The 72,089-nt window shown below is 33.3% G+C and overlaps 4 protein-coding genes across 4 annotated transcripts; 1 reads left to right on the forward strand and 3 right to left on the reverse strand.

Annotated features, from left to right (window-relative positions):
- Positions 1–1,178: 1,178 nt before the first annotated feature.
- LOC134270873 (ubiquitin thioesterase OTU1-like) lies at positions 1,179–2,587 on the reverse strand. Its single transcript, XM_062753123.1, has one exon. It carries the CDS (start codon positions 2,560–2,562, stop codon positions 1,633–1,635), a length of 930 nt encoding a protein of 309 aa, XP_062609107.1. The 5' UTR covers positions 2,563–2,587; the 3' UTR covers positions 1,179–1,632.
- Positions 2,588–7,172: 4,585 nt separating this feature from the next.
- Positions 7,173–10,500, reverse strand: LOC134270885 (ubiquitin thioesterase OTU1-like). The gene is made up of 2 exons (XM_062753134.1): positions 10,322–10,500; positions 7,173–8,573 (listed from the first exon to the last, which is right to left on the reverse strand). The coding sequence occupies exon 2, from the start codon at positions 8,570–8,572 to the stop codon at positions 7,643–7,645; it is 930 nt and encodes a 309-aa protein (XP_062609118.1). The 5' UTR covers position 8,573; positions 10,322–10,500; the 3' UTR covers positions 7,173–7,642.
- A 9,114-nt stretch (positions 10,501–19,614) lies between these two features.
- LOC134270884 (uncharacterized) lies at positions 19,615–24,227 on the reverse strand. The gene is made up of 3 exons (XM_062753133.1): positions 23,967–24,227; positions 23,382–23,495; positions 19,615–23,035 (listed from the first exon to the last, which is right to left on the reverse strand). The coding sequence occupies exons 1-3, from the start codon at positions 24,019–24,021 to the stop codon at positions 20,352–20,354; spliced, it is 2,853 nt and encodes a 950-aa protein (XP_062609117.1). The 5' UTR covers positions 24,022–24,227; the 3' UTR covers positions 19,615–20,351.
- A 76-nt stretch (positions 24,228–24,303) lies between these two features.
- LOC134270872 (uncharacterized) lies at positions 24,304–57,969 on the forward strand. Its single transcript, XM_062753122.1, is given in 22 exon segments — positions 24,304–24,448; positions 26,081–26,257; positions 26,952–26,989; positions 26,991–27,046; positions 27,291–28,174; positions 28,341–28,441; positions 28,606–28,834; positions 29,503–29,618; positions 31,586–31,619; positions 32,526–32,651; positions 33,661–33,757; positions 35,906–35,969; positions 39,599–39,733; positions 44,677–44,860; positions 48,058–48,131; positions 48,633–48,704; positions 48,858–49,004; positions 49,181–49,285; positions 49,649–49,690; positions 50,084–50,171; positions 56,629–56,756; positions 57,756–57,969. Coding segments are annotated over 22 exon segments (3,012 nt in total). The 5' UTR covers positions 24,304–24,393; the 3' UTR covers positions 57,816–57,969.
- The last annotated feature ends 14,120 nt before the right edge of the window (positions 57,970–72,089 follow it).

Consider the following 72,089-nt stretch of genomic DNA (forward strand, 5'->3'; position numbering starts at 1 on the left):
CAGTACCTCTAGTTTGTGTTGGAGTGCTCAAGAATTAGTATAGGCGCAAATGTGCAGGGGACAAAAAAAAACCTGTTTGACCACTCACACACTCGTATACTCTCACTGACCACTCATCCGTATAAAATAGGCCTAATGAATGAATGAATAAGGCAGTGAATGAACATAGTAAATTCCATAGTGACAATGGAATTCACTAGTTACCTGGTACTATAATAATATGATGCCATATAATAATACATGAAAATGATATGAATGATAATTAGTAATATTAATCAATTTTAAATTATAATTCACCCTGTGACATAATACTAATCATGCCTTGCTGTTCCTAAAAGGAGGATTAGCTTTTCAAGTTTTTCTTCCTATATATTACTATGTGTAACCCCACCCTACCCCTGAGGGTCATTATTTGAACAACCTTGAATTTACACTACCTGAGGACACATCTGTAATTCTGTATCAATATGACCAATCATGGCTTTGCTGTTCTCAAGAAGATTTCAAAAGATTTTGCCTATATATTCCTCTGTAAAACTGTGATCATCCATTGTGGCCCTGCCCTATAACCCCCGAGGTCATGGTATGAACAATTTTGAATCTTAACCTACATGTACCTGAGGATGTTTCAACAAAAATTTCATCTTTCTTGGCCCAGTGGTTCTTAAGAAGAAGATTTTTAAAAGATGACATTAATTTTTCACTAAATAAAGTAAATTTTTAATTATCGCCCCCTTGGAATGGGGTGTGGCCCTTCATTCAAACAAACTTGAATCCCCTTAACTCAAGGATACTTTGTGGCAAGTTTGGTTGAAATTGGTCAAGTGGTTCTTGAGAAGACAGACAGACGGACTTAGCTACACAGACGGACGCCGCACAAAATGTAATCAGCAGAGCTCACTTGAGCCTTCGGCTCAGGTGAGCTAAGTAATAATCATTAGAATTGAAATCATTTTTGTGCTTGTTTTTATTCATTGTAAATTATGAGAAAATTAATATGAAAAACCTGAGGTAGACTAAAATAAAAACAAGCAGTGCTGTTAGTTACATACTGTATAAGGTAAACAAAATAGGCAGTCCTTCATCAGATAATATAAAACATGAAAGCAAATATCACACATGTATTTGACATAACATGTATATTAATTATCACACATGTATTTGACATAACATGTATATTAATTTTCAAACATGTCAGAATGCACAAATACATGTACACTAGTCAATTAAAGACAATTGCATTGATAGAATGTATGGAAATCCTTGGCACTGTGTGTTAAGCATTACTGAGTGGCTTAGACTTGGGATGCACCTGTAATTAAGCATGGTACATCAACAATTCACCATATTCACTGAAGTGGTTTAAACATTGTACAGATCGTAGGATGCCCTTAAGTAAATAAGTGGAGTAAATACTTCAAACTTGAAATGAAATCTGTAAAGCTGTAGTCCAAATATTTTAATGGTCAGTCATAGATCAGTCTACTCTCAGTCTCCAGATCCCAATGAAAAGTATCCAAGACAAGCAAGCCACAAATACCATAAGTAGCAATGTACATGTAAAATTGTGATGATTTAACACACAATTTAACATGCATGTTTTAGGAATTTTACTAAGTTACCATCACAACATCAAACCTCTCCAAAGTTGATATGTCCGGTGGCCTTGGCGTGGGCCTGGGCCTCCCCCTGACCGGTGAGAAGTTTCTGACACACCAGACACTTTATGGAGAAGTTACCTACGTCTGTAAATTGTCGAGAAGCTTTGGCTTCTGATGCTATCTCCATAGCCTGAGCAAGAACTGAGGCATCATTTGTAGGAAATATTGTCTGAACGGGAAGGCTGGGATCTAGTGGCTCCATAATTAAAGGGTCGTAGTGAATACCATCATAGATCACAAATATACGCTCCTTGTACATTTTGTCTTCTCCAAATCTGTCTATTCGACAACTCTGTGTGTCTACAACAGCAATCTCTACATTGAAATACTGTGAAAGGATAGAAATTTCTATGGCCCCACCCCAGGAACCAGGGTTCATGATCCAATGACAGTAAGCATTGTTGGTCTTTCCGAGGAAAGCCTCTGAGAAATTAACAGGGTCACTCATTACCACACCAGCAATGATCTCTCTCATGGCCTTCGAGCATGAAAGATCTACAACACCCTTGTTCATAAGAGCATTAATGCTTGTGAATAAACATGAATTATCTGCTGGCACAACATTTCTCATTAGAATTCCTTTAGAGTTCATTGACTGTTTCTGAATTACGTTATCTATTTCACGTGTTTGCTGCTGCTGGACTTCCTGTTGGTGTTTACGATTTTCCTCCACGATTAGGGTATCCCCTGACCTGAATGATAACGAGGACAGTAGACTAGTATCATCACTGATGTCTATGACTTTGGGAGGATACCCCTGCCGGATGGTGATGGCGGCCCTGGGGATTTTGGTGACCTCCACAATCTTGTCTTTCAGCTCACTGATCTGTGAGGTCGGGTTTAGCCCTGTAAGGATGTGTTGTCCTGTCTTGGTCTTACATCTCAGCTGTAGAGCTGCCATCCTATCAAAACAAAATAACTAGAATTAAACAATTAGAAATTGATATCGATGTTATTACAAACATAAAGGTAAAATTAACATTTTAACTATCGGTATATATTAAATTCTCCACCCCACAACCACTGAACCAGTAATTCATAATCATATATTTCAAAAAATTTCTATACAATATTTTAAAACCTATTTGTACATTGTTATAAGATTATAGCCCTCTATTTTGTCATGTCTACCTGGTACATGATATATTTTACAAACAATCCCTTTTGAATGCATTGTATACATTTTTTCTTCCCCAAAGAATTACATGTAAAGCTCGATCTGCAGCTGTGCCTCATGCCAGTTGATCCACAACAAGGGAAATAACTCTTGTAACTGTGAGTGTATACTATGGAATGAACTTGCACTGTGCAAAATGTAAGAATTTTTTTTTAAATCAAGTTTATAAACTTAAAAAATTCAAAACAAAAATTTGTCTTTATTAGAACCTATATGCACCTTGCAGATGGACTCTGTTGCTTTTTGGATCTCAACCTTTAAACTTTTAAAAACTACTATGCACTTTTGTAGGTTGTGTGGCCAAGTAATGGGTATATGAATATGACTGAATGCTATTTTAATCATGAAATGATTTGCTGAATTAACTACCACTAAGTGGTAGGCTTTCACCTATATGGACAGGTCCAGAACAATCTCTTGATTTAGCTATGTGACTATATAGCTTTTATTAAGCTATTCACTCAGAATTGCTTAATTTAGCTATTTTAACACACTTTTTTCTTATACATGTAATTTTCTCAGCAGGTACAAATATTCGCAATTTGGTGTGGTGATGATCGACATTCAACCTTGAACTCTTCTGAAAATAATGCAAAGCCTTGTAAAACTCACTCATCCAATTACGTCTCCTTCAGAGGCTTTGTACTCAAGTTCTACAAGTTTAGGGCTATATTAAGCAATTGATACAGTTAATTCTGTGATGAAATTGTAAACAGATAAAGGAGACCAATCATGGTCAACAAGATAATTAATTGGTTACAATAATTCAGGACAATGAGAAGCAATCATACTTATCCATGCCTTTACCCACACAGGGAAGTGGACAGTTATACTCTATAACAATAGAAATTCTGTTTTTGCATAAAAGTATTCATCAAAAGCTGCAACAATGTGCAATATGTTAGAAGAATTTTCATTGATTTTGGTTGGATTTTTTGATAGCCAATAGAACATATACATGTGACTTTTTGTTTATCATGTTTATTTCTAACAAAAAACATTTTCACGAAAAACTTACTTATAAATAGCTAAATAAAGCTATTTTGAATAGCTTAATAAAGCTATATAGCTATTTAGCTAAATCAAGAGATTGTACTGAACCTGATGGATGCAAGGACACTAGAAGTTAATGTACTGACCATGTTGAGACTCGGGATGTGCTTACACATGCACATACTCAATATTTACATTAATTGGCTTCCAGTGCCTGTGCATCCATGTAGGCGAAATCCTTAGACTCCCACACAGTCACTTGCTTGGTATACGGGGTATCCCCTACTTATATTTTAAGTAGGGGGTACCCTGTATACGAAACAAGTGTGGACTGCCCACTCAGTTCTCTGAACAGCTGAAGAGAATACCAAACTGCCCCAATTTGATCAATGGTATTCAGAGAATATTTCTGTAACAGGTATCTAATATTTCTCACCTCACTCACACTTTTACGCGCATCAGTTAAACTTATAGGAATTAAGATAATTTTTAAATCACTTCAGTTAAATAAAACTAGAGGTACTGTGAGCAATGAGCTCACTAAATGATACCCCCGCCTCCTATATGGTTATAACTGAAGACAAAGTCCATGTTTTGCTGTGTCCGGGGAACCCAAAATATCTGTCCGATCAAAACGTAAAATAGGAGGTGCACAATGGCAATATGTAATAAAGATTCTGTGAAAGTTTCACTAAATTTCACTCAGTGGTATAAGAGGAGTTGCGGATAAGAGATAAGTACCCTAAAGCGTAACAGACGGACGGACATACCGATTACTATATACCCTCCAACTTTTCAAGCGGGGGGTATAATGATCAAATAGATACTGATAAATAATTGACTACTAAGAAATAATTTAACAATTATTTCTTACTGTAAATCCTAGACCCAGTTTTGCCACAATAATCGTAAGATAATTATACCCCCCGCTTGAAAAGTGGGAGGGTATATAGTAATCGTTATTTCCGTCCGTCTGTACGTCCGTCCGTCCGTCTGTTACGCTTTATCTCTTATCCGCAACTCCTCTTATACTACTGAGTGAAATTTAATGAAACTTTCCGTCTGTTACGCTTTATCTCTTGTCCGCAACTCCTCTTATACTACTGAGTGAAATTTAATGAAACTTTCACAGAATCTTTATTACATATTGTCATTGTGCACCTCCTATTTTACTTTTTTATTCGACACGTATTATTATATTTCCCATAGCAAAAGATGGACATTGCCATTATATGTTTACCTATCATGTCACATAGAAGCTTCTGGATAACATTTGATAGGACGAGTTATTCCTCTTTACACATTACCTAAAACTAGAGGTACTGTGAGCAATGAGCTCACTAAATGATACCCCCCGCCTCCCATATGAAAATAATGGCAGTGTCCATGTTTTGCTCTGGAAAATCCAAAATACATGTCAGATCAAAAAGTAAAATAGGAGGTGCACAATGGCAATATGTAATGAAGATTCTGTGAAAGTTTCATTAAATTTCCTTCAGTAGTATGAGAGGAGTTGCGGATAAGAGATGGGTACCCCAAAGCGTAACAGACGGACGGACGGACGGAAATACCGATTACTACACACCCTCCCACTTTTCAAGCGGGGGGTATAACAATATATAGCAACACATGGATATTATGGGAGGCGGGGGTATCATTTAGTGAGCTCATTGCTCACAGTACCTCTAGTTTGTGTTGGAGTGCTCAAGAATTAGTATAGGCGCAAATGTGCAGGGGACAGAAAAAAACCTGTGAAAGTTTCATTAAATTTCCTTCAGTAGTATGAGAGGAGTTGCGGATAAGAGATGGGTACCCCAAAGCGTAACAGACGGACGGACGGACGGAAATACCGATTACTACACACCCTCCCACTTTTCAAGCGGGGGGTATAACAATATATAGCAACACATGGATATTATGGGAGGCGGGGGGTATCATTTAGTGAGCTCATTGCTCACAGTACCTCTAGTTTGTGTTGGAGTGCTCAAGAATTAGTATAGGCACAAATGTGCAGGGGACAGAAAAAAACCTGTGAAAGTTTCATTAAATTTCCTTCAGTAGTATGAGAGGAGTTGCGGATAAGAGATGGGTACCCCAAAGCATAACAGACGGACGGACGGACGGAAATACCGATTACTACACACCCTCCCACTTTTCAAGCGGGGGGTATAACAATATATAGCAACACATGGATATTATGGGAGGCGGGGGGTATCATTTAGTGAGCTCATTGCTCACAGTACCTCTAGTTTGTGTTGGAGTGCTCAAGAATTAGTATAGGCGCAAATGTGCAGGGGACAGAAAAAAACCTGTTTGACCACTCACACACTCGTATACTCTCACTGACCACTCATCCGTATAAAATAGGCCTAATGAATGAATGAATAAGGCAGTGAATGAACATAGTAAATTCCATAGTGACAATGGAATTCACTAGTTACCTGGTACTATAATAATATGATGCCATATAATAATACATGAAAATGATATGAATGATAATTAGTAATATTAATCAATTTTAAATTATAATTCACCCTGTGACATAATACTAATCATGCCTTGCTGTTCCTAAAAGGAGGATTAGCTTTTCAAGTTTTTCTTCCTATACATTACTATGTGTAACCCCACCCTACCCCTGAGGGTCATTATTTGAACAACCTTGAATTTACACTACCTGAGGACACATCTGTAATTCTGTATCAATATGACCAATCATGGCTTTGCTGTTCTCAAGAAGATTTCTAAAGATTTTGCCTATATATTCCTCTGTAAAACTGTGATCATCCATTGTGGCCCTGCCCTAACCCCCAAGGTCATGGTATGAACAATTTTGAATCTTAACCTACATGTACCTGAGGATGTTTCAACAAAAATTTCATCTTTCTTGGCCCAGTGGTTCTTAAGAAGAAGATTTTTAAAAGATGACATTAATTTTTCACTAAATAAAGTAAATTTTTAATTATCGCCCCCTTGGAATGGGGTGTGGCCCTTCATTTAAACAAACTTGAATCCCCTTAACTCAAGGATACTTTGTGGCAAGTTTGGTTGAAATTGGTCAAGTGGTTCTTGAGAAGACAGACAGACGGACTTAGCTACACAGACGGACGCCGCACAAAATGTAATCAGCAGAGCTCACTTGAGCCTTCGGCTCAGGTGAGCTAAGTAATAATCATTAGAATTGAAATCATTTTTGTGCTTGTTTTTATTCATTGTAAATTATGAGAAAATTAATATGAAAAACCTGAGGTAGACTAAAATAAAAACAAGCAGTGCTGTTAGTTACATACTGTATAAGGTAAACAAAATAGGCAGTAAATCATCAGATAATATAAAACATGAAAGCAAGTATCACACATGTATTTGACATAACATGTATATTAATTTTCAAACATGTCAGAATGCACAAATACATGTACACTAGTCAATTAAAGACAATTGCATTGATAGAATGTATGGAAATCCTTGGCACTGTGTGTTAAGCATTACTGAGTGACTTAGACTTGGTATGCACCTGTAATTAAGCATGGTACATCAACAATTCACCATATTCACTGAAGTGGTTTAAACATTGTACAGATCGTAGGATGCCCTTAAGTAAATAAGTGGAGTAAATACTTCAAACTTGAAATGAAATCTGTAAAGCTGTAGTCTAAATATTTTGATGGTCAGTCATAGATCAGTCTCCAGATCCCAATGAAAAGTATCCAAGACAAGCAAGCCACAAATACCATAGGTACCAATGTACATGTACAATTTTAAACACAATTTAACATGCATGTTTTGGCAGTTTACTGAGTAACCCTACATAACATCAAACCTCTCCAAAGTTGATATGTCCGGTGGCCTTGGCGTGGGCCTGGGCCTCCCCCTGACCGGTGAGAAGTTTCTGACACACCAGACACTTTATGGAGAAGTTACCTACATCTGTAAATTGTCGAGAAGCTTTGGCTTCTGATGCTATCTCCATAGCCTGAGCAAGAACTGAGGCATCATTTGTAGGAAATATTGTCTGAACGGGAAGGCTGGGATCTAGTGGCTCCATAATTAAAGGGTCGTAGTGAATACCATCATAGATCACAAATATACGCTCCTTGTACATTTTGTCTTCTCCAAATCTGTCTATTCGACAACTCTGTGTGTCTACAACAGCAATCTCTACATTGAAATACTGTGAAAGGATAGAAATTTCTATGGCCCCACCCCAGGAACCAGGGTTCATGATCCAATGACAGTAAGCATTGTTGGTCTTTCCGAGGAAAGCCTCTGAGAAATTAACAGGGTCACTCATTACCACACCAGCAATGATCTCTCTCATGGCCTTCGAGCATGAAAGATCTACAACACCCTTGTTCATAAGAGCATTAATGCTTGTGAATAAACATGAATTATCTGCTGGCACAACCTTTCTCATTAGAATTCCTTTAGAGTTCATTGACTGTTTCTGAATTACGTTATCTATTTCACGTGTTTGCTGCTGCTGGACTTCCTGTTGGTGTTTACGATTTTCCTCCACGATTAGGGTATCCCCTGACCTGAATGATAACGAGGACAGTAGACTAGTATCATCACTGATGTCTATGACTTTGGGAGGATACCCCTGCCGGATGGTGATGGCAGCCCTGGGGATTTTGGTGACCTCCACAATCTTGTCTTTCAGCTCACTGATCTGTGAGGTCGGGTTTAGCCCTGTAAGGATGTGTTGTCCTGTCTTGGTCTTACATCTCAGCTGTAGAGCTGCCATCCTATCAAAACAAAATAACTAGAATTAAACAATTAGAAATTGATGTTATTACAAACATAAAGGTAAAATTAACATTTTAACTATCGGTATATATTAAATTCTCCACCCCACAACCACTGAACCAGTAATTCATAATCATATATTTCAAAAAAATTCTATACAATATTTTAAAACCTATTTGTACATTGTTATAAGATTATAGCCCTCTATTTTGTCATGTCTACCTGGTACATGATATATTTTACAAACAATCCCTTTTGAATGCATTGTATACATTTTTTCTTCCCCAAAGAATTACATGTAAAGCTCGATCTGCAGCTGTGCCTCATGCCAGTTGATCCACAACAAGGGAAATAACTCTTGTAACTGTGAGTGTACACTATGAAATGAACTTGCACTGTGCAAAATGTAAGAATTTTTTTTTAAATCAAGTTTATAAACTTAAAAAATTCAAAACAAAAATTTGTCTTTATTAGAACCTATATGCACCTTGCAAATGGACTCTGTTGCTTTTTGGATCTCAACCTTTAAACTTTTAAAAACTACTATGCACTTTTGTAGGTTGTGTGGCCAAGTAATGGGTATATGAATATGATTGAATGCTATTTTAATCATGAAATGATTTGCTGAATTAACTACCACTAAGTGGTAGGCTTTCACCTAATATATGGACAGGTCCAGAACAATCTCTTGATTTAGCTATGTGACTATATAGCTTTTATTAAGCTATTCACTCAGAATTGCTTAATTTAGCTATTTTAACACACTTTTTTCTTATACATGTAATTTTCTCAGCAGGTACAAATATTCGCAATTTGGTGTGGTGATGATCGACATTCAACCTTGAACTCTTCTGAAAATAATGCAAAGCCTTGTAAAACTCACTCATCCAATTACGTCTCCTTCAGAGGCTTTGTTCTCAAGTTCTACAAGTTTAGGGCTATATTAAGCAACTGATACAGTTAATTCTGTGATGAAATTGTAAACAGATAAAGGAGACCAATCATGGTCAACAAGATAATTGATTGGTTACAATAATTCAGGACAATGAGAAGCAATCATACTTATCCATGCCTTTACCCACACAGGGAAGTGGACAGTTATACTCTATAACAATAGAAATTCTGTTTTTGCATAAAAGTATTCATCAAAAGCTGCAACAGTGTGCAATATGTTAGAAGAATTTTCATTGATTTTGGTTGGATTTTTTGATAGCCAATAGAACATATACATGTGACTTTTTGTTTATCATGTTTATTTCTAACAAAAAACATTTTCACGAAAAACTTACTTATAAATAGCTAAATAAAGCTATTTTGAATAGCTTAATAAAGCTATATAGCTATTTAGCTAAATCAAGAGATTGTACTGAACCTGATGGATGCAAGGACACTAGAAGTTAATGTACTGACCATGTTGAGACTCGGGATGTGCTTACACATGCACATACTCAATATTTACATTAATTGGCTTCCAGTGCCTGTGCATCCATGTAGGCGAAATCCTTAGACTCCCCCACAGTCACTTGCTTGGTATACGGGGTATCCCCTACTTATATTTTAAGTAGGGGGTACCCTGTATACGAAACAAGTGTGGCCTCCCCACTCAGTTCTCTGAACAGCTGAAGAGAATACCAAACTGCCCCAATTTGATCAATGGTATTCAGAGAATATTTCACACTCTTTTATACTCAAACTGGGGTCTGTTGGGGTTGGAACCAGGTGGCATTAAAACGTTAAATGCTCTCACCTTAAATATATCTATGTGTGTACGAAATACACAATATCTCAAGAACTTATTTCAAACTGATAGCCACAACTAGCGTTTTTGTTGAACCGGATCTGTGTACTACGTCATCAAGTCGCGTGTCCAAGTAAATGCACTGGCATGGCACTGAAAGAAAGTGTCCCGATGTTGAATAAAGGTAAGGATGTCTTTCCATATCTATAGAACATCAGTTAATTGTATGAGGGGACAAATAAAAGGATGTGAGTGTTAATGGTGTCAATAAGTCATGGCTGAAAATTACAGTTCGAATTTCCTCTGTTGCAAATAATCACGAGCACTTGCATCAGAGACACAGATAATAAGTTGATTGCCACAACTATTGTAGATATAATTTAAGTGTGATAATAATTTATTTACATAGTAAGTCATTATATTATGTCATGATGATGATAATTTGTTTGTGTGAATGTTTGATAATCTTGCCAAACTACAACATGTGAAAATCTGGTCTTGACCAGATTTGGAAAGCAAAAAATGTGGACTGGTCATAGTGCGGTACTACGAATCACCGGAATGCCCCGTAATCACCGAAATGCCACTGAAATGCCCCTTATTTTGCTATATATAAACAAAAAATTAATAAATATTGATGACTTTAACTGTTCTAGAGCCTAGATACCGAATAAAAATGTCATAATTTGAACGTAAGTATTTTTATTTGAACAGAAGATTGTGCATGTTATAGTATCTAAGAAAGATAACTCTCACTGATTAAAGGCACGTGCCAAAATAGTCTTATTTTTAATTTTTCTGTTTTAAATATATTCTAAATAATAAGTCATATTTTTCATATCAATTAAAATTTTGTTTGTAATATTATTTACATAATTATATTCTTGATTTCTAAAAACGGAGTACACTAGTGTAATTATACTGGAAAGTTCTATCTTTATATTAAGTTTTAAAGCAAATAGAAAGATCTTTTCTACGTTTAGTTTAAAAAAATATTTACCATGAATGAATTTAATAAAATTTCATTGTTATCTGATATGAAAATGGGACTATTAATGCAACATTTTTTTTTAAATCTTATAATTATTAAAAGTTTGATTGGATCTCTCACTTCTCATCAGTACAGTAACCATGGTAACAGCTGCGTAAAATAGAATCAATGCTTGATGGAATTCTATTCAATTTGTATGAATGAATCCTAAAGAATATTTGATCCTCTGGTAACTAGCAAAGAAAAGAACTGCAATGTTTAAAGAAAATAGCAAAAATTTATCAAAATTATAGTTTTATTTCGTTTTTGTGTTTATGAAATAATATTTTTTTTTAAGTTTCATATTTTTTTACTAGTATTAATGATTAAAAAATGAAGACAAAATTAATTTGATTTATTATGTTTAATTCGTCTGAAACAAATTCTGAAATTATGTTTACTGTGTATACACGGACAGCTAATCTCACTGGGATTAATTAAGTAATTGATCTATTGACAGGTGTGTAGTATTATGTCATATTACATAATCAGGTACATCACAATCAGTGATCGAAATTACGCACGTGCGCTATACAAACATTGACATGGGTATCCTGGGATAATGAACTACATTTGATTCAATAGAAATAGTAAAATTTCACAATTTTACTATATATATTATTTTTAAGTTGTTGAATGGGTTGAATACACCTACATCGTTTTATGAAACAATTGCTACTTTGGAAAGGTTTGTTAATTTACAAGAGAAATGTTCCGTACAATTAATGTTTGACCTGACTGACTATGTATCTAATCAAGTAACAGAATAAAAAAAATCATTAATAGAAATAGTAATATTTTACATGGCCTTAACGAAGTACAAAGTTTAAAACCTTTTTTTCATTTTATGACTGCATTTGTCTTTTGAAATTCTTACATCGCGGTCGTAAATTATCACGGAAATTTGGTGTACCCTCTCTCGTTTTGTTTGGTAAAACGTTAACTTTATGGTCTGTAAAAGAAAATATATACAATAAAAGATAAATTTACTCAATGAATTATGGCAGGTATATATATTTTAACACTACGCCTATTTTCCCGCAGCAGGCGTCTGCAGTGGTGCCAGACAACTCACCGAAAGACAGGTCACTGACAAAAGTGAATTTCGCCGAATGGACAATTCACCGACAATATAGTGTCTGTGAGAAGAAATTCACGGACAATTTTTTTTTTTTTTAAATTGTCAGATGTCGTGTTAAGTAGATCTATTCAGATATAATAAACATAATCAAAGACGTATATATATATAAACATGTTTTTATTTGTCTCTTTTGTATATCCATCATGATGATTGTTGGTCTTACTCATACAGATTGCTTCTCGTGAATCCGAGCAAGGTCATAGGTCTGCAATATTGGATGAAGTATTTGATTTAATGAAAAAAAGATTTGAAAATGAATAAAACGTTTAGTCACATACACGATTTTCTCTACATATTTGTTAAATTTCGATGTTTTATATATTCAGTCGATGATGTGTCTGTTGTTGACCCTTCTTTCGGTGACTTGTCGAAATCGAAAAGTTGGAAGAAAGGGAAGAAAGAAGAAAGTCAAATTTTTTTCTTTTATCATAGTTATCATTTGTCATCTAATTTTCTCCGAGAAATATCATAAGACATTATTATTTCTTAGATTTTAAACATTGTAGACTTCACTTCCTAGGTCATCACCAAAATAATACGAGTTATCGCCCTTTGAAGTACGATACGCTTCGAACACAAAACATGAAAATAATTAATTTTACCGTCAGTTATGCTTTACTGAAAAAAATAAGCATTAATTTTTATGAAAAACATCATGTAAAAACATATGTAAAGGCATTTCGGTGGTTTTGTTGGGCATTTCGGTGATTTTTAGGGGCATTTCGGTGATTACGGGGCATTCCGGTGATTCGTGTTACCTGTCATAGTGCGATACGACATATTCAACCATAATTACGCCTAAATTATAAATTCATATAAATGTATATAAGTATATGTGTTTTGAGAATTATTTTATTTAAAAAAAAGCTTTTACTTAGAGTGCCCAAATTAATGACTTTATGCAGTATAAATGTCATAATGACCAATATTTGCCCCCCAAATCAAACTTTGATGTAGAAATATATAATTATGTATTAAAACAGGAGGATATCTAGACTTCAAAGCACTGAATATTAACATAAGCCATGTCATCATATGTTTGATGATATGACATCAGAAAATTGATGTAAGTTTTAAAATATTTCCATGATTTTCTGACTATATTTATACAGAGACATATAAAACCATATATGTCTCTGATTTATATATTTATTTATTCACCAATCAAGGGCCCTCTGGGGGTATATACAATTAAGAAACAACAATATAATCATGATTATAACAAAGCAAAATTGACTTGATCCTCACTTGTAAAAGTTCTCAGATTTGAAATACTGATATACAGGGTAGTTCACAATGAAATATAAGCATTACATATATAATATAATGATAATAATACAATATGAAGAAAAAAAAAAAAAGTAATAAAATACCAAGCTCCCTTATACTGCAATGACCTGGCAGATAATAGCAAACAAGTTATGTAATCAAATTATTATTATTAATAGTCATATTATTACAAAAAGTATATATACCGGTATATATTTTGTTGGCCTGGCAGCATAAGGCACCAAGGGACGATGCCTATTGAGCAGTCTGGAAAAAATGAAAACCCTATATATGGAAAATGGTGTATATTACGTCAATATTTTGATCAAAACTCACCGAGCGCAGGTCTGCTCAAGCTCTATATTTAAATATTGTGTGTAGAATGATAATTATATCAATGAAATTTGTAAATATTGTTCTTGAGCAGACCTGCGCTCTATTATTTTTAAAGTAAAAATTGAGCAAAATTTGTATATTTTTTCTCTTTCTGAAAGTTAGTAGAAAATCCGAATATTTTGTGATGTCATAAATACAAAATTTGTCAGTAACCTACTTTGAAACTATAATTTTTTTTGATAATTTAGATTTCTCATACAATATATACACTTTAGCACAGTTTAAGAGTATTGTAAATAAATTTGAAGATCAAGGCCGGCATGGTCATTTATAGATAGAATGTTCTATTGTTAAAATGATATTGTCCTACTGACCCGGTTTAACGATAGAATTCGTTCCATGTATTCGTAATGTAGCAAAAGAAACATGGGCGATAACTCGTACTCACTATAACTCAGTGCATTTACTACGAACAATCTAGAGAGTTCCGAATGTAAACATGGCAGGTAAATTTGAAGCGAGAGAAAAACGTTGAGAAAATTAATTGGATTTTCGTCTTTAGATGGATTATTTTCTAGGATAAAAGGCATAAGCAATCTCAAAAAGTTTGTTTTGATTAATTTGGTAGTTATTTCCAGTGCAAATCCTTTTATATTCTTCAAAATCGTTTCGGAGCGGATCCGCTCCGATTTGCTACATTGCAAGTATGTGGGACATATTCTAACTGTGGTGAGGGCTTGTACCGAGACACAGTTAGATCATTCTAACTAGGTCATAAGGTCATTAGCATTAGCTAGTGGGTTAAATTATTTAACCCTTTAGCACAGTAGGTGGGTATTTTTTATCTTAGGGTAGTAGGTTTGAGGCACAGTGTGGACTCCCCTAGCTAATTTAGAAAGAATATTCAGTCATGTAATTCAGGCAGTTTTCTTCCATGACATATCCACAGTATACTCCATACTATTGTAACAGGAAAGGGGAAAATGTGACAGATCAGACCAGGTTTATGTCCAGTTAGATTAGAACAAACCAAGCAGTGCATGCTTTAAACAGGTCAGCTTACCAGTTCTCTATATGGCCACTGGTGAATGAACCTATATATGCCTGACTGTCATATACCATTACCAGTCCCATCTTTAATGTCAGCACCAACTGGTTTCTTGTATCTTTTTCATATTCTGGTCAATAGCATCTAATACAAGATTAAGGGAGAAAATTCAGATCTTGATTTTTTTATTCAGAAACATTAATAATATTGCAAGCTGAAGACAATTTAAGTGCCCTATAACCTAGCTTTATATCTATCTGGTTTTATAACTAGCAAACTTTAAGTTACCTGACCACCACATAAAATCCTCCTTCCTTAATTTTTTGCCTCTGAGAACATATGAGAACATGTGAATCAGATTTTTACGCTTTACTATAGCATACATAAATTTTTATTTACGCACACATGATCATTTTAAGATTTTGGGTGGTCCTTAAACTCCAAAAATACCAGTACATGTAATAGAAAGAAAACACTTAGACCTGCATGGCTATGACACCCCCCCCCCTCTATAAAATCTATAATTTTTTACGCTGTGTTCTGTTCCATTACTGTTTTACATGTACAAATTTAATGTACCGGTAATCCATAATGAATTTTGTAACCATGCAAATGCCTGAATCAAGATACATTAAACTGCATACATTCAAGATTTATGTGTATTATTTTTGTTGCAGAAAGAACTCTGGGTGTCTTTGAGGAGGGAGGGATATAAAAGGTTAGGCCAGGATATTAGCTTTAAGTATATAGTGCAGTGATTGGAGCACCTGTATGTTAAGTGAAGCAAGATGCTGTGTATAATCATCCATGATACATTTTTCTCCCTTCCTGTTACAATACTATATATGACTAACCAATATTTTATTTTGAACAGCTTATAGCAATCACACATGTATACTGTAGTCTGTATACATCCTAATATGTTGCACTATGATTGTCAGATGTCACAAATTCCTTAATTTTCAATATTAGATCTGATATGCATTCAATTTGTATTGTTGTCAAGATCTTGAAAGCCAGTTCATTATCTCTTTATACATATATGAAGGGCAACGGTTAAGGAAAGTAAAGTGATGCACCTGCACTGCTTGAATATGTCTTTATAAATATCTATGACAGTAAGTCATAAAGTAATGAGGATTGAATAGATATTTTTAGATCTATAGAGTCACATTATATTCTCAATTTCTTATGTTAGTATTATTAACATGATTAATCTTCGTAAGGTTTAATTGTCACAACTGGTATCATCTTCGTTAGCCAAGGGTGACAATCCGCTCCTCTCCTCTTTTCAGGAGGATTATAAGGAGTGGATCGTCACCCTTAGCTAGCGAAGATGAAATGGTATATTCTGAAAAATTGAAAAAAAAAAAATAAAATTACAAAATGGGTATTAAATAAAAGTTTAATGGGTCATGTGCATTTTCAGTGAGTTGGTAGGCAACTTTAAACAAATTAATTTTTATTTTAGGCCTTGATATGTACAGTTAACAGTATACATAGAGATTCATTTTATTCAACCAGCAAGGCCAAGTTACTTAAATTTTTATTATCACTCCTTTTCCTTTTTAAAGTAAAAAATATGTCATTTGAATTATCAATACATTATCAATAGAGCATTATCAATTAGATAGTATTGCACTTGGCCCAGAAACCTTGGGGAAGATGGCAGTATGCCATTGATTTCATATCAATGAACAGAAATGCATTGAACTAATTGTTTCTGTATGCTTAATTGTAGGGCAGACATACATAATCACACACAATTCATGCAGAGGTTTCATGCCCGTATTTATACCACTCCAACACATGTTGGTCGAGGTGGTGTATATCATGCGACAAGTGTGTGATTTTTTTAAGAGACTGGAGTTTTTATTAGTTTAGAATGGCTCAAGGTATATTCAATGTCATCTAAGCATTTGGATTAAATGTGTTTTAATTTGCGCAGGCTAGTGGAATAAAGGTTACTGACTGTTTTTTCTGGTGTCTGTTAAGTATTTAAATTCTTTTGATTGCAGTGTTTACAAACAGTATCAAAAATTAAACCTCCCTACAGTGCAGGGTGACCTGTCACATAGAGTTGAAAGAGGGAGATACCTCATCTTCATATAACAAATTATCTGTGTTGTTGACCTGAATTAGTTTTGAAATGTGTTTATTCTTCTGGGATACATCATAGTTCTTTGGACTAGCCACTGTTTTTCACTGTAACATGGATTTATTTTGAGAGCACCCTGTCCATTGTCCAATATTTTAAGAGAGGACTGCAGTCCAATCAAGATGCCTTCATTGTTAACACCTGTCCCACCAGGTAAATGAAATAGATATTAAATATATTTTACATATAGAATATTAGTTCCTTTTCAATTGAATAAGCTACATGTGTTATACAAGAATGGAGAGATCTCATCCTCTGAAATTCACTTTCGAGAAGATAGTAATGTTGGAATGATGATTGAATGAATCTCATGCCTAATGAGGGTTTGTTTAAACTTTTCTGTTATGACCACAGGGACATAGTTTTGTGATAAGTTTTGAATATTTTCCAGTAAGTGGACATATTAGTGAAAATTCAGTGAAATAAGAGAAAAGCAGATGAAGGAAGGGGTGGGTGGGTGTGGATGCATGGGAGGGGGAATGAGTTACTAGTATATGGGATGTGGAGTCAGGGAGGTATGAAGATTGTGAAATACAGAGGAGTTAGTGTGGGGTATCATTTAGGTCTTTATTGCTTAATAGAGAACTTGAAAATTGGAGGGACAACATTTTTAGAAGAAACAAGGATAAAACATTTTCTGGTGACTTTGGAAAGGGAGGTAACTCTGACTTCTTTGTGGGTTTTGATCAGATATACATGTTATGTTGGTATCAAGTGATTTAACTTCTCACTGAAGATATTGTTTAGTGACCAGTACTGCATTTATATTTTACAGTTCTTTAATTCTCTTAATTAAGACCAGCTTAATTACAGTCTTTTTCAGTGTATACAAATGAAGTCAGCTGTTGGAATCAGACAGTAAACCAACTTAGACTACTTTAAAATTTTGAAAAATATTTGATCCCCTCTCCAAAAAAAAACAAAAAAAAAAAACAACAAAAAACAAATTTGCTACCCATGGGCCTGGAGATTTCTTGAATCCACCTGTATGAATAAGAATAAGACAAAAAAAAATCTATGAATATAAACTAGTGCTGGTCATTGCTGGACTCATGTTCCTATTTAGATAAAGTCTATTAGTGATTGTGGTGATACAAATGCACTGCTGTTGAACAAGACTTTCTCTCGTAGACTACATACTGTATTGCATGGCATAGGTTTTCTTTTGAATGAAAAATATGAGAGAGAGAGAGAGAGAGAGAGAGAAAGAGAGAGATTAAGTGCTCACAGCTTTACTGCATAGTGCACTTCACATGCTCAGCTGTAGACAGCTGACTGTTTACAATATTTTTTCTGCTGTTAATTATGATGCAGTATTTTTCTGTTATTCTCAGATGTCTGCATGTGGATTGTGATTTTTTTAAAAATCATTTTCATTGATCTGTAGGAAGGTAAATACACATGTATAGCCATTGTCTTCAGGAGGACTGACAAGTTATAACAGCTGGCCTTCATGCATCATTCTGTATGGTTATACATGTAAATAATGTTTGTGTCATACTAGTAATCAAGCACTTGAGGATATAGAGAAAAAATTGAATTTCGTATTTATTCTGGGAACCAAAAACTCATTGATGATCAGTTAGAACAGGTGTATAAACATGAAGAATACTTTCCAGAAAAGAACTTGTAGCCGGGAAACTTAAAGTAACCCCGCCAGTTTAAAAATAACCATAATATTTGATAGGAGTGAATGATTTTAAAAGTGAAGTTAAGCACTCTCTCCTGGAGTGACAGGTGTATAGGATGATCATGACCTGTGTGTATAAATATGACCTTTATGGGGTGTTATAAATCTGGGTTGACCTTGGATGACCTTTATTTGTTTGTACACACATACATCCCTCACGGTGGTTATGATGTAAGAGTTTAGATCAGGATGTGGTAGACATTGTCTTCCTCCTTAACATCAGTGAAGTCACCCAAACCAAATATTGGTTTATAATCAGAAATGACAGTCCAGCCATATAACCTGCTGCATGTCTCTGATGTACCATGTCTCCTTTAAATGCTTAAGCCTCACAGAGTCCGGCTGATTCAACAAGGATATTTTTTTAACACCCTTTGTGGAGTGTAGTATTAATTTCTTGTGATAGACATTTTTTTCCTGGTGTGTGAATGAAACTTTTTTTTTATACCTTCATTTTTCAGTCAGGATTCGTGTCTGTTAGACACTTTTTTTCTCAGGTGCTTTAGTGTTTACAGACCCTTACAGAACAGTAATGTTTGCTGCAGACCTGCTGCAAATTTGCCGCAAGTCTGCGGCAAACAAATTTGTTTGCAGGAAGAAAAAAATCATGTTCGCAGATGTTCGCAGCTAGCTGCAACCCTTCTGCGAACATTGCGGCTTTTTGCTGCAAGCTTGCTGCAAATTCGCAGAAACTTGTCTCTTCGCAGAAACCTTGCAGGAAACTTAAACCATCAGATATTGTTCGCAAGAAGCTTGCAGGAAACTTTGACCATCAGATATTGTTCGCGAAAAGCATGCAGGAAACTTTAACCATCAGGAATTGTTCGCGAGAAGCTTGCAGGAAACTTTGTCCATCAGATATTGTTCGCGACAAGCTTGCAGGAAACTTTACCTATCAGATATTGTTTGCGACAAGCTTGCAGGAAACTTAAACCATCAAATATTGTTCGCGAGAAGCTTGCAGGAAACTTTAACCATCAGATATAGTTAGCGAGAAGCTTGCAGGAAACTTAACCATTACATATTGTTTGCAAGAATCTTTAAAAAAAGCTTTTACAAAGATCATGGTTGATAACACTTATTCTTAGTTATCGGATGCTTAAATTTAAAAGCATTAACACTTTTTAAAAAATAAGTATACTATTTATTCACCCAAATCAAATAAACTGTCACAAAAAATTCACAAGGCCTACAAAAATGTGCTTCTAAACTAATGTTTTATGATTTCAATGTGTACAAAGTAGTGAAATGGACAGATCAATTTAAAAATATAAGAATTTAAGAATTTGGAACCCTTGATAGGTTTTATAAACAGAATTTTGTACAAACACATCATTATACAAAAAATGCATGAGCACTGTGGGATTTCAGTCAGATTCTACAACATTTGGGAAATTGCAGAGAAAAATTTTCTCTTTGTTTAATTTGTCTGTCAAACTCATATATACAACAATGTTCAAAATTTTTGACACATTTACAACTTGAATAATATCTGTTTTCATTGCCAATTTGATATGTGATACATCAGCTTGTAAGAAGTTGTCCTCAATAATTGATTGTTCTTCACATTTTAATTCATGAATAATGGCTAACAATACTGAATTACATAGACACAAGTCTTCAATGCAATCACAAGCTTTTGCCAATACATAACTCTCTATTTGACCAAAGTGTATTCTTTTATCTACCGTGTCAAAATAACTTACAGTATAGGTATTTCTCATATAAACCCTGGTGTATTCCATAGAATGTATTATTCTTCCTCTAAGTAATATTCTTTTATATGTTAATAGCTTTACTGGTTTAAATTTGCATTCTTTAAAAATTTTGCTATACAAATTATCTGTCAAAAAAGCAGTTTTACTCATGCCAATAGGAAAAGATCCTGATGATGTTCCTAATACAGATTTAATACAATGGCGTTTATGACTTAGTTTGTTTGCAAAGTCTAGAAGTCTCTGATCATCAAATTCTTCAATCATACTTGACATATTCTGAAGTACATTTAAACCACACATAATTTGTAATTCAACATTTTGTGTACCATGGAATAATTCCATCAACGTACCGTTAATATTTTCAAATGGAAAGCACGAATAGACCCAAAGAGGTCCTAATTGTGTTACACATTGTGGTAAATGCAGTAGTGAATGCATATTCAAAGTAAGGTATCTTTCCCCGTACAAGGAAGGAAACATGTGCACAAAATATGACAATAGCTTAGAGCTTTTCTCTATGTCTGTAGAAGCTACACTATCTGAACACAATAAAAAAATACCTTCAACGAAACAAGCAAAATGCAACAAGTATTTCCCAGGTAAAATATCATGAAGAATAGGTAATGAATAAAAAAATAACCAAGACCGCAATTCAGAGGCCTTCCAATATTTAAAATGGTCAGACAATGATCTTGGAACTCTTGTGATAATAGATGGTGGTCTAATCTGCAAAAGTCTTTGATCGATAATTTCAACATAGTTAGATATTGAGAAAATTTCCTTACTGTGTGTGCTGCTGATCCACAGAGTAGTTAAAAGTTTACCTATTCCTAGAAGTACACCGTGCATGTAATCTATTGAGGTTGACTTTACAAAATCATAGGACTTTAGAGTCATCAAAAATGAGGGTCCTTTTATTCCATTGACTGTTTTTCTGTTTTCTATTGCCAGAACTGCATCTCTCAGGCAATTTTCAGTTGTTCTCTCTTCATGTTTAGGCATAGATGCATCATATGGAAAGGTGTGAACACTTCCACCTTTTTGTGTTCTGTACGTTTCCCCTGGATGTAAGCATAACATACAACTAAACTGGCCATTAAATTGGTTACAATTTAACACTATACTTTTGGCTGGAAGATCAGCTGTGCCACAGATTAGAAAGCCTTTTGTGCAAATCTTCTCACTCTCCACTTCGTATTGAATTCCATTACTTTCTAAAATTTTCAGAGATTCCATAAGCGGTTTTGTGAAAATACTCATAAATGGCTTTGACTCACCAAACCAGAGTCCACAAAGGATCATATTTTCTTTCAAAAATCTTTGTTTGAATGGGAGTTCATTAATGACTAGATAGAGGGGCCAAAGGGAAAATTTTGAGCTTTTGAAAACAGGAATTCCATCCGTGTTCCATGTGAATGAAACATTTGTAGGGTTTTCCGAAGATAAGGGACCTCCATTTTCTGAAAATCTTTTGTAAACAGCACCATCATATATGTCTTCAATTCCATTTAGCTGCTTCTTTTTTCTGTGAAATCTGGATTTAATTAAATTCAAAATTCCAGGCCTCTTCATTATTTTCTTTAACTGTTCTTCCAATGGTAATTCTATAAAATAGTCTTTGTTTTTAACTCCTAATTGTATTCCACAGTCTTTAGATGGACAATTAGTGTCATTTTCTTTCACACTTGTCATACACTGCTTACAAAAATAATGTTTCACTATTGGAGAATGCATATCTGCAAAATACCTTTTAAAAGCATAAATGCTCTTTAGACCTGGATGAGAATGTAAGCAGTGTAGACTAACAAGAGTTAGTGTATCTGCCAGTTGAGCTCCACTGATAGAATGGCACATAGCATAAAGAAGAATTAATACCATACTATGATGTACACTCATAAAATGACCTGGGTAAATTGGGGAATCTTTTGGAAGAATTTCTTCTGGGTCACTGGCCAGATTTTCTTCATCTTCTATTAATTGATCCTCAATCACATGACTCTCATTATCTTGAATCAAGTTCTCAAATGAAAAATCATCCTCTTCACAACTTTCTGTAACAACACTGGTCTCCATTAATTCTGAAACAATTTCATAAAAGTCTTTCCTAATGGGCAATTGTGGATTGGAAGGAAAGTCCTCATGTTTCTCAGAATCTGTGTTTAATTGACCAGTTGGATAATAGTCTGTAGCTGATAAAGAGACAGTTTCAGATCTTTCAAGTTCCGAAGGCTGTTGCTCTGTAGATTTTTGTTTTCTTGCACCACTTTTCACATATGATCTGGGCCGAACTCTTCCAAGATTGTCAAGTTTCTTTTTCTTTTCTGGTGTGGGGACTGATAAAATAAAAATGGAAAGTACTTGATTTCAAATTCAGACTGAAACTTGTTCACAAAATGAAGCAACAAAAAAAAAAAAATAAATAAAATGTAAAATCAAGATATTCTTTTTTTAATATTTTCTACAACAGTGGAGGTTAGCAAGCAAGAATATGTAAAGATACCAGTTAATATAATTGTTGACAGTTGCATCATGATATATCACATGACCACATTATGTTATGTTTAGTATCGTTGGATTTTAGGTAGCTTGCGATACTCAGGTCTAATTAGTTTTAAAGCATAAATGAAGCTTTTATAAAAAAAAATGTTGGCATAGTGCATATGGTTATTAATTATTTACCTTGTTTCTCATCATTATACTCATTTGAAGAGTACATGTAATTATCAGACTGAAGTTCAATCTCCTCATCCTGCACATCTTCAATGCACACCTCATCTGTACATACGCTATTGTCTGTAAAATAAACACTGAAGAATTCACAAAACGCATAGGATAATCATGGCATGCATGGTCATTTTCACACTCTGTCAAATTAAAAAAAGTTATTCAAGAGACTGAATCAATGGAACCTATTGACTTAATTTTAACCGCACCAATATGTCATTTTGAGTACATATTTCTTTGTAATTTTTGAAACGTCAACTGTTAATTGTTATTCTGACTTTTTCTTAATTTTTTTTTTCAACGTTAAAATGGTAAAACGCTGATCATTTTTCGTGCCTTTTTATTATCATTATTTCTTTCAATGTATGGACATTCCCTGATTTATAAGAATATAAGAATGAAGAATTTCATAAGCTGGTTATGAGGGAATTCTGTGACGTGCGTATGCAATTATGCTGGATCTAGCCTCATTTATTGTTTCACCATCTGAAATGTTGTAACATGGTATATTTGGAATATGTGTATATTACAATTACATACCATTATCGGCAAAAATAGGAGTCTCAATGTTTTCACTTTCTTCTTGGGAAGCCATGCTGCTAAACCGGATGTAAATAAACGAAAGACTGATGGGTAATTTTGATATTTGGGATTCGAAAAAAAATACCGGATTGATTCAAATTTTCTAGTTAAGGTAATCGAACGACTATTAATTCACTCAAACATTAAAAAAATTCTGTATTCATATTTATTGACAATTTAGTTTGTATATAAACAAACTAAAAAAAATTAGAATGTAACTTTCGTTTTGTTAACTACCGTTTCGTGTTTGTCAATAACCAGATTAACCAATCAACGAGCTTGGCGCAAATATTGTATTGAGAATTCAAGACACGGATTTGCGAGTCTTATAGTACAAGTGCCTGCGGTAATACTTCTTAAAGCAACTTTAGAGTAATTTTTGAAGATGTCCGGAAGAAGAAGAGTCCGACTTCCTGGAAGATTTCAAGAAGGTGAAAGACGTAAGTATGGTAATTTGTAATATGACCAGAGTAGAAAATCGTATAATAGTTCATTATGAGGGCGCCAAAAGTATCAATAATATTACCGATGCTTTGAACAGTATTTGAAAAAAATGGCTAGGCTTTGTATAATGTATAGGTCGACAGAAAAACCCCTGGCCTGGGGGTCAGAAAACTTACGCAAGCTCACTTTTGATTTCAGTCTCACTTTTCCACTATAATTATATTAATTCCTTTTGTAAAAGTGAGACAGATCAAAATGAGTTCGTCAATGTTCTATGGCACTGTATCCTGGACTGGTAGAAAACTGTGAAATAATGAATTTCTAAGACTGAACCTGATAGCATACTTGGTTTTTAAAAAATGAGAGAGACAGGTCGGTCCAGTCCAAAGACTATTTTTACCTGCGTATACGTAACTATTAATTGCGCATGCTATATATTATTTAATAAACCTACTCAAAGTAGCTATTTTAACCTACTTTCTGCTTTGCTTGCATTTTGTGGCAAAATGCAGGAAGACAGTTAACATGTTAAGTTCCAAATTTCTTGATATGATATCACTGATAACGAATATGACAAAAATTTGGCCTAAAAATGATAATTTCGTATATTTTCAATTTTGCATAGAAACTAATGTAAAATTGCTGATTGGGGAAGTAATCATTTTTGACCAAATTTTTGTTGTTTTTGTCATCAGTGTGACTTTATAAAAAAAAAGTGGTATTTACCATGTTGCGCTGTATATATATCTATTGGCCACAAAATGCAGATAATGCAAAAAGTAGGTAAAAATATCCACTTTGTGTAGGTTTAAATAACTACATAGCTATTAATAGCCACGTAGGTAGAAATAGTCTTTGGACTGGACCTGAGAGGAATCAGTATAACTATACACACAGTTACATGCACTCTTAAAAAAGATTTGAAAGACAACAGCTATATATAAGTTTATGTCACCCATTGAAAACAGACTTGTCAAAATCTTTCGGTCCTGTCGGCAAAGCCGGTAAAATTTTGTCTGGACCGATAACATTTAAGAACACGTCAGTCAAGATGACTGTTTGAAAAAAAAATGAAGGTAATGCAAATTTAACAAAGGTCAGGATCTGGATGCGTAGTTCAAGGTCACAAACACAGGAAAAAATGGCTGCGTACGCAGCAAGTTGACGCTAGCTAAATTTGTTATAGCAAAGTCATAAAACTTATCATTTATGTCTATGTTAAAGACTCTCTATCCCAAGAAAGGAAGCTTGTTAGATTGAAGGCTATTGAAAATAATAAAGGACATTTTGGTGCTTTTATTCAAATGATTTTACCAGCATCAAAATGACGTACAAGTATCTGGTCTGACAAAAGTTTGACTGGCCCGACAAAACATTCGACTGTGTCAGACCAAATGTCTGACAGCGTTTAAAAAGTTTGACAAGTCTGTTGAAAAGAGTGATTATTATTACGTTGCAGTCCTAGAAGACTTTCCCTTTTTATTACCATTGAGTATATTTCTCAAAATTGTGTCGGCTGCTGCACCATACATCTTGATTGTTGTCAAGCCCAATAATGAATTTTCTTATTTTTCGAATTTTATATGTGTTTCATGCATTTCTGTATTATGTTTTGTTTTCAATTTTAGTATGGTATGTAGTCCAATTTACTATGGATAGCCAATTAAGTGACCCCATATCTGCAGACGATATAGAGGATGAGGATGGGAACACAGGCGAAGACCGTACATTCAAGGTCGGCGACCTCTGTTCTGCAGTATGGCGTGATGGGGTCAATTACGAAGGAAAAATTGTGTTTGCCTCTGGTATGTTCTGTGTACTCAAGGTTTCAGAGAACTTACAAATATGTAACTTTTTTCTCAAGAAATTGAACCTATTAATCAAGCAACCAAAGACCTTGAATGATTGCATTAGCTTGGAATCAAAATCTAAGACTTAAAGAGGTATCATTATGTTCCTGTATTTTCTGGGTAACCCTTTAGTTAGCCCCTTACCTTTGAATTAAAATCCCCACAAACATATCTGTATCCTTTGGGAATTAGACGGAAGAACTGTTGGTCAGGTTATATTTGATGGCCAGCCTTTTATTTTCAAAATTAATTAGGTATAGATTAATTAAGTTGTTAAGACTAATTTGATATTGTTATAATGGGCATTTGACAAGGTCTAAAACAACCATAATAGAAATCTATGAATGATGCAATATTTGTTATAATTAATGCCTACACCACAGGAGATGGATAAACAAATATTTTAAGGAGTGGAAAAATCATGGAAATCTTAAAATCAAGGTTGACATGATTTTCTTGCATTTTAAACTGTTTAAGGTATTAAATTGTAATTTTTTGATGGGCGTATCATGCAGTGGCGTGGCACTTTATTGATTACCTATGAACATTAATCTTCACGAAAAATAATGATTACACAGTTAGATTATATAAGTTTGTATACAGTATTGCCCTAACAGGATTTGTCTTAAAATGTTCAAATTAATTTCAGAGGACAAAGAAAAGTGCTTAAAATATAAAGCATCAGAGAAAAAAAAAGAATCCAGGAAAAAGGAAGGTCGAAGACGAACTTTCTAAAAAGAAAAAAAGGTGAATATTACAATTCTGCTCTGTTACTCTGTAATTCTCAAACATTTGATTGTTAAAGAGTGTAAAGGAAATTAAAGTTACTGGTTGTAATTTAAAGAAATTGAAAGTACAGTAGTTTGAATAATTTAATAAGGGTTCTGATGACAATTAGCTGTTTGGTTAAAAGCGGTCAACAAAATAAATCTACTTGTGCATTCAGTGTGCATTATGTGTTTGTGTTTTAAAATATATTTTTTCATTTAGAGATGGCAGAAAAGAAGAAAAAAGAGAATCAAAAGAAGGCAGAAACAGCAGTAAAAAATGCGGAAGAAATCTTCAAAACATGCATGAGGAATGATTCAGAAGTAGGTTCTAACACAACTAATACTAGTACATCCCTGTCTACTGCCCCAGCCACATCTCCCCCTTGCTTGACCTCCCTGTCTACCCTTCCATCCACATTTCCTCCTAATACAATCCCTCTGTCTACCTATCCATCCACAATTCCCCTTAACACAACACCTTTGTCTACTTACCAATCCACACTCGCATGTTCCCCCAGCATGGCTCCTCTTTCAACTCACCCAACACCATCTGCATTTCCCCCCAACATGACACCACTGCCTATTTATCCATCCACGCTGCCACTTACTACAACACCCTTTACTTATCAACCACCATCTGCTCATCCCTTCAGCATGGCATGCATGCCTGTATACCCAACCCCACCTTCGATTCCTTCTGACAAACCACCTGTATCTACTGCTCCTCTGACTCCTCCATTGCCCAGCTCCAACTCTGGCACTAATTTGGCAACATCATCTTCTTTTCAACACCAATCCTCATTTCCATCTAATTCTGACAACATAGCAATGTCTAACTACCAAAACCTCCCCTCATTCCCTCCTAGCACAGTTTCTTCTTTTCCATCTCAGCTTACTCCTCCTTCTTCTGACTCAAGTAGTGCTTCAAACCCATTACTAAACTTTTCTTCATTATCTTCTCCCCACCCATTAGATACAGTACAATGTGGGAATTGCGAATTGAAGGAACAAAGCTTCAAAAACCTACAGTCCTTTGCAGACCAACTCGAAAGAGATTTGGATTTCTGGAGGACTGAGGCCAGCAAATTAAAAGCTGAACTAGGTTAATTTCTATTTTTTTTTTTTTTTGCAGGTTTAACAATTTCTTGTAAAAGAATTTTGTATTTAAAACATATTTTTTGTTATTGGTTATAAAGAAATGTCTGCAAATTTCAGTTTCTAAATTTACTGATAGAATGTAGTGTTACAAAGACTGTTTTATTTTTAAGACTTGCTGAGACAGGAAGAGGAGAAGGGAAAAGTTTCAATTTATTCGAGCTCAGAGCACTATATGCCGAAAAGAGGAACAAAAATTAATAAGTGCCACTATGTAAGTAAACTTCATACTTTAAATAAAAAACAAAATGAATTTATGATAATAAGTTCCAATATATGTATAAAGTTTTATACGATTTCAAAGACAAAATGAGGAATCGCACAGTTTTTTGGTATATTTGAATGTAAAAATCTAAATCTTAGCCATTAACATTGTAGAAATTTCTTGACAACAATGAAACAGTCCCTGCTGGGTACACACAGCTGGTGGAGGGACACCGACTATTCGTCCCAGTTACGTGGTTAAGCGATTTACAAGGCGCTTTCAAAGGAAAGACGAAAACGTGTGCCTTCAAACTCATGATAAACGGCTTCTTTGAACCTCATGAGATGGTTGGCACAACAGGATGTAAGGTCGCAGATTCCGAATTAGGAAGAGCCCTGAAAGGTTTGTTTTTTTTGTTTTAATTATGATTAAGTGTACCAATTCAGGTATCATTTCTTGTTAATCCTAGAAATCTTGCAAGATTTGTTTTACATACCTATAGCAAAACTCGGTTATACCAAAGTCGCTGAGACCTGTGAAATTACTTTGCTATATCCGTAATTTATTATAACTGTATAAGAAATTCTTATAGTTGGGAATCCAGGACAACTTTGCTATATCCGTGATTTCGTAAAACCTTGTTCGTACTAAATGAGTTTTACTGTTCTCCTTGGATAAATCAAAATTTTTTTCGTCACCAGTTACTCAGGTCACTCATTGCTTTTGATCTTATAGTTGTTGTATAACTACTGAATATTTCGGACTTTGTACTTGTATAATATAAACTGAGAATTATTTTTTCAAATACTGGGAGTAAATTTCTTTTCTAATTTGGAATGAAGCATGTTAAAGAAAACTATGAATATAAATTTTAATTTTTATCAATGGGACCCTAAGGTTAAGGCAAACAGTGCCAACATCTTTCTGCTTCTTATAGAAAAACTGAAGGCATGTCCAAAATATTGAAAGCCCTTTACTCATTGGTGAATCCAATGTTCACATTGATTATGACTGATAAGTACTGTAAATATACAAGTTTGTGTTCATGACTGTTTTGTTTTTGTCTTCAGCATATGCCCTAAAAACCTTCACCATGGATGGGAAAACTGCCATCTCAACATTTAATGCAAAAATTGGGACTATGGTCCGGGCCCATAAGAAAATTCAAAAGGACAAAACCAGTGCTTAGATGACTTGAATAACTGCTATGAATAATTAAAATCTGAGACTTATTGCTAAATTTCAAAATTATTTTGTCTTCATGGTTGTGTTAATTATATTCAGACTTCTTATTCAATATTGTTTATTCCAAAATTATTGTATTCATGGTTGTGTTAATTACATGTTTATTCAGACTTCTTATTGATTTCTATTCCAAAATTATATTATGTTGATCTTCATGGTTGTGTTTTTCATATTCAGGTTCTTATAGATGTTGTTTTTTTTATGATTTTGTTGTATGTGTTTGTCATGTCTGAAAAAGTGTTTTGTTCGGTGATGTTACAGCTATACATTTTTTTTATCAAGGTTATTATGCAGTAAACTTATTTTGATCGACTTCTTATATCAGTTGTATTAGGTCATGGTTTTGTTAATTGATGCAGGTTTACATAAATGCTAGTATTTTTATTTTCTTTTGTGTGTGCAATCAACAAAAGATTTTTATTTGTCTATATAAATTTTGGTTCAGAAGGAAAACATTTCCATTAGAATGCATCAATAATTTGTGAGGCTGCTGATGACACCAAGTACATTATTCTATTGCTCAATTAAAGATGCATCGATGTGCAATTTAATTAATAGTTCAGAATAATAGGAATTTTTCATTTTTGATTCATTGTTTGACAAACATATCTTTGAAATCCATAATCACGCAATTTCTTCTTTGTACTAGTTGCATATATATATCCTTTTTGCTATGTTCTAAAAGCTGGTGTCTATACGTTGTTATTCTTCATATTTTATCCAAGATTGTGAGGTGCTTAACATTGCCCATAATTTAGTCAAACATTTCAGGTGATTTTCTAGTCAGTTTTGTTTAAATTCACATGTATATACGTTTGCATATGTCACAATATGTAACCATTCCTAGTTAGAATTGTACTGTGTATATATGCATATTGACATAATACATATATTTTGATTAATGTATATTTGTCAGTATTTTCTTGAGGAAGAATTTTATGTATAAACTTTTTATGGCGTTTAATTATAATTTGAGTTTTAAAAAAAATTATTTTGATATTTCATTCTTTGATATCTCTTTTTTTTTATGTCACTTCCTTTTCTAGTCAAAGTTCTACCAAAGATATTCCATTTATGGTGCTATTTTTTCATTGTACTTTTTAAAAATGAGCATTTTGTAACTTTTTTTGCCTCCTGTGTAAAAGAAACATATTTAGAGGATATATTTTTGTGAAAATAAATTGAGATTTAAATTTTATTATATTCTCTTGTGTATACTGAATTTATATTTGTATTAGAAAATTTTGATGTACATGATTAGGACAGACGGTTTTCATTTAAAATTATCAATTAATGCTAGCTAGCATCTAGAAAATCTGTTTAAAAGATTGTATGCAGCAATTATTTCTATTTCAATATATGGGCATGTGAATGTTTGCTGCAGACTTGCAGCAAACTTCATTTGCATGGTAAAATGTTTGCCGCAAGCTTGCCGCAAACATGCCGCAAGCTTGCAGCAATGTTTGCAGCTAGTATGCAGCAATGTTTGCGGCAAGTATGCAGCAATGTTTGCGGCAAGTATGCAGCAATGTTCGCAGCAATGTTCGCAGGTAGCTGTTCTTATATGGGCATTGGAGTGTTTGCCGCAAGCTTGCCGCAAACCTCATTTGCATGGTAAAATGTTTGCTGCAAGCTTGCAGCAATGCTTCTCTGTATTGGCTTTACTTATGTCTGCTGCAAGCTTGCTGCAATGTTCGCGGCAAGCTTGCAGCAATGTTTGCTGCAAGCTTGCGGCAATGTTTGCTGCAAGCTTGCGGCAAGTATTCGCAGCAAGCCCTATTTTTCGGTAAGGGGAAGCAGTTGTGTTTGCAGATTTTAATTAATGGATTTATTGAGAAAACTGTGATCTAATTTAGAATAAGGAGTCTGCATATTCTAGCTAGTATATAACTTAGAAACTGTGCATAGGTTATCATGGCAGCTTGGCATAAACTTGGCACAGGTAATACTTCAACAGTATAATACTCAAAATTGTACATGTTTTAAGGTTATTCTTCTTGCTTATTGTTGCATGCTTTGACTGAAAAGTATTTTTTCTGTAATAATTAAATAAGTAGAAATTGAATAAATTGACAAACAAATCATTTTTAAAGAAAGGATACTTATTGGGCAATACACTGTATTAATTGATGTGATATAATGTACATTCCATCAACAATATCGCATGTTGTGTTATACTCAGTGATTTATCGGTGTTAAGTGAATTTGAATCTGATCATTTGGGATCAAAATGGCGTTTTTACGGAAGTACGCCATGTTGTGACGTTGTAGAGAGCCCCCTTAAGATGGTATTGATAGCTAATAACTTAGTAGTTATATATTAAAAGGAATATTCTTTAAAAAAAAGAATCAAAATTGACAGCAGAATTCAGAAACTCCCTAAATTAATCAGTGTGCTGACCTCTTGTTTTATGTGATTTGTATGGTCTTTGTGGGAAAAACCAAGGTGTGTGATAAGGCATTAAACATTGAAAAAAATTGAAATGACCTTGATTAATTTTGATTTTCCTGCCATGGATAGAAGTTTCAAGGGATATATTGTATATATGGGGAAAAATTTGCCCCGGGCCATTTTATTTCACCCTAACACTGGTGGGGGAATTTAAAATGGCGAATTCAAAGAATTCAGTACAATTTCTTAAACAACAGAGTGACTGGCCGAATTTAAGACTGGGCAAAATGGTTTGCAAGATTGAAAGGGTGAAAATAAACCGTGGCAAAAATAAGCCTGTATATAATGCATGTCTACAGTAAAATAATAATTACTTTCCAGGGAGATAAATCTTACTCAGCAGGAAACTACAAAGAAATTCATGTCACATAATATTTTATGTGATTTATTTTGCAGCATCATGTCCCAATGTGATACAGAAGCCGACAGTTATATCAATGGTGGGATTACCAGCCCGTGGCAAGACGTACATGTCAAAGAAATTGACGAGATATCTCAACTGGATCGGAATTAAAACGAAAGGTATATAGTCACAAAGTAGACAGCGTGGAAAAAAACAGAAGGGGGACTGGGAAGTTAAAATTTTATGAACAGAAATAGATTTTCTCAATACTTTTACCTACTGTGTATGCTATCTAGCTACGTCAATGGGAAAATAAAGAAATATTATCTGAAAAGCACACATAATTATTGGAAGCAGTTAAAAGTGACTAGACAACAAAATGTAACCTATGAATGGATTTTTGAATTACTCTTAACAATGTGATTCATATATGAACTATACTACAGTTTAAATGACGCAATGAAAATTTTATGCATTTCACAATGAATATGGTAACAAACATGCATTAAATTATGAATAACAAGATGTGTTTATGAAACACTTTACCCCCAATGGTAACACAATTCTGGAGTGGGACGAAGACTGAACTGGTTTACACTAACCCTTGACAGGGCAATAGTTATGGGCTAGGTTAAAGTTGACAACAGACAGACAAACAGACAGACAGGGCAAGCACAATATACCCCCAGGATCTTTCGATCCGAGGGCATGAAAATCAATGAAATTCAATGTTATATATGTTTCACTCAAAAATTGAAATGTTTAATGCTGATTTGGAAGCTATGTCCTTCTTTAGAGATTTGTCTGGTTGACAGGGGATGCTTACAACTCCATGGCACCTAATCCCACCTCTGATGACTTCAGAGTCCTTGTTTGCACTGCTCCCGGTACATATTGTTGCAGTGGACTTTTATAAAGCTTGATTCCTATTCATTATTTGCATACTCCATGCAGAGATAAAAGAAAACAATTGTTCTAAAGTATGATGTACAATATTTGGCCACAGTTTCCAGCTCTCCAAGAGTCAACATTTCTTTCAGCGTTCAATGTGGGCGAGTATCGACGGGAGGTCTGCACGGATTGCAGCCACGACTTTTTCCGTGCCGATAATGTGGAAGCAGAGGCCACACGACAGTAAGTTGATCACCCTTCACCTCACGTTTGACAAGTGTTTTATAACATTTTCAGCTTTTAACGTCGGGGAATATCGACGGGCCGCCACTGACAAGTATCGGAATCATGACTTTTTCCGACAAGATAATACGGAGGCCCAGGCAATTAGACAGTAAGTGGGTCAGCTGTACCAGGAAGTTTGTTTTTTTTTACGTACTAATGTTTTTGATTACACTTACTTAAGTTTCTGCAATGCTTTCACTGTCTTTTACACACTTGTGTGTTAGCCATTAGAAGAACAAACTTTCACAGAAGTGTAAAAATCTTTTTTTTGCTTTATTATTCAATGAACCAGATCTGTAAAAAAGTTTTCTCACTTCTATGCTTTATGAGGTCAGCTTATGTCAATTTTTAACCGAGATAACTTCAATTAAAGATATGACATGCAATATTGATGCAAATTTAAATGCATCACAAGTAAATATAACTGTGCCCTCATATTTTTTCTTGTTCAAGCTGCTTTAAATTGGTGCCTGTATAAAGCATTTAAACAGAAACACACTATTAATTTTAGTTTCAAAATTTTCTAGTTGAAATTATGATATTCGTAAATTGGTGTATGCTTTAAATGCTTGATGAAGTAATTTTGCTACATCAGTAGTGTTTATATTTTAGCTCACCTGAGCTGAAAGCTCAAGTGAACATTTCTGATCACCCATTGTATGTCTGTGTAGCTTTCTGTCTGTCTATCTGTAATTTTTAACATTCCCAACTTCGACTCAAGAACAACAGGGCCAATTTTAACCAAAATTCCTATAAAGCATCCTTGGGTGAAGTAGAGTTTTTTTAAAAAAAAATTGTTAAAATGAAGAACCTTCTTCTCAAGAACCACTGGGCCAGGAAATTCAAAACTTATGTGGATCTTCCTGAGGCATTGTATAATCTAATGTCCACCCTCCCTTCCCAGCAGTATGGCTGAGCCATTATAGCAAATGAAATTTTAGAATTTTATTAGAAAAATTCATTAAAATTCCCCTTCTCAAAAGCAGCAAAGCCATGATGAATCATGTTTTGAATGTAATTTTCAGCATCCTTAAGGATGGTAGAAAACTTGTTGGGAATTTATTGGAAATTCCTTTTAAACCTTCTTCTCCGAAGAACAAAAAAGCCATGAGAAATCAGTTTTATTTTGAAGCAACCTTTTTGTAGTGTAGATTAGATTTTATTCAAATCATGGCTCCTAGCTGTGCTACAAAAAGTGAATCAAAATTTTACATAGGAATATGTATATAAATATATGGTAAAAATCTTATTCACAGCAGGACTAAAGTGACTCAGGTGAGCACTGTGGCCCATGGGCCTCTTGTATTTTGTGGATTTATTTGTTACAAGGCTTTGAAGGTATCAGGCACTACTGTAGGGTAGACCTATAATGTTGATTTCTCTATTATAAATTATTTACCCCAATAAGAAAATTTGGAGGATTAATGTATAGGAATCATATTCATTTGTAGTTCATTTTGTCATATTTTTTTGGTCAGTCTATCCATGCAATTTAGTATGACCTACAACTTTTTCATAGAATCACTGGTAGGTCATAAATGGTACAAGAATTGCTTAGGACCTGAAGGTGTATTGTAATCTTGACCACAAGTTTTTCCACAAGTTAAAGGTCACTTTTTGTGAAAAATGTATAATTCCTACCGCGACTGTATGGTGCAGTGGAGAACATTAGAGGCTCATACATGTACTTTGATATAACAAGTAATTTTGGTGACCTGAGGATGTATATTTAGGTCATTTCAGCAATTTAAAAGTTATATTACTGACAGGAAAAGTACATTACTGACAGTAAAACTCGTGTAGTTCGAACACGGATATTGCGAATTCATGGATATAGCGAAGTTATCCTGGATCCCCAGCTATATAAATTTATCAACCTTCGTATACGAATATAACGAAATACGGACATACATGTAGCAAAGTAATTTCATACAGGTCCCAGTGACTTCGCTATAACCAAGTTTCACAGTATTCATGTTTGGTCAATAACTTTGAGAGGGAGTCGAACTACTACAGTCAAACCATACTGCATTTAGAAATTGTCTATTAAATCAAACAGACCAAAAAAATCATGGCTTCATGGATCTGAGATTAAAGATACAAAAAGAGGTAGTGATCGGAACCATACTCACCTTGAAATATTAATGGTCTTCATGTTAGTAATGTTTAAAGTAACAGACTTCAACTGTATAAATAAGTATAGCATGTTATTAATTAATTTATACATGAATTTTACAAACCTCTTTTTATCTTACAGGAAGTGTGCTTTGATGGCAATTGATGATGCCTGTAAGTTTCTTCAAAATGGAGGTGAGGTTGCTGTAAGTATATATCTACAATTGTATTTACTTGTCAACATTCATTTAAATTCTGAAAAAGTATTAATTAACAATTAAAGGGCATGCATATACGTAATCTCCATATATATTATTATGATGGTAACCTGATCAGAAGAGTCATATCACATCTCCTTTACAGGTGCAGATCTTCAGATTAATCTTTACGCTTTGTGTCTTGTTTGATCTGATGATCTGCGCCTGTCAACTCGACAAGATACGACCCTTCAGATAAAGTTTTTATTATAATGATAAATTTATTATATACCCCCTTTACAATTAGCAAAATGTAGTTAAAAAAAAAAAGAAATCAATTATAATATTTGTCCCTTAAACAATGTATAATGTCAAGGAACTTTTTAATCTGTAAGAAAAATAACGTCATGTTTCTGCGTACATCATTGGTGATATTGCTTCAGTAAACCTGACGGTGTGGTGATCCAAAAAGTCTGATCACAACATCATGTGATTGCATTAATTCAACAGTAAAATTGAATGATACATAGTTGGATCATCTTCCCTAGTCAAGAGTTTCTGATCCATTCCACATAAAGCCTTGACCGAATAGACTAAGTTTGACGGGGTTGGAAATGCGTTGGGGTTGGAAATGTGTTCTCTGATTGCCTCATCCAAGTTTGCATGAACCAATCAAAATGATTGTTTTATTAGGGCCCCGCTTGGCGGGCGCCCTATAGTGATCAGTCTGTCCGTCCGTCCGTCCAGCTGTCCGTCCGTCCGTCCGAGATCTCTTGTCCGGAGCATATCTTCTCTCTCCTTGGCCCAATCAGGCTCATACTTCACCCACAGAGTGCCTTTGGGTAGCCGGTGTGCAGTGACCTTGAACCATGTTTCTAGGTCAAACATCAAAGTCATAGCAGAATTATATGAAAAATCCTTGTCCGGAGCATTGCTTCTCTCTCCTTGGCCCAATCTGGCTCATACTTCACCCACAGAGTGCCTTTGGGTAACCGGTGTTCAGTGACCTTGAAGCATGTTTCTAGGTCAAACATCAAGGTCATAGCAGAATTATATGAAAAATCCTTGTCCGGAGCATATCTTCTCTCTCCCTGGCCCAATCTGGCTCATACTTCACCCACAGAGTGCCTTTGGGTAGCCGATGTGCAGTGACCTTGAACCATGTTTCTAGGTCAAACGTCAAGGTCATAGCAGAATTAAATATGAAAAATCCTTGTCCCTAGCATATCTTCTCTCTCCTTGGCCCAATCTGGCTCATACTTCACCCACAGAATGCCTTTGGGTAGCCTGTGTGCAGTGACCTTGAACCATGTTTCTAGGTCAAACGTCAAGGTCATAGCAGAATTAAATATGAAAAATCCTTGTCCGGAGCATTTCTTCTCTCTCCTTGGCCCAATCTGGCTGATACTTCACCCACAGAGTGCCTTTGGGTAGCCGGTGTGCAGTGACCTTGAAGCATGTTTCTAGGTCAAACTTCAAGATCATAGCAGAATTATATGAAAAATCCTTGTCCGGAGCATATCTTCTCTCTCCTTGGCCCAATCTGGCTCATACATCACCCACAGAGTGCCACTGGTCAATGGATATGCAGTGACCTTGGTGGAAGTTTCTAGGTCATGGTCAGAATTAGCCTTTCTGTTTAAAATCTTTGTTTGGTGCATAAATTTTTCCCCTTAATTTCAGTCAGCCTCAAACAACACATTCCATAATACATTTAAACTCAGTTATAAAGAAGTCACTGCGACCTATGAAATAACTTCGCTATATCCGTAATTCGTCATATCTGTTTAATGAATTCCTTAAATTTTTAAAGCTGGGGAAACAAGATAACTTCAATATATATCTGTAAATTTGCAATATCCGTGAAGTGGTACAAAACAACTTTTACTGTAGTACACAAATGTTCCTCTTCAAAATAAACCCTTTTAAACTACCTTACATTTTCATGTTCATTGTTGAAAGCGGGGCCCTTTGAGATGGCCACCATCTCAATGATATCTAGTTTAAACTGAACTAAATTGTAAACAGAAAATCACACCAGTTTTAGTCACAAGGATAATGTCTTTATCATTAAATAGCCCAGTTAAAGGTTTGTCTAAGCTTTTTAGTGGAGTTATATTGAATTTATTACCGACTTCCAGTATTATCTCAAATTCTCTCTTGAATTTGTTTTCTCTGATTGGCCAATAGCAGAGGTCAGTAGAGTTCAAAATGTGTAATCTCACTAGATGGCGTGACAGTAAACCCAGTCTTTGCGAAAAAGAAAAATCATCAGAGAACATTTGGACAGACAGTTAAAACAATTTCACAGGACCAAACAAGTTGTCAGCAGTCCAAAACTTTTATCATTTAATGATCATAACAATGTTTCTTTATGTCATATAAATCAATAAACAAATAACACATTAAAATATAACTGCCCTATCGAAATATTTTCGAAACCTCATGGCGGAAGTAGGTTTTAAAACAATCACAATCAACAAAATTTTAATGTGTTTGGTATTAGTTAAAGTGTCTATATGATGATATAGAAAATATAAAAGTTAAAACCCAACCAAAACAAACCTCGGACAAACGGACTGATTTTACTTGGTAGTGCATCAGACCAGTAAGACTTTCACCTGTTTTGTCCGACAGACCGGTGCTTTTGGGATAGACTGTAAACCCCGTCAAACTTAGCCCATTTTGTCAAGGGTTTATATGGAGCGGAGCGGATCAGAAACTCTTGACTAGGGAAGATGCAGTTGGGTTTGTAATGAATGCTTATATTCTCCCCAACTGTGTAACACTCAGTTTTACTGTTGATTTTCAGGCAATTACATGACAATGTGATCTGACTTTCCAGATCACCACACTGTGGTTTTCTTAGTGCATATCACCCCCACTCTGAAACTGATGACATATTACTGAGTATGCATAATGTACTGATGATCTAACCTTTAAACTTGATGTGATGCAGCTCTCTGGCTCATCCAAAACTGTTCTTATAATATTATACACTGAATGCATCTTTTACTGTAAGTCGTTTTAATTCCTTGGTGTTAAAAGTTCAGAATTTCTCAAAAAAGTACCAATTGCGATTGTTTTGATTTCATGCTGCAAGAAATTAATTTAAAGTTTGCATAAGTTTTAGGACCATTACACGCTTAGTTTGGACTTTCAGTAAGGCGTTGCATTCTCGACGTTACCTAATTAGCTTCTGAAATTTACACAGCTTCCCTTCACTGTTGAAATATAAATACAATAGAAATGCGGCCGAATGTCAACTGGTGTAGTAAATAGCCAATTAAAAGTTCTCTCACGACACAGAGGTGGGGCATACGTCTCATCGTTGTCAACAACAATTTTAAGTTCCTGTTGTTATTAATTTCTAAACCAATGAGAATCTACTAGTATTCGTCATTACGTAGGGCTGAGAATGCCACGCCCACTGAAAGTCCAAACTCGGGAGAAAATTGTCATAAAACGTTTTAAAAACTAAAGTTAGCATTCACGACGGGTTTGATTTTGTGGAAAACTCATTTATCGCGAACATAGTGAAATAAAAACCATTGTGATTATTTGCCAGTCTACAGTATTAAAAAGAGATTTGTTAATAACAGAAAGGGTCTATATTTCAAGGTATATTTTTTTGACAGGTACTGGATGCCACCAACACAACTGGAGAGAGAAGAAAACTCCTTTTTGACATCATTCAGGTCAAGAACAAGTTCAAGCTGTTCTTTGTGGAGTCCATCTGTGACGATCCTTCTATCATTGAAGCCAATATTCTGGTATGTCCACTCGGTTTATTTTTGTACACAGTAGGACACTGTTACTGCACCATATTATATAAATAGTGCCTGTTTTGGTGGGTAACACTAGAAATTGAAATCCCAAGAAAACCATTGTCAACCGACGTGTCAGCAGTTGATAGTGGTTTTCTTGGGGTGTCAGTTTTAACTGTTACCCTCCAAAACAGGCACCATTTATTTTTTTTTTTAATACTGAATGTATATTTGATTCAACCTGGTCAGCCCCAAAAAATATTTGGAGATCATTGTTCAGTCAACATTTAGAAAGCATGCAGTCAAATTCCTTGGTTTTGTTTTTCTCAATAAGAATGCTGAAGAAAATGTTACTGACCTCTTTATGTTTGGTTGATACTCAGAGAGAGTCTTCTCTCACCTAAGGTTTTGTGATTTCTGCACTGGCAAGCATTTTACATCTGTGGGTTAATTGCATACATGTTAACCTATTGTGATGAAAAAGAGGGAGATTCAGACCTCAAAAGCGGTAGCATTGCGCGCGTGTTGTTTAACGCTTGGATTATCGATATCTTTCATGTAATATACATGTATATTACAAGCCTTAAATGAAATCAGGTACCTACACTTATTAATATTAAATATCAACAGCAATAAGAAGACAGAAACACCTTAAGTTTGACATAAATTGTACAAATTTAAATATTTTTCATGCTCATCATTTTGCTTGGATTGGCTGCTTTACTTAGCCTTTTGAAGAGTGATCTTTGCTGAAATAGCCTAAAAGCAATAATTCTGAATGTTCATTCAGTTTTTAAACAAAACAAATGATGGCATGGTTTAATCTAGATCTAAAATAAGTTCGTATCTTTCGTTATATAAATCAGATTTCCCGCGATGATCGAAAACGAAAGTAGAGATGTGCCACATGGCTTGGTCAATCGAGTGATCGAGTGATTTCTATTGACTTTCTTGATAAAGTTGTGAGCTTTTGTGCTTTTAAAGACGATGTAAAATGCTTTCATCTAATTCTTAAAAGCTGCATCTCCTTTTTCATGGCAGGGATGTTGATTAATTTATCGTAACCAATGTAATCACTGGTAGTCTTATGTTGTTGTCGTTGTCAAATCCGTGCTTGAAATCTATGTACAAAAAAGCGTTTGTATGATTCCGAGTCAAATCACGCGATATCTAGCGAGATTTTATGAGAGTGGCTTCAAAAATGGATACCCAAGCGAACCAAAAATACTTTAGACGAAGCTTTTGTAGAAAAGCGGTAGATTTCTGAATTAAATCGGTAGGCGGGAGATGGAGTGAAAAAGCGGTAGACTCCCGCCTAAATCGGGAGAGTTAACATGTATGGTTAATTGTTATTTTCAATCAAGCTACAGTCAATGGACAAAAGTATTCGTCATTTTCAAAATGGCGTCGCGTTGTTTACGTTCACAACGGAAGTTTTAAACGGAGATTTGTATACTTAAAATTAAAGTAACTTACCTAATATTTGGTCAGGTTTCCCTTCATACGGATTACTTCTTTAATCCGATCTGGAATGGATGCGTAGAGGCTGTGGACGTATTCCAAGGGGATGTTTTCCCACACTTGTCTAATTGCCTCAAACAGCTGATCGCGACTTTCAATAGTTGCGGACATGCCTTTGAGCTCTCTTTTGATCTTTAACCAAATGTTTTCAATCACATTTAAATCTGGAGACTGAGCTGGCCAATCTGTGCAGTTAATATTATTTTCAGTCATATAGTTTTTCACTACGAGAGCCCTATGTACGGGAGCATTATCGTCTTGGAAAACATAGTCTTTGTTCGAGAAATGTCTGGCAATTACAGGCCATAAATTGTTGTCAACTATTTCCAAGTATTTGAGTGCATTTATATTACCTTCGACAGGTACAATAGTTTCCATACCATCAAAACACATGCATCCCCAGATCATAAGTGTTACCCTCCTTTTCGATGGCGGACAAATCAAATGGGGACTGTTCGCTTCGGCGTCCTTTCTCCACACATACACACGGTTATCTGTCCCGATAACAATCTGACTTTCATCGGAAAATATATATTTTTTCCATTCATTATCACTTTTCCAGTTTTTTCGTTCTTGACACCATTTTACCCGTTTTTTTCTGTTCACACATCGAACCACCATAGTCCTCCTTGCACGTTTCCTTTTGTACCCTTCTTCACGTAATTTTCTAAATACTGTTTTCTCACTAAATTGTCTTCCTCTTCCTTCGTTCAGTTTGTTTGTTAAATCCGTCAAAGTGTCCCTTCTGTTTGCTTTAGCGAGGCGACTTAACTTCGTCTTGTCCCGAGTTGTAAACAAAAGTCGACGGCCAGATCTCGGCAAGTTTTCTACAGTACCCAGTCTGTCAAATTTATTCAAAATACTCACGATTGTTGACCTTGGTATACCAAACATTCTCGCCAGTTCTGCTTTATTTGGAGTATGGTTTGCAGATTTTACGATCATTTCTTTTACCTCAGTGCTCAACTGATTTTCGCCCCATGTTTTCGAGTGATGTTTTCCAGTGTTTACAGACACACAAGTGACAAAATGACGTCACAAAATCGTGACGTAATTTCCCCAGTCTCTTTATTGAAAGTTTCATTCTATTTCGTTTGTTGTATAAATAGCGCAAGTGGAAAAAATAGCCGAAAGAGGCATCGCGATTAACACAACGCCAATTAAAATGACGAATACTTTTGTCCATTGACTGTACAATGCAAACTTTATACTGGTGTCTCATTATATCGCGGTGCTTAAAAATTTTTGCATAAAAAGTGTAATTCCAATTGTTTACTTAAACTTTCATCAAATGATATTCATAAACCAAACTATGGCCTATCTTTTTAGTATCAAATTATTTCCCAAGCTTGCATCGTTTAATTTGTAGTCTATTTTTAAAACAGGAAGTCTTATTTACCTCCTAAATTGGAGAGTCTCATAGTATCGCGGTATGGGGAAACATGCCACCTTGTTTTTGACACGGACTTCAATTCTTATTATACCCCCGCAAACGAAGTTTAGGGGGGTATATTGGAATCACCATGTCCGTCTGTCTGTCCGTCTGTCCGTCTGTCTGTAGACAAGATTTTGTCCGGACCATTTCTCAGAAACTGTTGGATGGATTTGTCTGAAAATTTATACACTTATTATTCACCATATGAAGGTGTGCACCTGGGATTTTCATCATGATTGGATGATTTTTCTGCATTTTACAGGCGTTTTTTCTTTTTTATTTTGTGATTTTGTTTGGCTCATAACTAGAAAACTATTAGACTTACAATCATCAAACTTGGACAATTTATGCATCTTGGGTAGACGGTGTGTCACGACCTATTTCAAAGTCACTGTGACCTTTAATTTAAGTGATTTAAAAAAAAAAAATAAGTCTTTAAAATTTTTAAATTTCATAATACTAAAAAATGTAAAAATATAGTTGTATCCTTATTAAAAAGTGCTAAATTAAGTAAAAACTTATTTTTTATCATATACTTTACAGCAAATTCTGTAACAAATGTTAATGATTTGAAAGGAATTCAGTTTGTCCCATGGGCATAATTATCAAGCACTTACAGTCAAGGAGAAATTTTGATAGCAGAAATGTGCATATCAAATTAGAGAGTTCTTTATCGGGAGTTAACTAACAAGAGCATCATGTAGTGCTTATCTTAATTTTTCTCTTGGGAGTTGGGCAAAAAGAAATGGCCTTATAGTTGCTTGTGTTAATTAAGAGTTCTTGATGGCTGTAGTTCAGATAAAGATCTTTCAATTGGTGTAATGTAATTAAAACAAATTGATGTTTTAGTGTATGATTAAAACTGAATTAGTATTGTATAATATAACTAAAATTAATTATACATGTGTTCATTGAAAAAAAAAATTACATTTCAATTTTTATATATTTGCAACAAATTGCAGTCATGTCTCACTTAGAATTTTATAGTCTAAAGAATAATTGATTTTTGATTTTTTTTTTTATTAGACTGTAGCATTTCCATTATTTTCATAAAATATGCAATAAACAATTTAAAGCTGCAGATGGATATTTGTTAAGCTTTAACACAGCCAGTTTAGAATTATATGATGTATTATTTAATTAATCCCTACACTGTAAGTCTCTTAGAGATGTATGTACAATATTTTAAGCATGATAAGAAATGGAAATTAGATCATTGAAATCTGTGTCAATCTGTTAATCAAGGTTACTTGATTTTCTTGCACCCTAACCAATTTATGATTATCAAACAATATTTGATGGGGGTATCATGCTGTGGCGGGGCACTTTATTAGACAATAGTGATCAACACCTCTTACTAGATCCATAAAATATTTCTGAATTGGCACCTACTCTGAAAAACCCAGCGGGGGTATTTGTCCCTATTGGACAGTTCTAGTTTTTAATTTTACGATGTAATTCTACATAAAAAATAAGCAATCATCCAAACTAAAGACTTTCAAAACATGAACTTTATTATGCATTTTACTAGATTATAAATTCAGTGGTCTAAATATACTAAAAACAGGAATGAAAATCTGGAAAAATGCGTTTTATTTGAATTAAAACTTTTCCGACGCATGTTCCATTCTTTGTAATCATCACAAAAATTTACATTCAGACGACAGATAGATAGATTTATCCACAAAAATGATATGAGCTGTGTATATGATTTTTTGGAATATACCGCGATACTATGGAACCCGCGATATAATGAGAATCGGGTATATATGAATTTTAAATTCTCTCATTGTGTCACATACTCTGTAGTATATTAAATGCTAACTTTATATAATTATTTAGTTATGTTTCTCCATTCTATTTTAGTGTATCATACCATTCATTTTATTTTATTTGAAACTATATGTCATACAGTCATGGAAAAAAAGTGCCTAACAATAATTCAATTTTTAGGCAGTGGTTAATAATTATTTTTTTGTCCATTATGTCACAGGAAGTAAAGGTGTGTAGTCCAGACTATATAGGGATGAATAAGGACGATGCAGTGGAGGATTTTATGCAGAGAATAGAACACTACAACAACATGTACGAATCGCTGGACCACAACAAGGATAAAGACCTCTCCTATATACAGATATTTAACCAAGGGGAGAGGTTCCTAGTTCATAAGCTAGCAGGTATTAAATAGTGATAAAGACCTCTCCTATATACAGATATTTAACCAAGGGGAGAGATTCCTAGTCCACACGCTAGCAGGTATTAAATAGTGATAAAGACCTCTCCTATATACAGATATTTAACCAAGGGGAGAGGTTCCTAGTCCACACGGTAGCAGGTATTAAAATAGTGACAAGGATCAAGTCACTGTCCAGTTAATAGAGAATGCTGGGAATAGTTGAAAACATGGGATAAATTGCATAAGGGGCATAACTAGACATTTATTCCTTATATTTCCATTTCGTTGTGAAATAAAATTGTAAATTCAGATTTTAAAATAATTGTAGACTAATAAATTTAAATTACACAAGGCCTCTCATGTCAGTTTCAATGTTTCTGCCCACTGACATCAAACAGGAAGACAGCTGAAGGAGATTTACGTGCATATTTGGCCTCCTTAGGGTCAGACACAAAGACAGATGCATAAGATTTACATGCATATTATGCCTCCTTAACTCCTGACCTATTTCTTGGCAAAATTTACATTCTGATAAAATGATCAAGAAATCAAGTCAAATAACTTTCAAACAAATAGAAATGAAAATATATACAGTTAATTATACATACTAAGAAGTTGAGGGTTCCATATGTTGGTGTTGTATTAAATGTTGAGTTTGTAATAAGGATACTACAGACCCTGAGACATGCTACTACCCCACATGCTCACTGCACGAACGGTACACGAACGCTACACGGTTTGCACGAAACGCTGCACGGTTTACACGAAACACTACACGGTTTACACGAAAGGCTTTGCACGGTTTACACGAAAAGCTTTGCACGAAAGGCTGCACGAAACGCTTTGTACACGTTTCTCACACGCTTTGTACACGATTCTCGCACGTTTTGGCCTTGATTTAGATTTTCTACTCGGAATATCTTGGGCATTTTATGGTTTTATCATTAATTAGATGGAAATCTTTCACAAAGCCACATTTAGCAGCTGTTTAAATTAGATATCAGTACACTAGTATTATATAAACCGATAGAAATATTTAATACTCTGACAGTCGTAATTAATTAATAAATAATTGTCATTTCATATTTATTTATTTATCCAACTGTTTAAAAACGAAATGCAGATATCATGAATGACTGTTTAATAAAATACATTTTTTTATATATTAGTCATTCATTTCAATGTAATATTTTTACGAGTATAATTTAATAAATTAAACACAAATTCGATTTCTTACTGCAAGTATATGAACTCATTGATTTTAAATAATATTGATTATATTGTGTTTGATTTCCGTAGTCGGATTATTTTTCTTGATTTTGATATAGTAATAAAATTTGCCTGTATACTCTACTAACGATTATTGATACATTTTCAAAGAAATTTTTTTATCTTACGTAAGCATTATCCATAGGAGGAAACCGGTAAAGGGGGGATTAAATGTGATGTCTTAATCTATTTTTAATCTCTTTCTCTTTGTACATGAAGCTTATCAAACAACATCAGTATACCCATCATACTGTAAAATCCTTCATTTCAAAACCCGACTAAACGTATGTATATATGTGCACATTAATTAATAGTCGCGGAATTTGACTATACATTATACATACAATGTAGATCGATCTTTACACCGGTATTCAGGTATATTACAAGAAAACTTAAATATCTTAGATGAAATAAAAAGTACGTGATTTATAAAACAAATAATATGCAATTATTCATGATTTACTCCTAAGCTTTTCTTACATGATATTCATGAAAAGACTACCAAATCAGTTCTGTTTATTTTACTGTTTACGGCTAGAAATTCGGATTTACAAATAAAAGATGAAATCCGCTGTTTTATAACTTGTACCCATTAAATATTTATAGAACCATTTTATTTAAAAAAATAAAATCCAGTCATAATTTTCAGGTGTCATTAAGCCGTGAACTCAACATGTACATATAGCAAAACAGGTTTTCAGTTGCCATGCACTCTGAGCCCGTGATTGCTGTTGTAAATGACCTTGATCACAGTTGAAAGGTGGAAAGAAGATTCCAATACATTTTTAAGGGGTTTTTCTGTGCACATATTAAACAAAGGATTAAAAACGGAATAGAAAATTAAGCATTTATTTAAACTAACATTAGCTTGAAAGTTCCAACAAAAAATGAAAGACTGTACTTGTAATTTAATTTTACACCCCCCCTCAGTTCTAAACATGTGATCGTCAGTGCATGTGAATTAAAATTATAAAATCCATTTATTTGACAATAAAGCAAGAAGTTTTATGTATTAAAAAGTATTAAATGACACATCGTTTCAAAACTTTCATTTACGTACTTTAAATGTAAAGACAAGAGCGGAGTCCTGATATATTTTTGCTTTAAATTAAAAAAGAATAATACTGGTATTTCTTTCTTTATTTGAGAAAAAATATTTAAGAAGCCATGATCGCGTTGATAGTATATTGAATTCAATGCCCTTAAAATTGTTGTACATAGTTGATTAATTTGAACACATTTTCTTTAGAAGGAAAAGAAAACAAACAAATATATATTAGACATTACCGTGTAATTTCATTTTGCTGTTCCCTTTTTTGTTTGTTTTTTTCTCCTAAAATATCACTAGCATAACTAAACTTATTCAATAATAAAATACTAATACAATTTGACATCCTGACCCATCGATAGCCATATTTAAAATGAAATGACTTCGGAATGAATCTTACACGATTCTTGCACGAAAGTCACACGTTTCTCACACGGTTCTTATACGAAAGTCGCACATTTCTCACACGGTTCTTACACGCTCGCTACACGGTTTGCACGAAACGCTTTGGAGCTTACATGAAACGCTGCACGGTTTACACGAAACGCTACACGGTTTGCACGAAACGCTGCACGGTTTACACGAAACGCTACACGGTTTGCACGAAACGGAAAGCACACGAAAGTCACACGCTTTTTTGGGGTAGTAGCACGTCTCAGGGTCTGTATTATGAGTATGCCCCAAAACATTCCAAATGTATGCGTTCAATTGGTCATTGGCATCAGGCAGTAGAACACATTGAGCTGTTCCAAGCATTCTGGTCTATTGACAGATCTGACATTTAATAAACTGTATATCAGAACAGTGCAATAAATAATGTTAGGAAAAAAGCTTTAATTCTTTCATATTTTCAGTGAATTTTTGTATGTTTATTTTTTCAGGTCATCTACAAAGTCGTGTTGTATATTACCTCATGAATATTCATGTGTTGCCAAGAACTATATACTTAACAAGGGTAAGTAAACTATGGCTTTGATGGCCAATTTCTGAATTTTAATCATCAAAAAGACAATTAATATTCTCAGAAGTCTTCACATAGTTCTTCTCTTTTAAGTTTTTTACAGTGCAAAATGCGAATAGTCACTGTATTAAAAAACACCCCTCCACCTTATTAATGTATAACCATGAGTTAAAATATATAATTTGAAGTCAAAAGACATTTAAGTTATCAAACAGAGTTTTAATTCCACATCCATATCAGGCCCAAGTTTCGAAACATTTTATGGTGTGAAGAAACATCAGTAATGTACTCTATGTTTATTACTCCAAGTGACTGAAAAATTGAAAATTACCTTAAAATCTTTTTTAAAGGATTTTATGTCAGTGGCAGATTTCCCCTTTAAGCCTCCACTTCCCTTGGTAAAAAATTAATTGTAGCTTAAAATACCTGATAGTCAATGGTCAAGCTGTACAGTGTACTTTTTTTAATGATTTTTTTTTTGGTATTATTTTTCAGCATGGAGAATCTCAGATGAATCTAGAGGGGAGGATTGGGGGAGACAGTGAATTGTCACCAAGGGGGGACGAGGTGGGGATCTATCAGATGTCATAGGGAAAGCATTATTTAGATCTGTTCAAAACTATATTTGCATGAACAAATATACATGCTTTTTGTTTTCCCTTGTTTTGGTTGTTTGTTCTTTTAAAGTTTATTAATATTTAATTTAATGTACAATTTTAGTATGCCTCTGCCTTAGCCCGTTATGTGGAAAATGAAAAAATTGCTAATCTAAAAGTGTGGACTAGTGAACTCAAGCGAACGAAAGCAACGGCCAGACATGTAGATGCCCCAGTGGAGCACTGGAAAGCTCTGAATGAAATTGATGCTGTAAGTTAGGCGTATATTATGTACCCAATACACTTAACATACTCAATTACAAACAAAAAAGATTTAAAAGAATTTACTTAAAATATAAATATATATCAGCTGATAATAAAGGATTAAATTGTTTATAACTTTTGTTTATACCATTATGGGAAATCTCCATTAATGTCTTCTTGTAGGGTATATGTGAGGGGATGACCTATGAGGAAATTCAGGCCCAGCACCCCATGGAATTCGCAATGAGGGATCAGGATAAATTTCACTACAGATACCCAGGAGGGGAGGTAAATTGTGATGTATACCTATTTACAAGGGTTTCATGGTAAAATTAAGTTAACTTATTTAATTTGAGCATAAGTTTGAATTTCACCCAGTTTATACCTGGTAATGTGGACGTTAAATGAATTAGAGACAACTGTTCACAACTTTCTTGAAAGATTTTTTTTCATATCAAATTGTTTTAAAGATTGTTCCTTGTTTGAATCTTCTTGTATGGATAAAGCTTCTTATGAAAATAAAAATATACATTCTAACTTTTACTGTTGAGAACTTTGATAATCTGTTTTGGTCTGTTTTATGATCTTCTATATCAGACAAATATTTTTACAACACAGTATTATCCTAATGAGATCTTATAAACTTTTCAGTCCTACCAGGACCTAGTGGCTAGACTAGAACCAGTCATTATGGTAAGGCATCTTCAAGTTTCAACTGGGTCATCAGAGAAGTTAATAATTTGAAATCTGTGTCATTTTAAACATAAAAAAGTTAGAAATATATATCTTTTCAAAGCATGTGTCTAATTATCTGTTGAAAGCAAATTATCTCCTTTAATCTGAATGTGCCTTTTCATTTGAACTATTAACAAGTGAACAACTTATAGACCAATTGAGGCTCTAAAATAATGAAGATTAGGAGAAATATGGCAAACTAAAACCTTTTATGAAACTTTTTACAGCAGCAAAGGTACCAAAATGCTGGTAAACACAGAAACTATAAAGTTTTTGTGTCTTTCATTCTTTTATATAACATAGGTATGATGTTCTGTTACAAAAGTAAAAATTAAGAGATGTTTATAACAGGAACTGGAGAGACAGGAGAATGTGTTGGTGGTATGTCATCAAGCCGTGGCCCGCTGTCTGCTGGCATACTTCCAGGACAAATCCTCAGGTAAAACACACCTGTTGTTAACATCTTCATACACTGTATACAAACTAGTTCACATACCAAAGCTTTATAAATCTACTCTCATGGACCCAGATAATCCAAGAGTACACCATTTAATCATCAGAAGTTCACATCAGTTAATCCATCCGAAAGTTGACTCAAATGGGTTCACATCTCCTGTGAATATCAAACATAACCATCCATATTAATTGTCATTGGTGATTTACACATCTAAGCATATTGTAAGGTAATCCATGCATATTGTCAGGTTGACCATGTATATTGGTAGACAGCTGTCCTGGATATATTGCTAGGTATCTTTTCTGACATCCCAGCTATTGATTTCTTTCAATATGTCCTAAAAAAAATTATTTCAGTTGATTAAAGTTATGATTTTACACATTGTTAAGCAAATGTGGAATAATTAATTTTGCCACAGAGTACATCTACTGTTGGCTGATAATTCTGTTGACAAGCTTATAGCCTTTAAACCATTTCAGTTGATTTTGAACTAAATCTGTTTGTGATCTCTAAGGACTAACTTCTTTATAAATGAATTTTAAGAAAGTAAATTGATATTATTTTTGAATATTTGAAACTATGCAGTTGTATAATCTGTATCTCTTATAGCGAAATAATCCCGGAAGTGTTAATTTGAAAATATACAAGAAATTCAGAATGAGGAAGGAAGTTCAAAACAGATTTTTTTTAAGTTAGAAGATGTAAATAATCTTATTTGTGATCTTGAATGTTAAAGAATATAATGTGTAGCTTGTAATTGAATGAATATCTATTTGAAAAATTTCTTTATAGCATTTTTATCATATTGATGCCAGCAGATAACTCTTACACTACAAAGCATTTTTATAATTCATATTAACCAAACTCAGAAAAAATATCATAAATCTAAAAGTATGATGTATGTAAGCAGTTAAGATGTACAGAAATATCTTTACTGATGATAGGTGATAAGATGTTCTTTAAAGGGGGCACAAAATTATTCTGCATGTGAGCTTCATTGCAGTTTACTCTGTATTTGCTTTTGTTTTTTATTTTATGTTTATTTATATTTTAAGACCCATAAAAGGAATATTTTTAAGAAAAGTATTCTTAGCCTCTTTATCAAGAACATAAAGATAAATTTATGATTATGTTTTGAAAAAGTTGAAGGACTAACTAGTACATTAGCAGTTACTATATCAGTAATTCTTTCGATCCAGGGGTATATTGTTTTTGTGTGTCTGTCTGTCTGGGCTGTCTATCTGTCTTTTTTTCTGTTGTCATCTTTAACCTAGCTTATAACTATTGAGTGGGTGGAGCTGTGGCTTTCATATTTCACAGGTGTATTCCTTTTGATAAGATTTTTTTTGGGGGTACCACCAAATTTGACCTCATGACCTTTGAGTTTGACCCACTTTTACAAAAAAAAAAAAGAATACCACACTTTAACCTTGGTCATAACTTTTGAACAGTTGGAACTAGGGCTTTCATATTTCATAGGTTTATTCATTGTAACATTTAATGTAACAAAACCTTCCCTTGGGTGCCAAAACTTTTGACCATGCAACTTTTTTTTCTTTTTTCTTTTTATAGATTGTTTGACTTGTATTTCTCATCATTACTTTCTCACTCTATTTTATAAAGGAATTGTGAAAAGTAGTATTTAATTAAAGATTTAAAGGGACAAGGACACAGCTTTAATTTAGTTTTTAAAACTTTTAATGTTTTTTGTTTGTAATTTTAATGTTTACAATTCCTAATTAAGGCAATTGAAGTGATCAGCAAAAATTTGAACTTCAATTGTTGATGTTGATTTACAAAGGAGATACAGAACTTTCACTAGAAACTGCCTATTATATTTAATTTTGAAAATTTTTAGCTGAACCTGTGTCCATGTCTCTTTAATGTCTTGTTTGCAATGAGAACCTGCATTAGAGATGTCAAAGTCGACATCCACCTTCTTGAAATATGTTTTAAAAGAAGAAAACAATTTGTGTGGTTTGTGTTGTTCTTCATCAGTTTTGCTGAGTGTCCCTTGCAGAAACACTTTCCACTGTAAATAAACCTTAAAAGATCAATGGGTTTGGCTATAAAAAGAACAAAACTAAAAAAAAAAAAAAAAATGTGTCTTACAGGACCAGGATATGTGTGATATTAATTTACACTATGTACGTGGTCTAAAACTCCAAGCAAACTTAATATAAATGTAAGGCATATAGGACCAGTTACTAAATTTTACAGTATTTTGATTTTAACAACTTTAAAACATACATTATAAATGCATGTAATATATGATAAATAGTGTATGTTTTATCTTTGTCTGTTGAACTTTTTGTCAGTTACTAAATTTTGACTCACTGTAAAAGTACTTTTTTCCGCGTGATATTAATTTACACTATGTACGTGGTCTAAAATTTTCTGCGGAAATTTGTCCAAGCAAACTTAATATAAATGTAAGGCATATAGTGAAAGTCTAAAAAATTCACATAATTTTCTACCAGCGGATTAAACTGAAATTGAGATTCCGCGGAATTATGACCCCGTGAAAAAAAGTACGTCTACAGTATTTTGATTTTAACAACTTTAAAACATACATTATAAATGCATGTAATATATGATAAATAGTGTATGTTTTATCTTTGTCTGTTGAACTTTTTGTCAGTCTTGACATTAGTTTGTGTCTGTAGCTTAGTTCATGCTTTTGTATGCATTTATAATTGTTGCTTTTATTTATTATGTTTGTTATGTATACATCCATGCTTTCATCATGATTTCTTTAAAAGACTAAAATTATAGTTTCAAGAAACTGAAGCCCTTAATTAAGAACAGATCTGAATATACAAATCAAACATATTGTAAAGAAAGGTAACATACAGATGTAGTATTGTAAAAAGATAATGGGTTTGCAGTGTATGTTTCACACTTCAACAAGAGGTTCAGTAAACAAAGTTAAGTTGAGAATTTCACTTCAATGAGAGGTTCAGTTTATCATGTACAGAATAAGTTGATAACTCAGACTTCAACAAGAGATTCAGTTTATAACGTAGAGAAATACACTTTAAAAAAAAATCTGTTTTAAGGTGGAGAATAGAGGTTCAATTTGTAATTTATAGAATAACACTTAAAATATGGTTCAGTTTATAAAGTAGAGAATAAACAAGGTTCTCGCATTTCAACAAGAGTCTCAGGTTGATAAACTAATAAACTTCCCACATTTCAACACAAGTTTGAAGTTACAAACTTCTACATACACGTCCATCTCAAGAATAGGTTCAATTTATAAAGTGTAGAAGTTGCCCTAAGGGGCATTTTTTTGTGGATGAATAATTTGTGTATGCTTTCTTTTGTACCCTATGTTTACTAAGATATTTCATTTTTTGTTATGTTTGATCAGGCTAATGATGCAGTTAGAATTCTTTCTTGTTTCCTGACATATTGTGGAGTATTGAGATCATAATGATGGGGATGGACCACTTTAATTTTTGTTGTAGTGAACGACTTACCCATTAAGTCAAGTAATTTTCAAGTTCTAATATTACAAGTAAATTTTTATGGGTACCACAGTCTGTATTTATTTAATATCTTTCAACAGACTTCACAAAAAAAAATCATTAGCTATACATGCTAAAATGATATTTTGTTTTAAGTAAAAGTGGATCTCCTTGAATATGGTGACTTCTTAAAGTTTTCCTTTATTTTTCCTCCATTCCATCAAATTTCCAGATCGAAAGATCTCAAAATAATGAAATTAATATATAGCAATATGTTTTGCAGATTTTATGATTAGTGAAACTCAACTAAATTCTTGGTAAGAATTGGATAAAGGGATTTAGGGGGCTATAGTTTCACTTTAAAAAATGCTTCAGTCCAATATTTTTCTTTTATATGTATATGCATGTTGTAGGTTTGCAAATACCTGTAACTGCTTTCCATCAAATTATATACAAAATAACTAGGAATATATATTAAGAGCAATGAAATATTTAGAATTTAGATAAATTATGTACAGTGAAACTTGTCTATAATCTGAACAACACTGTTCCAAAGAAAAAAAAGACAACATTCTGGATAAGATATAACATAAAAAACAATTTAATTCATTTATCTGAAAGGGGCCTAAAAGTTTATGTTGTATAGGCAAGATTTTGAATTATACAGCATCTGGATTAGATGAATTCCACTGTATCAATATTATATTTGCCTTTGCAGAAACAACTGTTTTAATATGTGTTACTTAGAAAAAAAAATAGTTTTCTTAAAATTTTATGAGTTATTGAAAAAAAAAACAGTTTAAAACATCGCAGCAGTTGAAGGGATAAAGTGATAAATTCATGAACATTTTCTCTGTGTGAATGACTATAAACTGCAAATTGGGGACGTTAAATTTCTAATTTCTAGATGAAATTCCACATGTACCAGTCCCCAACGAGGCAGTGGTCAAAATGAAAATGTCGGGAAGAGGTTGTGAGTGTGAAAACATACACCTGTTAAAACCCAGGTAGACTTTATAGGGCTGCCAGTAGTCTAGATTTCTGTCATTGTCTTCACTTGGTTCACTAAGTAACTGTTTGCTTGCTGTTGTTATCATCATTGTATGTTTACATGTATTAATTCCACTTGCAAATGTAATGGTTGGATATGTGTTTAACACCATACATTTTAAATTTATCAATTTAAGAATTTAAAAAAAGTTCTTTGCAATATATCATAGATATGTAATTGTGATATTTGTGAGAAGCAAAGGTTACCTTTTCCATGCTTACATGAAGAAGATTTATCTTTAACTGGTAATTGTAATTTGGATATAGTCCCTGGGAGATATATTTAAGAAATGTTAAAGAATATGAATCATCCTTGCATCATGTCATCTCAAAAATTGTTTTGCTATAATTCAAAGGATCAGTTGGATGTGTAGAGTCAATTATTATACATACATGTACCTGGCCCCAAGACCATAAACTGAGAATAAAGTGAAGAGAAAATTTCAAATCAATATACATTTTGAAATACTGGGTAGTTTTTATAATAAACGAAAAAGTTTTCCATATTTTTATAAGAATATTTTACAAACCAGCATAATTTTTTAAGTACATGCAATAACACATTTTAAATAAAATCAATATAATTTGATTTAAGTCACTCTGTTCTCAGTTTATGAATGGAATACTGTTTTTGATGCTTTTTTCTGATGACAAACTACAATTTAATAGTTTGAGTTAAACAAATAATATTTGAATCCACTTCTATCAGTTTCAAATAAAATTGTAATAATCAAAAATTATTTCTAACATCAAAGTATGCTTAAAATATAGAATTTTAACCCTGTCAAATAAAGGTTGGGTTCTATAAATTATAGCAACAATACTCCTGGTAACATGGTATTCTCTGCCTTCATTTTCAGAATTTTCTTTGTTTCCTTGGTTGATGTTTACTCTGACAACAAATATTCATAAAGTACAGTTTCTTCTAAAGAAGTAGTCTGTATGTGCCAATCTAATAATTCAAATATCGGATGTTCTAAATTTACCAGACTGTACCGCAAATCAATTATTTGAGAAGTACCTGCAGTAGATTGAAAGTAGTTCCAGTTAACACAAGTCCAATTTGAAACTAAAACAATTTATAATCGGTGGACCTTAATTAACACCTGAACCCCTGATCCATGGGCAATGAAATTCACATTTTGTTTGGTCATTTTGAATCACATGACCATTGATGTCTGACTGTCATAGTGTATTTTAATTGTATTTTGTAATATTTGAATGCAATTTTCAGCTTCTTCAAGAAATTTTAGATATGGTACAATATGGGTTTAATAGTATTTGGTCACCTCATCTACGAAAACTGAAAAATTCTTGACTGTTTAGCTAGGATGTTTTTATCTGGCCTTCTAAGTTCGTTGAATCTTTGGAGTAGACCCCAGATTATAACGATCAAGCTACTTGCCAGTCAGTTAAGCTCTTTCGCTCTTTCTGTATCTACCAATGTGTTGAATTTTGAGTTCAAGCCTCAGATTGGATCTATGTTGACCATTGGAGATGTGTAGAGAGTGCATTATTCTTGTGAATTCTCCTGGATGAATAAAATGGAGAATGAGCTCTCCTATCAAATTCTGAAATGTTTCAGGAATAAAACTTTCATGTAACACCTAGTCCTAGTTGGTCATATTTTTCTATATTTAGTGCATTAACATGATTAAGAATTGATTTAACTCTGACTTTAATTACTTCTGGATATTGTGTGAACAAATTGTAAACTTACATTTCTTTTATGTTTTAGTTTCAAAATAGAGTAGTTTTAATCTTTTTATTTGATGTTTGAATTGCCTATTTGTGTAACTGATATAGTTATTACATGTCATTACTGATTTATAAGAAACCACTTGTTAATGACATTTGTTTTGGAATTAAGACTTACTTGTTTCTGTTATATTCAGAGTTGCCTATATTTGATTTTATAGAGGACCTAGCGTATCTGAAAGTTCCACTTCACACAGTAATCAAACTCACACCAGTAGCATATGGCTGTAGGGTTGAATTTGTTAGCCTGAACATCGAGGCTGTGAACACTCATCGAGAAAAACCAAAGGTAGTGTATTTAGAATTTGTAGCTAGTTCCTTTTTCAATGGCTAAATTGTAAATATGAGTATCACCCAAGCTTTTGACTTTATTTCTTCAGCAGGAGTGAGTGTTATAAAATTTAGTATGAAAGAACATTTTTCAAAATGGTTAGTTTTTGTTTTTATATGCATAGATTAAATACTTCATAAAATGTGTATTGACTAACATTAATGTAGTTTTTGTTTCTGATTCTTGAGGAAACCAATTTTCTATACTTAGTCTAGCAATAGGAGTAGCAGTGGGAGAGGACAAAGTTTTAAGAACGTTAAGAACCAATCCCTTTGAAATGTTTGTCAATAAAATATGTTCAAAAACAAACAAAAGCGATATTCATTGACAATGAATTTACAATTGTGATACTTTGGGAATTTCTGTATGATATATTTAGGGTACGTGGCATCATCAGCAAATAAGTCTGTTATATCTTTTAAATAATGCATAATCATTGTTATTAATGTAAAATAAAAACAGAATTGGTCCTAGTATAGATCCCTGTGGAACTCCTGCTGTAAATAACATGATTGTGTGTTGGACAGATGAACACTGAAATCTTTCACTGCTGTATAATCAAGACAGTTAATATTGTAATGTTATTGCATCAGAATTTTTAACAATCTAGATTTTTCAGAAGAATCCTAGATTATTAAGGTCAGATGCCTTACTAAAGTCAAGACAAAAAAAACCCAGCCCCAACAAGTTTGCCTTGATCCATTTCTTTTTAACCATTTTTCATTTTGTAATGGCTGTTTTGCACGAGTGCAGTTACCTGAATCTGAGATTCTACTCAAAGATCAAAGTCTAAAAAAAATTATTTTGCCACCATAATTTTTGGATATTAAATGTTGGTAAAATAGAAATGGTCTTTAGGTATTTGGATCTTATCTGTTACCATTTCATAGACTGCAGTGACTTAAAATAAAAAAAATAAAAGAGATGAATTCTTATTTAGCCTTTTTTTCGCTGTAGAATGTTGAACCCCACAGAAGTAACACAGAGGCCCTGGAGACTGTGCCAGACCATATATGATGTTGTCATGGAAATACTAGGGAATCGTCATAGCAACAACTTCAAGCTGCTGTTACCTTAGACACAAGGAATACATCAATACCAACACACAGGATGATGTTCTCATCCTACTCAATTGCTGATAGCTTGTCTTTCTATGGAATGTTAAAAAATGTATAAATGAAATATTAAAGACAAATTAGAGAATGGGAGAGCTTAAGGGTTGTTAAAGCTCTTGAATGCTAGCAAGCAGTTTAGTTGAATACAACATATTAAGGCAGCAATTCAGCAAGTGTGTTGGACTTCACTGAAATTGTCCACTTTATTCTAGCATAATCGAGCTATTTAATTGTGTGTGAATGTATAAAGGAGAGAGAGGGAGAGAGAGAGATTATTGAATGGACTATCTATTTGTTTTTCAGGGATGTTTATTTTTTAAATTCATTATGTATTATCTCTGTGATATAAATTTTGACTAGTAGAGGTGTAGAGGTGTACTAGATCTCAGTGTTTCTTAAACATGTTAATGTGTAATGTTTGATGACTTTTATCTCTTCTTGCCAATCTTGAAGTTTATTTGTTATTATATCAATTAAGCTTAATGATAACATGTTTACTGTGAAACTGAAATTTTTAAATCTGTTAAACTTATACAGGAAGAACATGATGGAGTTTCCAGAAAGAAAAATATCTAATTGTTTTTCACTTCCTTTTTTACAAGCTTTGTATATATTTTTTTTAGATATACTGTGTAAAAGTTAAATGTTTGAAATTGCTTTCAAGGTATATTTTAATACAGACAGACTTATATATTAATAAATAATGAAATACTTTCTGATCTTTCTTTTTATAACATACTTTTTGATTCAATTCAATAATTATTCAGAAATATGATTATTACGTTGTTTGTAGTGGTTTGAAATGCCTTGATCTGATCATGTGTTCTCCAATGCTTTACCATCGATCATTGTGTCCCACCATACTTCGGGCGAATGGCGGTTGTGCCCAAACAGGTTGTAGAAATGTGCAAAAAAATGTTTCTGAAATTTCCTTCCCAGAGAGGACAAGGTTCTGGAGATCTGAAAGAGTCCACAGCTTAGCAATAAATTTACAAATTTTTATTTCGTGGATTGGAATTTCCCAGATAGTTTGCGGAGAGCACCTTGCGGTTATTGTATTGAAAAGAAGAAAGGACGGATCTGAGTACATCCGTTGACGTCATGATTCCAGATGTACGTTTGTGACAGCTGCTTTAACACATCTCTTCCAAAGGTATTTTGGGGGAAAGTTACCATCTTGAACGTATATAAGGAGGTACTGATGGAGGTCATACTTATACAAAAGAGCCATGGCGTCATTGATAAAGCCATAATGTTTAAGTTCGGGAGACTGTAAGTAAGAAAAAAGCCGGTCGAGAAAAAAATCTGTTTAGAGTTTTGGTATCCATTTTACACAACAGGCCGAAAAATTGCAGTTGTCTTTAAATTTGTCAATTTCAGACAAAATCGGGAGAGGTCCAAGTAAGGATTCACAAATATCAGATCTAGTCTCTCTCGTTAGACCAATAGCATGTCTGAATATAAAGTGTTGAAAAGTGCTAAGGATTTGCAGATCTTTAGCAGGTTTAAAGTATTCAACGTATACCGACCATATTCTGTACCTAATTAATGGATGGTCCGATATCTTTGGTCATGGTAGCGAATTTAAATAGTTACTAACTAAAAATGCTCCACCAGAGGGATTTGCCAAATCGTGATTATTATAACTGTACCTTGGATTTAACATTGTAGTCTATAGGCAGAGTATGTTTTGTTAAGATGTTGTAAATAGTAATTAATTTCAAACAAATCTCATGGTGAAAATATGCATAAACTTTTTTTTAATTTATTAAACTATGAAATAAAATGAAACATTTACGGCATATATAACATAATTATGCTTTATAACATTAGCTTGGTCAAATAAGGTGTTTCGGGGCAAAATTTGTAGGAAAACAAGATGAAAAAACATATTATAAAGTGTCATTTTCGATGAAAAATTAAGAAAACCAGTCATGAATATGGGAGTTTTTTCCATATCATACTAAGAAAATGTATCCAGATGGCCTACAGTCTCTCAGAAAAGGTAATTTGTATGTTCTGAGTCTCTTTTTTTAAGATAATGTCAAATTTAATATAGGTATCGGGGGCTACTTTTTACGGAATTTCAAATTGAATTCCATGAAAATACTCTATTTTCTACATAATTCTATTAGAGCTGTAGAGTTCGGGAAAAAGAAAGTTAAAAGTGATTATGACGTCATAATAGATATAGCACCAAAAAGTTAGTCTAAGGACATTTTATTGCGTTTGTCTTGACTTTAGCAGCGTAATAGAAAGACCCCATTGGACTTCTGTTAAATCTTACATGATTGCAAGAAGGATATGAAGATAACAAACAGTATTCAATATCAAAGTCCATAACACAATACAAATAGAAACAGAGCAAAAACGGACCTCCGAAACATCAGAGGTGGGAATTAGGTGCCATGGAGGAGTGAGCATTCTCTGTTAACCGGTCACATCTGCCATGTGCTCCTTGGCATGATCGGGTAATAACGGAAAAATCCGCCATCAATTCAATGTTTAAATAATGGACTAACAATTAGTATTAACCCAGGTAGCACAACAACGTTATTAAAACGTTATATTTGCATATCCACTGCTCTCTCCCACTATGAACATGTAGGCACCAACTGCATTCATAGACCTATAGACGCAACTGCTCCTGCAATATGTGCAATTGCTCTATCACACTCGTGTAGATTAACTTAATCATTAAGCTCTGCTACAGTTAGGTATGATTTTGAGAAGTATATATATGAAATGTTTCGTGAGAGGAATAAATATAAGTTTTTAACTATATTCTTTGAAAAAAAAGAAATTCAGAATATTTAAAATTGCTGATTTACATCTTTAAAAATTCAATTTTGGTAAATGTATTTAACTGTATAATAAAATTTTTAAATAAAAATTTTAGAGAACTGCCATATTTTTATTTTTTCGTATCATGCATGTTTGTACAAAGAACGATAACTCTTCACACTTGGGTAATAACATTCAGAAAGAGAAAATTTCTTTAACTAGTATATCTATATTTCAAGAATGATTTCAGCTACTAAAAATGAATAGAAAAACTAAAAAAAAAATCGAAGAAAAGCATTCTGGAGTAATAATCATTATGGAAGCATTCTTATTTTTCATCATAGCGTTGAATTATTGATTTTTGTCAGAGGGTTTCAATAACGTTGATCGATGACGTCACAACTGCATCAAAACAAAAATTAAGAGAATGTGATGATGGCGCTGCTTGTATTCAAATAACTGTGTTAGAGAGGGAAATACTTTAAAAATTGTTTGTAATCTATTAGAGAAAAGGAGCATTGATCAGGTGTACTGATTTTTAAAGCCGTATGTTTTTTCTTTACTGAAGACAAGAAGCCGCCTCCTTATGTAAATCAGGATTTCCTCTGATATTCGTGAAAAAAAAATCAAAGAATGCAAATATAAGTAATAAACAACGATTATTCAGTGAACATGGCATTATGAATAGCAATAGCTCTGCTGTCGTATTTTCCATGATGCGCTAGCGCGCATCATGGAATATGCCAGCAGAGCAATTGCTATTCATAACGCCATGTTCACTGAATAACGTTGTTTATTTCTTAAATAAAACGTTTTCAAAATGTTATAAAAACATTTTCTAAAACGTTATTTTGTATGGTTTTTTAAACGTTATCGTAACGTTTTTCAAAAATATTGACCTGAAATGTTTTGAAAACATTTTTGAAAACGTTTTCAAAACATTTTTAACATGTTTTAAAGCATTAAAAAAATATTCTTTCAACATAAAAATCATTGTATTTCCTACAGTTTTAACTAGTTTAAACTTTTCACAAATGTAATCCATGAAGTTTATTTTAACATACGCACAGTCAATAACGCTCTTCTTATCAGAGATAATTGGTCACAATTGAAATTAGAAAAAAAGGTCACAATATCTTTCTTCCTTAGAAAATTATCTGTTTGACACTTGCACTTCTTTGTTTTCTTCTGAAAAACAAAGTACTAAGTCAAGAGAATAACTTTAATTAACAAAATATTCATTCTCGTAAATCATTTTAGTAAATACATTTATATCCATGGATTAGAAGATTTGAAAACTATACATAGTCATAAATCCGATAAATATACAAGGAAAGTGTGTGTATGTTTCGGGGAACAGTTCTATAAAACATATACTAAATAAAGAACTATATGCGGTATTAACCAACATTTGCCCCCCAAAATCAAACTTTGATGGAGTAATATTTAATTAAGTCCTTAAACAGGGGAGTATATGCTGACTTCAAAGCACTGAATAATTTCATAAGTAATGACGTCATATGTACGTAATGACGTCACAAATATGACGTAAATTTCAGTTTTTTATGAATTTTGCAGAAAAATGTACATATTTCGTCGATGTTTTAAATAAAAGTCACCGAGCGCATGTGTGTTCAGGATAAATATTTTGATATAATGTGTAGAATGATAATATCAATGAAATATGTCAATATTGTTCCTGAACACACATGCGCTCTATAAATTTTAAAGCTTAAATTGTTGAAATTTTGTCCATTTTGTCCTCTTTCTGAAAAAGGATATAAAATCGGACTAGTTTGTGACGTCATAAAAACAGAAATTGTGAATACACTGCTCTGGAACTATAATATTTTCTGTTAACTTATATTTCTCGTACAATTTATTGAATTCAGCACATTTCAGGAAGTTTTCAAAATTTGACTTCTGTGGGGGCAAACATATGCAATATACCGCATATAGTTCTTTATCTTCGTAATACATTCTTGTCAGAAAATTTCAAAAGTACCTTAAAGAATTAATACCCCGGTAAATCCCTCCTGGATGGTGTGTAGCAAACCTCATTATGTCCAATTCCTCTCATTTACATGTTATCTTTAAAAAGGTATTACTATATTTATAGTCTTTGCAAACAGCCGCTGTAAATGAAAAATGATACTCATTTTAAGAATTGTAAATTGGTTAATATATACATGACACTGAATTTCTAAAGAAGTATTTAACCAACTTGTTAAGCCCCCCCCCCCCCCCCCCACACACACACACACACAATCGCGCAAACATACTCGATCTATTTAAATCATGTTTTGAAGCTTTCAATTCTAAAATCTGTATATAAATTGTTTCATTCTCTTTTTCCACTGCTGACCAAAGATGTGTTATTTCTTTTTATTCATTTTCTTTACAGTTATACGTCTCCAAACAAATGCTTGTCTTTAACGTCACTGGTATTGGTAATACTGTCTTTTACCAAAAAAAATCTGATTTAATTTTCATTTTGAACCCTTGAAATATGTCTTATAGATATTTTATGTGGACACATTTACATCGATTGGTCAACTATTTACAATGGAAAGGATGACTGCACTTAAGTATCTTGGAAATTTTCGTCAAAAATAAACCTTAAAAATAGATATTTTTCTTTTATTTACAGGAATGATCAACATTTAATCTACAACTTTACTTAAAAACAATAAATAATACTTAATAACCATGAATAAATGTATGTATCTACGATGTACAAATCTGATTTCTGAGGCAGGGGTCATCACAAGTTCTTCAATATCCGTATGATAATGTTAATTGTACCATAGTTAGGTGTGATTTCTTTTGTTAAAAGTGTGGGTTATCTGTACATAACCCACACTTTTCTATAACTCCGCCCATCGAGTCAGGACAAAAGAACTATTTATAAAACGATCATGCACGGTTTTTAAATGAAACAATCATACGGGCTTGTTATACTAGATTTAGGAGAGTAAAAAGGAGCCTGTAAAAATTTTCAATTGTATACATCATTTAGTAATAAATAACAGTTAAAAACGGCCATTAATACTGAACTATAGTTAAAAGTTAAGAAAAAACTTCAGAAATCGCTTGATTTTTAAACATTTTTTAAAATAGTGTAATGACCAGGGTGACGTACGTTAGCTTAGTAGATTCCAATATATCGTTCTTTTGATAACCAACAAAGGAAACACGGTACATACTTGACCTAAAAACAAGTGTACACTACTGTACTTAAATAACCTTTTTGATTGCGGATGTAGCCGATCAAAGATCTAATTTTCATTAAATTGAAATATACATAATCCATAAAAACATTTCAATCAACGTACCACTGTGCACGGCAAAGTTTGTATCAGGTTTACAAAAATTTTAAGTTAAACCAAGTTCATAATAAATTCAAAATTACTAGTTTGTAATTTTGACGATTTAAATTTACAAGAAAAAAAATCATATCAAATTAACATATATCATTGAAACAAACTCGTTATTTTTTCAATTACATAAATTAAACTTTTTAAACGGCCTAGATATGTTTAATTTTTATGTCGCTTGCGTGGCCCAGTGGTAAACGCCTGCCCTAGAGTCACGAAGTAAGGAGTTGAATCCCACTGTGGGACGTGGAGACCTAAAAAGGATAAACAGAGGTCCCGTGTCGCAGAAGGTGTTGACAGGAAGAACTGCTCAATGACCCTGATAGCCGAGTATAGGGCAAAATTTGAAGCAAAATTTGAAAAGTATTGTATACAAATCACCTACCCTATATTCGATGGACATGGTCAGAAGGACAGGAAGGAGCGTAAAGTCATATAAAATCCAAATGCATCTTTGAAACCAAACACTTAATGTTTCAATCGCGAACTAGTCCGACCGATTCCTAAGCTGACTTACATATGAATGATTTTTGAAAACTATGGTACAAGTCATTTACCCCATATCACACTGTTGATTAAAAATGGGCGTGGTCATAATGACAACTCGGGAGTTACACTCCCTCGTGTCATTATGCCATTTACACATAGCCAAATATAACTACCAGTAGTTGTATATCACCCCTACTAATGTTATTGTGATTTAAATTCAAGACACGTGGTTTAGGTTGATCTATTCAAAGGTTATAGGGTAGAACCGGTTTTACAAATAAAATTGGCAGTAAACTTGATATTGCTATAGCCTGTTTCTTTGGAAAACATGTCCTGTAATAAATGTTTCCAGGCCTTTCTGAAAGACTTTCATGATTTTCAACAGAAAACAGGTGGCTAAAGGATGGGGTGTTAAAATAACAATATATCTTATACTTCTCGGCGAAAATTAGAGCTCACTGGTGACCGATTCACTGGTAAAAAAATGTGCATCATCATCTACACTGACAAACCTTTGTTTGCCTTACATGGCTATTATTATAAATGCGCACAGAGGATCTTACCACGAGCAACTGACCAATCGTTTAATAGCAACGTTTACGCCAAATACATGTTTACATTTTACTTCGAACACGTACAGTTTAGGTCAATCTACGATCATGTTAATGGACTGCAAATTAAAAAAAAAGAAAATACAAAGATAAGAAACTATGAAAGATGTTACGGGCGTTTTTAATTTGTTGTTCAATGTAAAAAAAAAAAAATGTAGTTTGTGTCTAGTTCAGAACACCAGCGCTTCAAGGGTAAGGAAAACGAGCAGCATCTCATGCTTTTAAATGGACAAAACTTTGTTTACGTTCGTGATCACGTGTTCGGCCAGGGAATTCACCTGGCAACTGTATTCACCGATAATACAACAAAGGAATTAATACATACGCAAATCGCTTTTGCAGTATGACAGAAACCTCAGTAGACTTCCGCTGTTTATTTAACAAATGAATTGTCTGTCATTATAAGCATGAAAATAATATTTTTAAAAATACTTTTCATTTACCACAAGATTTTCCTTTTTTCAAGCGTAAAACTCCTGTAGTATTCGTAGTAATCCATAATACAATACTCATTCAGCTGATTGGTCAGTTAAAATCATGCTGGTGCCTCATTTGCTAATCTGACGCCAAAAAATATAGTCCCGGTTCCCATGCAAAAATATTTGTCCGAAAAGAAATTTTAACTCATGACTGCTGAAAATTGTGTTATAGAGAATACTTATTAAAGTTTGAATGAATGTAAAAGGAATTAATACATACGCAAATCGCTTTTGCAATATGACAGAAACCTCAGTAGACTTCCGCTGTTTATTTAACAAATGAATTGTCTGTCATTATATGAGCATGAAAATAATATTTTTAAAAATACTTTTCATTTACCATAAGATTTTCCTTTTTTCAAGCGTAAAACTCCTGTAGTATTCGTAGTAATCCATAATGCAATGCTCATTCAGCTGATGTGTATATATCACTAACCAGACGTTTTTAATTGAAAAAAAAACCCAGGCAATTTCTAATACAATTTATCTTACTGAATTATGCAACGATTTGAATTAAGATGATGCTTCATTCAATAGATCTAAATTGTAGAACCACCCTCAATAATTGGTTTCCATCAAACTTTTTGAAATATTTTCTAAATTTAAAAAAGTTTTTTTTTTCATTTACGATCCTAGGTGTTCGGGTACTGAGTGATTTTTTTTCCATTGCTCTTTGTAATGAGAACTTGGTATAAATACTTTAGAAACGATAATTTGATGTCAAAAGAAGGCATTTTGAAATCATTTGTATAAGGAACTTATCATAGCATTTTGAATATTCTCGTCATAAAACCAAAAAAATCTTAGCTAGTCATTCGTAATATTTACATGTACATTCTCTTCATTCCGCAAACCCGAGTGCTACAAGCCCAATCTCTGTCTCAATTTGTTCTGCCTCGCAAGTGATTTCTTTTAAACTGCGCAATAACGAGTACATTAATGAAATAAATATTTAGAAATAAAATATTTTTGCAATTTGTAAATTTATGTCGGTCAAAGACATTTGAAATGTAAAAAATAAAGTCAACATTTTGTAAAATCTAAGGTCGATACAATCATCTTGTCAGCAATTGCAAGTACAATATATCATGAAGTCGAATGTTGACTTCGGTTTTTTGTATCAATTTTTGGGTCATTATTTACACATTGAAGTTTTAACGGATAATATCAATACAAACTGGGAGCTGAGCTTTTGACAGGTTTCTTGCAGGAGTAAGAATCCTCGGACGACTAGTTAAATCCCTAGGTACTGGTTTCAGCTGGTTTCAGCTGACAAAGTAGGTGACAAGTTGTCCTCGTTTTAAGACATTCTCATTTAAATCCCTTCATTAATATACATTGAAAGTACCATTAACAACATATCGAGTTTGAGTTTATGATAACATTACTTGACTCCTAACCTTCATAACAAGCCTTAATTACATGATACCCAGAAGACCTTCCATTTGGTGTTCTACGAAACTTTATTTTCAAACTCCTCACTAAAATAAAACAGCAGCAATACAGAACATTGAGGAGTATCGTACAATAATTTATTTGGGAATCAGTATAAATCACATTTTCATACTTGAAAAGTGCAAGGAACTTTTTAGAATCTGAAATCATATAATTCATTAAAGCAAAAATACGAATTATGAACACTTTATTGCCATTGGTCGTTTTAAAAGAATTATTTTAATTAAAAAAAAAACATTCTGGTTGTACACACAAGCATTACGAAACAGATATTCTAAGTTTTCTTCGATTTATGTGTAAAAATACCTATGTCATTTTAAGGGATCGTCTTCCAACGATTCAGGGGAATTCAATACGTATCAAAAATGTATTCATATTAAACAAAATTGAATTGAAATAGAATGTATGAATAGAAGAAAAATGTTTCCATTGGCCCTTTATTATTGACGACACGTAATTGATTAAAATATAGTTGATTCATTATGTATGTCGACCTTAATACCCTTTCGAACTTGAAAATGATAACTGTTCAGAAACAGTCAGAAAATCTGTTTAAAAATTGAATAAATTACTAAAATGACGTAACTTAACAGCAAACCTTTAGGATAAAAGTTATGACTAAATGTTTTCTATCGTCATCTCTCCTTATTTATTCAGCAATACGCCATAATCATCAGCATATGGAGGTAATTGTTTTTCAGTTGATGCTTTACGCAAATATTTACATTACATGGTTTTTTTTTTGCATCTAAATTGAATGATAATCTATTGCATTCAAAACACCTAAACACAGACCGGGTGCCAAAAGGTGAAGGTCAAACGACACGTTCCTCAAATATATGTTTTGTATCTCTTGATCATATATAAAAAATAAATCAAATTTGTCATTCTCTTCTGATTTCTACATTGTTTTCAAAATGTTTTTTAAATATAAGTACACCAAAAATTGTGAAAAGGCCATTCAGAAGATTACCCATAAGGGTTATGTAAGAAATATGAGCCTGTGGTATCTTGTCCAAATCCCTGGTAAGGTACCCAAAATTTTGTGAGGAAACCTGTTTAAGAACCTAGTCTTCAATGACAAACTCTAAGGAAAAAAACCTACATTTTTAGGAACGTGTCGACTGACCTTGAAGCATGCGTTTTAATCAGCTATGTTAAGGACCGATATATAAATTTTGACCTTAGCACCAGTTTACAATGTAATATGTATTACTTCTTTTAAAAAAATTACCAAAGCAACTGAATACCTGTAGAAAATGTAATATAGCTAGCCATAATGGATCCATAGGCCTGGGCCGTAGTTTTTACAAGTTATATCGCATGTACCAGCTATTTGTCACGTGACTTGTATATGAAAAAAGAATTGTTAAGCTGAATGTAGGAAATAGGGATAGTGCAAGGGCATAGGCTTGTTTTTAAAGAAAAAATGATACATATTAAAATATTATTATTTCTTCTACCCAAAAAAGTACTGGGAGCTAGTCTGTGCTGTTTGTGAAGTTCTGAAAATTTTGCCGACAATGCTTATAATAACTAAAAATCTCCACTTCACTTAAATTCTGTTATGAATAAAAAAATATTATGCAGACCAGGTTCAGCTCCCAGCACTTTTCAAAATATACTGTATATAAGCAATATATATTCCATATTTCAGCTCAAACAAAATAGTCTATGCACTTGCTCTTTTGATGTAAACCAGGAACACGCTTATCGCTTTAGCAATATTCTCTACATTCCTTGTCCATGTGCAGCTCCAATGCTAATAGATAAATTCATATTCTGTACAATTTGTATTTAATAAATTATTTTCTTCTAGTTTTAATGATTAGGTTTAAAAATTAGCAATGATATCATATTTATTTAAGCATTCTTGTAATTATTAAACCAGTGAATCTAATCCCCGGATAACATGTGCTGCGTCTTTTCAAGGCTGATGACGTCATATCTGACGAAAGCCTTTCTTTTATTACTCGACTGTATTGCTATCAAGTTTTGCAATTTTACAAGATTTATAAATAATAGATAAAACAAATAAATTCAAGTTGTCATTTTCGCATCATCATGTCGTTAAGGGCATGATCTAATACATGAACGATGCCTGCAGATTTATCAAATTTGAAAAATAAATTCCTTTAATGATGCACTATAACTTATACTTGGCAAAATAAGGTGTTTCGGGTCATAATTTGTAGGTAAACAAGATGAAAAACCATATTCTAAACTGTCATTTTCAATGAAAAATTAAGAAAACCAATCATGAATTATGGGAGTTTTTTCAACAAAGGAAATGTATCCAGATTGCCTACAGTCTCTCAGAAAACGGTAATTTACCAAGTTTACCAAGCATATTCGGAGAAAATTTTGTCATAACGCCGAAATTTTTGCAAAATTTTGTATTGTATCATATAGAAAGCAAAGCAAAGTCTCACATCCAAGCACCAAGGAAAACCTACGATTTCTTTGTATTTCATAAATTTATTATTTCTGTAATTATTTTAAATCAAAATCGGTCAAAAAAAAAATCCATTCATCAAATATTTGTTTGTGTTAAGTACCCTTAAACAACAGTAGTAATGGAATGTTATTTTTTAAGTCAATGAAATAGTTATGTTAAAATATTGCAACAATTTTTTCGACATCAACATTGCAGTTCGTTTTGATGTAAAAGACCTAGGCTCCAGCACCTTCACAGATTTTGTCATTAGTAATGTAATATTTTAATTTTTAACAACATAATTTTAATATTTAAACAACGCAGATAATTTATCACTTTGAGTTGAAGTCATAAAAATATTCAGATATTCTGTTTAGCTTTTTTTTTTTTAAAATTTATGCATAAATATATATGAAACATTTGCTGAAACAATGGAAAAAATATTTGCACTGCCAGCTCTGATTGCTGTTGATGTCATGAATGAACAGGTACATGTACTTTAAAAATTCACATTTTCCAATTTGCAGTGGAATTCATGGAGAAACAGTTTCTTTTAATGCACTAATAATTATCAAAGACTTTAGCTCATTTCTCAGAGATTAAGATCATTATTTGATAGGACAAAACAATTTCCATCACCTTAGTTTACGTACAGAAAGGTGACCAAAAAAAAATCTTGAGCTGGTTACTCAGTTAATGTATTTCTTTAAGGGCCGACAGCAAATTTATTGATGGATATTAACATCATGAAACCTTTTTTACTATTCCATGTCTTAGTTACATTTATTACTGGTAAGTGGTCAATTAATATCATTTTTTAGCATTTTTTGCCATCCTTTTTCTGGAAAAAATTGTTTGTGTGCATAGCCAACATGACCAAGCAATTTCAATACGAGTAGTATTTAGTCCTATTTATTCACATTCAATTTTTCAAACCAAGCTGCTTTTTACATACACTGTTAAAAGACAGTTGGCATACTTGTCTCCTATCTCCAAATTGTCTACGTTCTTGTCAACAGAATGTTTGATATTTTAAAAACGAACCTCATTTTTGCAATTCTTTTTTTTTTTTTTTTTTTTTTTGCTGCTTCCTCTGATCATGTGGCGGGGTGATTTATCAAGCTTTTAAATTTTATTTTTTGTGTGCTTTTTGCAGGAGTTTTCATGCACTTTGATTTTCACAACATAGATCTATAAACTCCAATGTACATATACATGTACGTAAATTATGGAAAAAGAAATTATGAAATTTGATAATAAAAAGAATAATTAGCACGATAATTATGATGGTGTCAGCATATACATACATATAAATATTTTCAACATTTTATTAAAATAAATTGATCAATTCTAAACTTAACTTTATAGAGAAGAGATTTTAATGAAAGATAGTTGAAAATGAATTAAACCTGGGGTGTGAAAATGTTATAATTATTTTGATGTTTTAAATACATGTACTTATTCTGTATAAGCAAATAAATAGATGACGTTTGTGTTAAAAATCTAATTCTGAAACCAATCATTTTTTATTCTTTATCCTAGAATGATAAAATTAAAATAGAGTAAAAGTCCTTCTCAGATGTTTCGATACGAAAACCACGTAGGATATATTCTAATTTTTAAAATGAGACAAGCTTATTCAACAAGTTGATTAAACAATGATATCAACAATCTTGTTTGAAGTCATCTAACATATCATTTATTGTGGTAATTACTGTGACCTTTCCATGAAATATAAGCTTAGTTCAAATATCGAGTGGCAGTTTTCATATTGAAGGGACATGGACACAGTTTTAACTAAAAAAATGAATTGTATTTTTCCATTTCTTTTATGATAACAAATGTTTAACTAAGGTATTTGTAATGATCATAAAAAATTTGAATTTCAGTCGCCGAGATACAAGACAGCATAAGTGCTACAAACCTTTGTTATGTAAATAGGGCCTATGTCATGTTTTTGTTAAGATTGGCTAAATATACTGATATAAGCAGCTTTTAAAATAAATATTTTAAGTTTAAATACGATTGAACATTTTCTAGTGATTTGCTGAATCTTGGTTTGTTATAAATATGATATATTCTATATGTTTACAAAAACAAGGCACGAGTCTTATTTACAAGGAGCACACGGCGTGTGTAACCGGTCAGCAGGGGATGTTCACTCCTCCATGGTACCTGATCCCATTTCCGATGTTTTGGAGGTCCGTGTTTGCTCTGCTCCTATTTTGCATTGATCTATGGACTTTGATAATGAAAACTATTCGTTATCTCCATATCCTTCACATTATGAAGAATTTTGAGTTCTGTATCACCTTTATAAATCATCAACAAATGATGTTCAAATTTTTGCTGATCATTAGAATTGCGTTAGTAAGGAATTACTAAACAATAAAATTTGTTTTAAAAATCAGTTTAATCTCTATCTATGTCCCTTTAATACTTTGGCTATTATTTGCAAACGAAAATTTATACCGAACTTACCTTTTACTGTTCATGACATGGAACATACATTGGGTATGACAGGTCCACAAGGGATGATTTATC

This window comes from Saccostrea cucullata, unplaced genomic scaffold, assembly GCF_032062105.1.
Source record: "Saccostrea cucullata isolate Sc308-1 unplaced genomic scaffold, CSIRO_AGI_Scuc_v1 ctg1003, whole genome shotgun sequence".
Classification (NCBI taxonomy): domain Eukaryota; kingdom Metazoa; phylum Mollusca; class Bivalvia; order Ostreida; family Ostreidae; genus Saccostrea; species Saccostrea cuccullata.

What these genes read in the sequence shown, in the direction of transcription:
- LOC134270873 (XM_062753123.1), bottom strand. Translation starts at nt 2,562, where the DNA reads ATGGCAGCTCTACAGCTGAGATGTAAGACCAAGACAGGACAACACATC.
- LOC134270884 (XM_062753133.1), bottom strand. Translation starts at nt 24,021, where the DNA reads ATGGCTTCCCAAGAAGAAAGTGAAAACATTGAGACTCCTATTTTTGCC. An exon ending in TCCTATTTTTGCCGATAATG is followed by an intron (nt 23,496 to 23,966) that starts GTATGTAATTGT and finishes TTTATTTTACAG; the next exon opens with ACAATAGCGTATGTACAGAT. An exon ending in GTATAATGATGAGAAACAAG is followed by an intron (nt 23,036 to 23,381) that starts GTAAATAATTAA and finishes TTATTTTATCAG; the next exon opens with TCCCCACACCAGAAAAGAAA.
- LOC134270885 (XM_062753134.1), bottom strand. Translation starts at nt 8,572, where the DNA reads ATGGCAGCTCTACAGCTGAGATGTAAGACCAAGACAGGACAACACATC.